The sequence below is a fragment of the Rattus rattus genome, chromosome 2 (genome assembly GCF_011064425.1).
Source record: "Rattus rattus isolate New Zealand chromosome 2, Rrattus_CSIRO_v1, whole genome shotgun sequence".
Lineage (NCBI taxonomy): Eukaryota > Metazoa > Chordata > Mammalia > Rodentia > Muridae > Rattus > Rattus rattus.
Genome location: NC_046155.1, coordinates 155,733,330 through 155,799,826, shown reverse-complemented (window position 1 = coordinate 155,799,826; position 66,497 = coordinate 155,733,330). Strand labels below are relative to the sequence as shown.

At 46.5% G+C, this 66,497-nt stretch overlaps 3 protein-coding genes across 4 annotated transcripts; 2 read left to right on the top strand and 1 right to left on the bottom strand.

Moving 5' to 3' along the window:
* The first annotated feature begins 7,315 nt into the window (after positions 1-7,315).
* On the top strand, positions 7,316-13,960 carry LOC116892232 (zinc finger protein 175-like). Its single transcript, XM_032893803.1, has 4 exons — positions 7,316-7,585; positions 8,658-8,784; positions 9,048-9,140; positions 12,129-13,960. The coding sequence occupies exons 1-4, from the start codon at positions 7,514-7,516 to the stop codon at positions 13,673-13,675; spliced, it is 1,839 nt and encodes a 612-aa protein (XP_032749694.1). The 5' UTR covers positions 7,316-7,513; the 3' UTR covers positions 13,676-13,960.
* Positions 13,961-35,142: 21,182 nt separating this feature from the next.
* Positions 35,143-49,342, top strand: Ceacam18 (CEA cell adhesion molecule 18). Its single transcript, XM_032893794.1, has 6 exons — positions 35,143-35,292; positions 37,153-37,506; positions 39,715-39,999; positions 42,491-42,769; positions 45,946-46,081; positions 48,896-49,342. Exons 1-6 carry the CDS (start codon positions 35,241-35,243, stop codon positions 48,909-48,911), a joined length of 1,122 nt encoding a protein of 373 aa, XP_032749685.1. The 5' UTR covers positions 35,143-35,240; the 3' UTR covers positions 48,912-49,342.
* Positions 49,343-51,961: 2,619 nt separating this feature from the next.
* Positions 51,962-60,550, bottom strand: LOC116894362 (sialic acid-binding Ig-like lectin 12). 2 transcript variants are annotated; one of them, XM_032896065.1, is made up of 7 exons: positions 60,124-60,550; positions 59,642-59,917; positions 59,414-59,461; positions 58,068-58,329; positions 57,025-57,114; positions 56,591-56,672; positions 51,962-52,166 (listed from the first exon to the last, which is right to left on the bottom strand). In XM_032896065.1, exons 1-7 carry the CDS (start codon positions 60,548-60,550, stop codon positions 51,978-51,980), a joined length of 1,374 nt encoding a protein of 457 aa, XP_032751956.1. In that variant the 3' UTR covers positions 51,962-51,977. The 2 variants fall into 2 exon arrangements, with proteins under 2 accessions (XP_032751956.1, XP_032751954.1); XM_032896063.1 differs by having other exon boundaries at positions 57,025-57,118; positions 58,072-58,329.
* Between the last annotated feature and the right edge of the window lie 5,947 nt (positions 60,551-66,497).

Sequence of the window (66,497 nt, the reverse complement as noted above, 5' to 3'; positions counted from 1 at the left end):
TTTGGAGAAAACCTTTAAGCAAACATGGTGGGTCTAAAGGCAAGAGAGCCTTAACCCAGCTCCAGAGCTAGTATTCAGATAAAACAGGATGGCATAAAACAACTTTAATATTATTATACATACCCAAAAGACATTTGATTCTCTACTAAACTGAATCTAGTGACCAGAAAGCCCAGAGATCAACTCTGAGCCCAGGTTATCAAAGCAGCTATGGTGAGTGGCATTAGCAGTGGTGGCTGGCGGCTGGCAGTGCCACAGAAAGCAAAACACAACCAATAAACACAGAGCACAGAAAGCACACAGGCTCAAAGGAGATCAGTTTATTCAGTGGCAGCCATCATCCATACATTCAACCTGTTTATCCCAGCTTCCATGTTTGCCACAAGACTTCTGTCCACACCAGAAAACACACATGCATGCACAAAATAGGCAGACGAAACTTCCAAACAACCAGGACCAGGTGGTTGGGTGATGTCTCACCCTAGAAACGAGTGAAAGGCTTTGTAGTTAGATGGTGAAAGGGGGATGGTGCTTGGCTACAAAGGGGTTTGAGTGTCTCGCACCCATGCATACATGCGGGAGGCCAGGAAGAGAAAAGGTATAATGGAATTTATGACTTGCAGGGGGAGGAAGAGGGGACTGGCCAGCAAACCTGGGGTCAAACAGATGGGAGGACCAACGGAAACAAAAACTGCCACTTTGGCTAAGAGGTCCCTCTCTAGCAAGGGGACAGGACAGGTACTGCTAGGAGGAAATGGGCAGGAGGGATCCCCCTAAAGACACAACTATGTGGTAGGATTTGGTGCTGTTGGTAATACTATCTGCCTGCCCCATCAATAAAGGAATGAAGAAGGGAGGTGGATCCTCAAAACTTCATCAGTACCAAGTAAGAGACTCCAATGTCCAGAAGGAAGGAGATGGTCTGCCTTGATACCATGGCGACGACTCAGGACTTCATGTCAGAGATGGCAGGAGTCAGGTCTGAGGGAGCCCCACCCCCTCAGTCATCCGTGGCAACTCCTGTGAGGTCATCAAGAGGGTAATCTGGGTCTGATGTCCCCATAATGCAAGACTGACAGGAGGCTAAAAGTGAGTGTCAGACAGGGATGATTAGGACAGCCTGTGGCTGAAGAGGGAGAAGGGGAGAGAGATGGGGAAGGGTGGGGAGAAGAAACTGAAGGTGAAGGCCAATAAGGGGGTTGCTCCGTTACTGAATCTGATGTGTTTTTAACTTCATAGCTCAGAGGAGTTAGGTGGGGAAACAGAAAGAACAGAGAGATGGGGGAGGGGAAGGAGAGAGGGAGCTTGGAGCAGAGACAAGAGAAATCTGGAATGTAGGAGGTGGGAATCCCTTTCCATTTCCTTGATCACTGACAGTAATTATATAAGTCTCAAATAACATTGGGGTCTAGGATGCTATTAGGTGTCCATTAGGATTGGTTATCTAAAGGATGGTGAGGCCAAACGCGATTGCAAAAGCAATTAAGTCAGCAGTCCTTCAGGTCCAGTGCCAGCCAGGCGGAGTGGACTGGAGGTTTTCTAAGAATCATCCGAAGAGGGAATGAGACAGTAAGGCTGACACTGTTCCCATGGATGAGAAGGGGGACCTGGTGTGGGCTGCAGCAGCCTGTAGTCAAGGGTGTCCTCAGGACCCAGCTATAGTGCCTGAAGCTTTTAAAATAAAATAAAAAAAAAAGCTTCCTTCTCATTTCCCTGAGCAAGGGCAGGCATAGAACACCCCCACCCCCTTTTACATTTGTACCAATCTGCAATCCCACCAACAGTGGAGGAGTGTTCCTCTTTCTCCACATCCTCGCCAGCATCTGCTGTTGCCGGAGTTTTTGATCTTAGCCATTCTGACTGGTGTGAGGTGGAATCTCAGGGTTGTTTTGATTTGCATTTCCCTTATGACTAAAGATGTTGAACATTTCTTTAGGTGCTTCTTAGCCGTTCAACATTCCTCAGCTGTGAATTCTTTGTTTAGCTCTGAACCCTATTTTTTTTAATAGGGTTATTTGTCTCCCTGCAGTCTAACTTCTTGAGTTCTTTGTATATTTTGGATATAAGCCCTCTCAGTTGTAGGATTGGTAAAGATCTTTTCCCAATCTGTTGTTGCAACCTATTCTTAATAGGTGTTCAACCTCTCCTGCAGCCCACCACCCAGCAGAGGTAGTGAAGAAGAAAAGTTATTAGGATACAATACCACGCAAGTATGGCAGGGATGATCAGTTCTTTGGTATTAAGTAGAGTTCTCTCTTCAGTTAACCCCTTCCCCAGCCAGGATACTCTCTAAGCTCTAAGCGGCAAATACCCTTCCCCCTACTCCCATGCATATGCAATTAAAGAAAAACTGCAAACAAATGACTAGGAGGGGTGGTTGGACCTGGCAGCTACATGCACACACACAGACCTCACAGTTCCATCCCTTCCATCAATCCTGACACTGCTTAGGCTTAGACAGACCTAGGTCCAGTAACCACGTCCAGTAAGGATGACAAGATCTGCCCTCAGGCCCTAAAGCTCTGGTCTCACTCATGTAGTCTGTTCTCAGAGAGAAGAACAAGAGCATATGTGGAGTTGGGCACGGTGGCATGTGCCTATGATTCCAACAGTTGGTATATAGATAGTCCAGGCCAGCCAGGGCTAGCGTGGGTTAGCCCCGGAGAGACTTTCAACACTCTCCGTTTATTCTCATACTCCCCATTAGGAATAACAATCTTCATTCTATTGTTCCGGGTATTTTCACTGTTCAGCCCCCCCCCCATTCTTTTTTTCCTCCTCACCAGCCCCTTCAACACTGTTTTTATTATGCACTGGTTTTTGTTGTTGCTGCTGCTGTTGTTTATTTCTGTTTTGTTTCGTTTGTAACTTTTACCTATAAGCAAGAATAGACGCTTTTCCTTAGGGAACCATAGCAGGTTCCCAGCATGTGTTAACCCTGAGATTCTCCAGAGAATAAACCAATTCCAGCTTTTTGGGCCAAATTTAAAGCAAGCTTTATTAAATATTAAATACTGACCAAAAGATGGACTTAGTTCAGAGCCATTCCCTGAAATTTCCCAGCTAAGAGTGGCCTCTAGCCACGTGTTGCAGGTTTATAAGAACAAACCTATAGGCCACTCTACTTTGCCAGGCGTTTGATATTTTCCAAGAACTACAATTCCCAGCATTCCAGGAAATTACCGGTCCCTCGGTAGGTGGGGCTTACCGGTTAATTTTTGGTATTATGGTATACAAGAAGGCTTATTTCAGAACTTTAATGTTCCATATGGCTTCACTTCCCATTTCCCAATAACCTTTCCTAGATTTCAAATTTTAGAAAACTAGAAGGAAACAAGGTCTTAAGTCTGTGTAAAAAATAAGGAGAAAAGTTTTAGGAATATACAATATATCTGTCTCTTAAATGCGAGTCTACCCAAGGAGCTTCAGACTTTTATTCTGTGACACTCCACATGGCCCATGGATGTATGGAAGTGAATTATTCTGATGATGGCTTCCGCATAATTGAAATATGGACATGGCCATTACAATATGGGGCTGGGGCGTGGCGCGTGGGGGTGGTGGGGGCACAGTTTACACCATTATAACTATTGGCAAAGAGTAATTTCACACGTGGTTGGTGGGCATGCGCAACACAACTTTCGTGCTTGCAAGCAATAGGGGCTATAGGGAATACCGACTTCCGCCGGAAACGTTCATTTTAACCAGAAGTGTCCTAGAGCGTCGATTTCCGCTTAGATCTTCACGTGGTTGGTTGTTATCGTTACCAGGACGCCGAGGGAGTTTGGATTCTGAACACCGGGGAATCCTAGCGTCCACCCGGGTGCCGTGTGCAGAGCTTTCTGAGTGCAGTCTGAGGTGAGCCGCCCCGGTGCCCGGAAGGATGCTGTACTGCTGAGCGCTGGTTTGTGTTGAGTGATGACTGACGCAGCTGCAGGGGGATGCGGTGGTTGAGCTGGGTGCGGGGGGGCGACCTGTGGGAGTCGAGAGAGCAGGGTCGCAGAGTGTGGCGGTGGAGCCGGCTACCGTGAGCCTGGGGCTGGTGAGTCTGTGAGGGCGACCGTGCTGCTTGCTTGATGGGGAGTGTTTACATAGTCGTTGACTGGCTGGAGTCCGAATCAGACACTGGCATGAGAGAGGTGAAAAAGTGAATAAAGATGCGGCAGCATCTTTGGTCTGTCCAAGCCTAAACCGTGTCAGAATTGATAGAAGGGATGGAACAATCTGCAAGCTCGTAGCTGTGGGCTCGAACAGCAGGGAGAGGAGCCTTTTTTCAAATGCTGGGGATCTGGGCCATTTTCCTAATAGTTCCCGTAGGGGAGTTGGTGCTGAGAAAGAAAATACTGAAATTTACTAATTACCGTGATGAATATTGGGGTCCTTGAAGGTATGTGGGTGAGTCTGCGATGGCCTTGGGACCCCTATGAACATGGCAAGGATCTGTGATCAGCCGTTGAGAAGGTGGTGCTGCAAACAAATTTTAGGGCAAGTGCTTGTTCTCCTGCATCCCAGGCAGGTTGGCGATGGGCCAGTACCCCTACTGAGAAGACTAGCTAGTCATGGTGAAAAGCCGAAAGAGGAGGGGAAGTTCATAATAGCCTCATCGGGCAGTACCTAGCACCCTGGCCTCCACTTTCGAGGATCCCGCTGGTACTACCTCCTAATGTAAACCTCGTGACCAGCAATCTTAAATCTCCGTGTTTCTAGACTGACTCAGGTCACGGTTCATTACTTCTACTTCTGCTTGATGTGGCTAATCTGAACCTCCCCCAAGCAGAAGTTTAGGCCAGAGGTTTACTTAAGTAGACCAGGCTGGCCTCAAACTTGGCAGCAGTCCTCCTGCTTCTGCCTCCTAAGTGCTGCCTTACAGGAGTGTGTTGTGTAACTCGGAGTTCCCAGATAATTTAAAGTTTTTTTTTTCCTTAATTGGCTGAGAAATCAGTGGACAAAAGCAAAAGTTATATGGGATCTTAACCTTCCTCTTTCATTTTTCTGTTTCCTCAAAAAAAAACAAACAAACAAACAAAAAAAACTCTGGGGTTTCACCTCTACATTTCATTTCTTGTTTATTTTAAAGTTAGTAGATGTATGACCTTGTCGTATATGCGGGTTGCTGTTGGGTAAACTTGGCCGTTAGTGATTTTCTAGTCTGAATATTTAAGGGCTTGTTTTTGGGGAAGGGGGTGAGATGGGGGATGGGTAGCAGGCACTAGCAGTGGTCTATTTATGTCTGCCTATAGCTGGAGCCAGGCTGGTTCAGGTTGTCTTTAAGAGTGAAGTAACCCAATCACAGAAAACCACACATGGTATGCACTCACTGATAAGTGGATATTAGCACAAAAGCTTGAATTATCCAGGATAAAATCCACAGACCACATGAAGCTCAAGAAGAAGGATGACCAAAGTGTGGATGCTTCACTCCTTCTTAAAAGGCAGAACAAAAATATTCCTAAGAGGGGTTATGGAGGCAAAGTTTGGAGCAGAGACTGAAGGAATGGCCATTCAGAGCCTGTCCCACATGTGACTATATATATATATATATATATATATATATATATATATATATATATGTGTGTGTGTGTGTGTGTGTGTGTGTGTGTGTGTGTGTGTATATATATATATATATATATATACAGCCACAAAAACTAGATAAGATTGATGAAGCTAAGAAGTGCAGGCTGTCAGGAACTGGATATAGCTCTCTCCTGAGAGACACAACCAGAGCATGTGAAATACAGAGGTGAATGCTAGCAGCAAACCACTGAATTGAGAATGGGACCCCTGTTGGAGGAATTAGAGAAAGGATTGATTGAAAGGCGCTTGCAACCCCATAAGAACAACAATGCCAACCAACCAGAGCTCCTAGGGACTAAACCACTACCCAAAGACTTTACATGGACTGTCCCATGGCTCCAACTGCATATGTAGCAGAGGAAAGCCTTGTTGGACACCAATGGAAGGAGAAGCCCTTGGTCCTGCCAAGGTTGAACCCCCAGTGTAGGAGAATGTCAGGGGTAGGGTGGATGGGGAGGGGAACCCTTATGGAAGAAGGAGAGGGGAATGGGATAGGGGACTTATGTCTGGAAAACTGGGAAAGGGACTAACATTTGAAATGTAAATAAAAATATATCCCAAAAAAAATGTATAGTGTGGTTCTAAGTAATGGAAACTTAATGTATTGTCTTTGCCCAGTGCCTTCTGAGAACACACGTTGCCCTTGGGCCATTTGGCTTCAGTAGCATCTGAAGTTGCTCATCTTTCAGGGCATAGAGAGAAGATGGGACCCTAGGATAAAGGTCTCTTTTCCTCTCCCAAGCTTCCCCTCCTATGTCACCACAATTGCCTTTCTACTCTTGGGTCCGATTATGGAACAGCACGCAGCCTCGTTTGCCCCTTTGAAAACCAGGGACATGGTTTTCAGTGACATACAGTTGACAGTACTGAGTGAAAATTAAGTAAAATTGAGTTGACACTTGCTGATTTCTAGTCAGTTTTTGGTTTTCAACTCTTAGTCATGTGATGCGTGCCTGTTTGGGGACTGCCCATGAATTTGGGTGCTTGTGGCAACCCCGGGGCTTCAGATCCTCCCGGAGCTTAATTGCAGGTGGTTGTGAGCCCCTGATGTGAGTGCTCAGAGATGGGAATGTTCAGACGTGTAAAACGGCAAACATAGACTCTGCACGGGCTAAAATGGACCATTTACAAGTACACACACACACACAAATGTTGGGCAGGGCAAATTAAGGAGCAGCTGCCATTCCGCATAGAACATAGCAGCTTAAACTGGGAACGAGAAGCCTGTAGTAGATTAGAACATCATTAAGCAGATGCATTATTTATATATTATGTGCATTTTGTATACTATGTAAATTACGTGTATTTTCTTTACTGCCAGGCAAGTGCTGAGGACTTGATGGTTCCTGATGCCTGTGGAACACGGGCATCCTCCTTTGTCACTTAAAGTCTTCTCTTCTCACAGTTGAAGGCTGAGGGAATCCCCTCTGAATTCCTCCTCACCATCAGTTCAAAATCATGGTCTTTTGTTTGCTTATGTTTGTTCCCTGGATCTTCATAAAAGTAAGAATTGGGCTGGGCATGGTGGCACCCACCTCTAATCCCAGCATTTGGGAGACAGAGGCAGGCTGATCTCGGGGTTCAAGGCCAGCCTGGTCTACAGCGTGAGTTCCAGGACAGCCATGGTGACACAGAAAAAAAAAAAAAAGGCAAACAAAAAAGAAAGAGTTGGGCTTTTGTTAGCCGTGTCTACTACTCACTGATGTGTCTGTGAACACCAATGAGTCAGGCAGGGGCCCTCAAAATTTCATGAGCTGATGTTGGCTGAGTGTCCCACAGCCCCTGACTTCCCAGGACTTTCCGGTGTCTTCGTAGATTCCTGGGTCAGGCCAAGTCCTTCATGCTGCTGATTTTCTGGCAAAACGAAGCTGAGTTCCGCCCGTCAGCTCTACTCAAAGGCTCCTCATGCTCACCCGAATCCTGAGGAAATCCAGACGACATGGCTGCTGACGTGAATTTCTGTCAGAAGTCCCAGAGACTGGGAACAGAGGAGCAGGATGGGTCATGTGAGGTGAGGAGAGGCGACTTTGGTTCCATTTCCCAGAATTAGAGTGGAGACATTGAAGTATCAGACTCTGAGCTCTGTTCCTGGGACAACCTTGAACCTCCAGCTAAGAAGGGGACCTGGACAGCTGAAACTCCAGCATTTCCTCATCTTTTCATGACGCGTTCATTGTGCTACTTCTTGGGTTTATCTGCCTATCTATGACTCCTGGGGAGTCCTGATTCTGTTCAACCCAGATGGAGGGGACTAGCTGGTCAAAGAAGTAGGTGCATTCAAGTTTAGCTTGTGGAACCAGAGAGTATTTTTGGCTTACTACTTGGAGCACAGCTGAGGAGTGGCCTCCATTGGCTTGAACAATTTGGGCAGTTGTGTCAGTGATACCCCCAGCATGGTTGTTGGTTTGTGAAAGTCGTATCCCCAGAATTGCCGCCCACCCAGTTGTGTCCAGCCCCTAGGTTTTTATTACTTCTGGAAGGGGTCTTTGGACCTCCAATATAGCCCTCTGTTGCTCCCTAAATTCATGGTGGATTTCCCTACCTCTCCTCTCTCCCAATCTCTCTCTCTGTCTGTCTCTCTCTCTCCCTCCCTCCCTCCTGGAGAAAGGTGTTCTATTGTACTTCAAGCCTCTCAGTTACAGTTTAAGCTGCTGTGCTCTATGGTGCATGACAACCGCTCCTTAATTTGTCCCTCCCAATACTTTCTCTGTGTATATAAAATGTTCCTTTTTGGCCTAAGCTGATTCTTTACATGTGCTGTTTTACCACCCTGAGCAGTGAAGCACATGCTATAACGTCAGCCCCCACACCGTTCTAGACAAGCATATTGTAGCTAATAGCTGTGAGCCTACATACAGAATTTTAGTGGAGGAATTGTGTCCTCCTTGGGCATGGGAGTGACTGAGACATAGTATACAGTCCATGGCAGGATATTTATTTATATACTTCTTTATGCCTGAACGTAAAATGTAAAATAAGTATTTCTGTGGGAAGTTTAATGGTATAACTGGGGCGGGGGAATCACCAAAAACACACGTCTATTGTCTTTCAATGAGTAATTCACAGAGAGTATGTCGTTACAGAGGTTGGTGTCCTTTGAGGATGTGACTGTGGACTTCAGCCAGGAGGAGTGGCAGCACCTGGACTCTGCCCAGAGATGCCTGTACCAGGAGGTGATGCTGGAGATCTACAGCCACCTCTTGGCAGTGGGTGAGCATGGCAGTGGGTCAGCCTGGCTGGCTGGGGGTCCAGGGTGGGCCTCATATTCATTTTGCAGAATTTGGCGGACTGTCAGAGGTCTGTTGTGATTTTTTACTTGTCCTCGTTGACTCCTGTTGGGCACCTTCTAAATGTCACTTTCTGTGCAGCGCTTGGTGTTGAATTGGGTACTTAGCCCACGCAGAGTTCATTGGATACCCTCTAAAGCCCGAGAAGATAGGTGCACACAAACCCAATGTCCTTCCAATCCACAGGCTATCCCAGGCCAGAGGCCATCCTCCAGATGAAGAACAGAAAGGACGCACGACTGGGGAAGATTGATTTCCCACATCAGAGGTGTGGTCAAGGTGAGTGACTGTTACCAGGTAGAGGTAGGTAGCTGAGAGGTGTGATCAGCCTACTAACTTACTCATCCCCTCAGTAGTGCACTCCTACATCGCCCCCACCCCCACTCCCAGTTTTCATAGAAAGCACTGTACTACATTTTGTCAGGAGTGTGTACTAGGGACAGAAAGGTGGTTACTGGGGAATATCCATGCTGATGAGCCTGCTGACGTTTACTTCTGATGGTCTGTACAAACTCTCAGGCCATGTTTGGAAATCATGAAACAAATCAAAAAGAGATTGCTGCTTGTACATCTTAATTGTCGACAGTTGACATTATCAACTTCGTTAATGTATTGCTTTTGTGATTAGTAAAAGAAATGTTTCCCTCTTACTTATTTTTGCTTCTTAGATTGCATGCATGTGTGTGTGATTTTCTCTGTGTGTTTGTTTGTCTGTCCCTGTGTGCTTGTGTCTGTCTCTGTGTGTCTTTGTGTGTGTGTGTGTCTGTGTGTATGTATGTGTTTCTGTGCCTGTGTCTGTCTGTGTGTGCATGTGTCTGTCTCTGTGTGTGTGTGTCTGTGTGCATGTGTGTATCTGTGTGTCTGTGTGTGTGTGTATTAGAAGAGGACCAAAGAGTGCTGTGTGTGTCTGTGTGTCTGTGTGTGTTTGTCTGTGTGTGTCTGTGTGTCTGTGTGTGTGTGTATTAGAAGAGGACCAAAGAGTGCTAGAGTTAGGTGACAGCACCCGTGTGGGGGAAGGAAACTGAACTCTGCAGCAACAGCAGATACTCTTAAGCACCAAGCTCTCTCTAGGCTCTTCTGTGACATCGTCTCATAATTATTTAGAGCCTCTCATTACTTGTTATGTAACGAGATTTTCTATGTATATATTATTTTTCGTATGTTTTATCATTTTGTGATCTTCTGAGTCTTTCACCCCATTTATTTATCTCTTCATTAAGTGTCCTTTTTCATCCGGAATCTTCTTTTGTGTCCCCCTTAATTGTGGCACCACTGTATTCCTGTTTTATATGTTCCCGTATCATCGTCTCTTACTACCTTTATGTCTCTACTCATTTCTCTGGATAAGCACAGGACACTCACCCCTGTGGAGGTCTGAGAGCAACGTGCAGAGTCAGTTCTCTCCTAGAGGTCAAACTCAGGTCAGCAGGCTTGATGGCAAGCACCTTTACCCATGAGCCATCTTGCGGGCCCAGCCATCTTTCTTATGACCTTTTAGACCCTTCTATTCAGATCTCTTGGCGAATTGTGTCAACTCGATACCACGTAGAACCATCTGGAAAGAGTCTTAATGAGGGATTGTCTTCATTAGGCGGGTCTGTGGGGAACTGTACTGATTGCCTTCGCTGACCTGGCAAGAGCCAGCTGTGTGGGCAGCATTGTCCTGCAGCCAGGTCCCGACTGTGCAGGAGTACAGAAGTCAAGCCAGCAGTAGGGATGTGTGTGTTCAGTCTTCCTCCTCTATTCACTGCCCGTGATGTGACCGGTTGCCTCAGTTATCCTGGTTATCCCACCACCTTAAACCCCCTGAACTGATGGGACGCTAACCTAGAATGGTACTCTACGATAAGTCCTTTCCCCGCTAAATTGCTTTTGGTTGGGGTGTTTTGTCACAGCAGCAGAAATGAAACCAGACAGGCTTCGAATTCGACTTTCGAATGTGCCTTTGTGTGTGCTGAGTGTTTAAGGAAAGGCTGTTTGAGATGCCGCCCTCAGCAGGAGGACGTGGGGAGTGACTGCTCTTGGGGGCCATGGGAAGTAGCATCACCTTCAGTCCGAGGTGACATGGGAGTCGATTTTGAGGGCACTCCAAAATGGTTACCCCATAAAGTAATTTTGAATTGGAACAAAAGACCAAACCAAGCAAACTTAGTTGAGTTAGAGCAGTAGTTCTCAAGCTTCCTGATGCTGTGATCCCTTAATTCCTTATGTTGTAGCGACCCCCAACCATAAAATTTTTTTCATGTAAATATTATGTATATATGATATACAGAATATCTGATATACGACCCTTATGAAAGGATCATTTGATATCCCCAACCCCTGCAAGAGGTTGCCACCCACACGGGTTGGGAACCACTGAGTTAGAGGATATGAGTAAATGCTTAGAGTTACGAGTAATTGACCATTTTTATATTGGTCTATATTGAGCTATATTGAGCTATATTGGAGTTATGTGTATGAGTGTTTTGCCTCATGGATGCCTGTGTACCCCACGTGTGCCTGGTGCTTAGCCGTAAGAGAGTGTTGAGTCCCCTGGAGCTGGAGTTACAGATGGTTGTGAGTGGTCATGTGGGTGCTGGGAATCTCAAAGCACAAGATCGAAAGTGATTGAAGATGACGCCCAACCTTTGGCCTCCTAAACAGATGTACACATGTGAACACAGTCACAAACACATTAAATAAGATATAAAGAAAATTAAAACTTGAGAGTGTAAAGATTAGGAGCAGAGGCTTGTGGAGCATGGGTGAAGTCTATAGATAATCCTTACAGAGGGAAAGAAAAAACAGAACAAATGGATGAGAAAACGGCCTACATCCTTCTCTTTTGACTTTGGCTGCCATTGACTGTGCCCAGTGATAGCCATGTCCGTTTTCTCCCTTACTTATTTGTCCTCCTGTATTCATAGCACTAGACCTCTTGCATAAATTGGTTATCTTTCACCAAACCCAGTTTCCCAACAAATTGCGTAAGCGATCTTGGCTACTCTGACGGAGGCTTCTGTTTCCTCATGAGGAAAGCAAGGCGTCTAGGTGTAGGTGCACTGTGGGGATGGTTGTGAGGATTCTTGAGTTTATGTATCCACCACAGAGAAAGCTGCTACATTACATAGGTGTGCAGCATATTATAAGGGCCATGAGAGCATTTCTCACCATTCTCACCGTCGTCAGAATCATTCTACCTGACACAGACTTCTCTGTGTTCGGACTCTGATTCCTCCTCCGTCAAGCTCACTGTGTGTCTGTCCCTTCTTCTCTTCTCAACAGGGCAGTCAGAGCATGACTCGCCACAGCAGATTTGTGTGACCGCCGCCTTTCCAAGGGACGCATCAAGAGTAATCACCAGAGGTGGTTCTTACTGTTCCACTATGGAGGAACTGTGGCAGGGTGGTGACCCTCAAAAGACAGATCAGCAAAACCAGATCCCACCCTCGAGTCCTGGTGCTTTCTTCAGCCAGAAAGCCGTAATCACAGACAACTGTGGTGGATGCGAAGCAGCCGGGGGATCCATTCCTTTAGGCCCCCACCTCATCTCTACACAAAAGAGATCTCCGCGACGTTGCCCGTGTGAGAAGGCGTTGCAGCCTAACCTGCAAGCAGACAGTGAGCATCAAAGCAGCGCCACAAAGCTCGGCGTTGTGGACTCTTGTCCGTTCTGCACACAAGGCCTTTCCAGTGCTGTGTGTACAGCTCACAGCACAGGAGACAGAGCATGCACAGGTAACCAGTGTGCCAACGTTCTCAGCCCTAGGTCACCACTTAGGCAGCATGGAATTCTTTCTCAGGACGAGCCAGTTGAGTATACCAAAGATGAGAAGGCCTTCACTGCCGGGTCAGCTTCGTGTCAGCAGCAAACAACGAACACGCTAGACTTAGAGACACATTTTATTTGCCACAGATGTGGAAGATCCTTTCTTCAGAAATCCGAGTTGAGTTTTCATCTAGGAACAAACAGAGAGGAGACATGTTATGAATGTCCTGACTGTCTGAAATCACTTACTACCCGTCCATCCAGCCTGCAGGCGCATCATGAAGCTCACACAAAGCAGAAACCTTACACCTGCCACGACTGCGGGAAGTCATTCAGTTATGCCTCCCACCTGAAGGTCCATCTTCGAATACACACGGGTGAGAGGCCTTATGTGTGTTCTGACTGTGGGAAGGCCTTTAGCCAGAAGTCAGTCCTCACCACACATCAGAGAATCCACACTGGGGAGAAGCCTTACGCATGTAGCCACTGTGGGAAATTGTTTGTCTATGCGTCGGATCTGAGGAAGCACAGTCGGTTTCACACAGGAGAGAAGCCTTACGAGTGCAGAGACTGCGGGAAGGTATTCAGTAATAAATCTCACCTGCCCGTGCATCGCCGGATCCACACTGGTGAGAAGCCCTACAAATGCCGTGACTGTGGGAAGTCGTTCAGAAGAAAGTCCCACCTTCAAGTGCATGGCCGAACACACACAGGTGAGAAGCCTTATGCATGCCCTGACTGTGGGAAGGCCTTCAGCCACAGTTCAGTTCTCAGCACACATCAGAGAATCCACACTGGGGAGAGGCCTTACGTATGCAGCGACTGTGGGAAGGCCATGTCTTCTAAAGCTCAACTGAGTGAGCATCAAAGAGTCCACACAGGTGAGAAACCCTTCGTGTGCGTTGAATGTGGGAAGGCTTTCGGCGGCAGATCTTCCTTACAAGTACACCGCAGAACTCACAGCGGTGAAAAGCCATTCGTCTGTCACAAATGTGGGAAGGGCTTCCTGCGCAAGTCACAGTTGTCGTCTCACCAACAAACTCACCCTGGTGAGAATCCTTAGGAGCTCGGTGCGAGCGTGTGCAATCATTGGGTCATATGTACCAGCTGAAGGAACATCATCGCACCGAAACAGAAGAAAATGTCCTCGACTGGGAAAGTTTTCAACAGCCGAAGGCTCGTCTTTCATTCTGTGCCGAGAAACCTAAGGTGGGTTTCAAACACAAGTCATATTTCAGTAGACCCAGTAGACCTGATACTATAGATATTGATCATGTGAAAGGCTTTACCACAAAGTCAATTCCTTATCCATGTTTTTAATTTAAATAAAGAGACCTAATTATAGCTATGCATTGCTTATTTTAGATACACAAACTATTATATCTGAGAAAAAAATAATTTGTAAGAAATACAGATACCCACATTCGTGTGTTAAGTGAATTCGTGAATTAGTCTGGGTGCACGCGTTTGTGGGGGTTCTTGTGTACTACGAGAACCTTTCTTGAGAAAAGTATATACCCCCTCGAGTATTTCACCAAAGCCCAACTCAGGGATTGGTGAGTTTATTGGGCATTCAGAACATGAGCGAGGGATACCTTCGGGAGCCTCCACTGTACTTAAAAGTCTCACCCCAGCATGGATGACCACTTGCCCATAACTACATAGATGATGTCCCTTCTTTAGTTAATCTACCATAGTCTACTTCAGCGTCTTCCAAGTCAGTGAGGCTACAGACCAGTTGACAGGGACGGGACTTGAGATACCAGCTGAGGGGTTGATGGCCTTCCACACCCTCCCTTATAAGGGAACTTTATAAAGAGACCACAGGTCCAACCTCAAGGCTCATGTAGATGTGATCACAGCTGCTCTGATGGTGATGACTGATGCTCAGAGGATGTGTGTCTGCAAGCAGATGTCAAAAGCAACCTCACGTGTCATTTCTTAGGCGTTTATAGACACCTTCCTTCTTTTGATTGAGGTACAGTTTCTTATTGACCTGAACCCTCCCCAAGTAGTCTAACCTAGAGATGGCCAGTGAGCTCTAAGGACCCACTGGTTTTCAACTCCCATCTCAACGTCACTGATACTGCAAATGCGTCATCATTCCTGGCCTTTCACCTAAGTTCTGTGGGGCCAAACTCGGGTCCTCATGCATGTGAAACAAAGACTTTACTGACTCAGCCATCTCCCTGGCCCTGTATTAGATGTTTAAAGGACCATTGTCATATAAAGAAATCTTGAATAATGATTTGGGATAAATCTCTCTGTAGTTACTGGTTTAAGGTACATATTTACCAAATTGTTGGAAAGTTTGTGGGAAATCATAGCATCATTTCCCTGTGTTATAATAGGACATGAATTTTTAAGTGCCAGAAAGCAAGTGACACATCTGTCATTTCTAATGATGTTTGCTCATTCATTTGTATGAATGTAAGGTCTAGCCAGCATTTAAGTATGTATGTATGTTTCGATATCTTCTCCCAAGTGCACACACACCCCTCGTCACTGGAGGCCTCTATGTGGTAGCACTGTCATTACTCTCATCCATGCCCCAGAACTCACTGGAGAAACCCCAACAGTCCTCAGGTACTGACTGAGGTATATGTTGACCTGGAAGGGCAGCTGGGAAGGTGGAAATAGGAAAGTCCACATGACAGAGACGCCATTGGTCAGGATCTCTATGGTGCATGTTCAGGTGAGGAAATGTTACTGAAAGTAACAGTAGGTGAGAGCAGGCAGACAAAAGACCACTTTAAAAAAAAAAAAAAGCTTCTGTGCAAAGTCCAAAAGAGGCAAATGCACAAATATACGCTGTTGTGCATAGGAAAACACACAGCAGGTTCAGTGGTTGCCACAGGAGAACAGAGGGACAGCATCGTGGTTGTGGGTACAGGGTTTCTAGGTCATAAAAGTGGTCTAGGGTCATATAGCGGCCATCATTTTGTGGTCTTAGTCACATATGGATTTTCTCTCAAATGAGAATATGTGAACATAGATACAAATTGTTAGGAGACTGTAGTTTTTATGTGGTAGTGACAAAGATCTAAAGAGCTCCCGGGGACTGCGGTATGGCTTAGTGCTTGTCTATGCATTTAATCCCAGCAGGAAGAAACAAAATGGAGTTGATCATACAGTGGTTAAGTGAAAATCCTGTTGAGAATTGACCGTTGTCCAGCTTTGTCAAAATTTAAAAAGATCCAGCTAAATTTTGGCTAGTTGATGTCATTGACTAACATTTGTGAACATGATCCAAGACTATCATGGCACATTGCTTTTGGCAGAGTGAAGTCAGATCTCCACAGAATTTGGGTCTCTTGTGTAGCATTTTCCTCTGAATTGAAACATTGCATCCTGGAGAGAGGCTTAGTGGTTACGGATATTTACTGATCTTCCAGAGAACTCAAGTTTGATTCCCAGCATCCATGTCAGGTAGCTCACAACCATCTGTAAATCCAGCTCAGGAGGATCCACACCTCTGGTCCCTATTGTCACCTATACTCATATGTACATAGCCCTACCAACACATACACATAATTTGGAATAAATTTTAAAGATGCCAGAAGCAAACAACTTACAAGTCTCAGGAAGTTACTGAAATGTAAAATGTATAGGGTCTCTCAACAAAGTTATAAAGTAGTATTTATTGCTGGGCACAAGAGGGTCTCTTGATCATAAAGCTGCCTGCAGGTTGTACAGAGAGTTCCAGATATAAATTCATTGCCCCTGCTGGGATGAGTTTTGTACTGATGCAGCTGCCTTTGCTCTATACAAGCCTTTCTACGTAACCTCCATTCCTATTCCAGTCAGCCCATTAGGTCAGTGGTTCACTGAGTTGGACTTCAGTGGACTCATTACTTTGATCTGTTATCAGGACCCTATCTGGTAGAAGCAGGCATTTGTTCACATCTCAGGAAGTCCATCACTTCACTGGAGATCACTGCTGTAGCTGTTGTTGCATGAGTGTTTGTCTGTACAAAGGCCAGGAGGGGCATCAGATCTGGAACTGGAATTACAAATGGTTGAGAGCTACTATGTGGATAGCAGGAACCAAACATGGGTCCTTGGCAAGAACAGCAAGTTTCCCTGCCACCCAACCATTTTTTAACTAGGATTTTTTAAGTTCTTTGTACAGCTAGATACTAACCCTCTATCGGATGTCCACTTGGTAAAGTATTTTTCTCATTCTATAGGCTGCTGCTTTGTCTTGATAATAGTGTCCTTTGCTGTACAGAAGCTTTTTAGTTTCATGAAGTCCCATTCATTGTTGGTCTCAACGCCCCTGTTATCAGTGTCCTGTTTAGAAAGTTCTGGGCCAATGAGTTCAAATCCATTCCCCACTTTCTCTCCAGGGTGTCTGGTTTATGGTGAGGTTCTTGATCCACTTAGAGTTTTGTGCAGAGTGATAGATCTGAGTCTTTTCATTCTTCTACATGTAGCTGTCCAGTTAGGCCAGCACCATTTGTTGGAGATGGCTGTCCTTTCTCCAAAATGTATTTTTGGCTTGTCAAAAATCAGGTGTCCTATCCATGTGTGGAATGATATCTATCTAGGTCTTCAGTTTGATTCCATTGATCGATGTGTCTGTTTTCATGCCATTACCATGCGATTTTATTACAGTAGCTTGGCAGTACAGCTCGAGGTGTGGAATGGCGAGACCTCCCGCAGTTCTTTTATTATTTGGGATTATTGCTTATCCTGTGTGCCGTTGGTTGCTTTCTTTTTCTAGGTTACCATATGAAGCTTAAGATTTGTTTTTCAGCTTTTGCGAAGAATTGTGTTGGAATTTTGGTGGGGATTATATTGAATCTGTGGATTGCTTTTGGTAGGATAGCCATTTTCACAATATTGATCTTACTGATCCATGAGCATTGGCAGTCTTTCTATCTTCTGATAAATTCTTTAGTTTCTTTCTTCAGTGTCTTAAAGTTTTCAGTAGTAGTAGTAGTAGTAGTAGTAGTAGTAGTAGTAAGTAGTACTAGTAGGAGGAGGAGGAAGAGGTAGTAAGTAGTAGTAGGAGGAGGAAGAGGAGGAGGGGGAGGAGGAGGAAGTAGTAGTAGTAGTAGTAATATACAAGTCCTTGACTTGCTTGGTTGGTGTTACACAAATTGGTTTTTTGTTTGTTTGTTTGTTTGTGGCAGTTGTGTGTCTCTAATTTCTCAGATTCGTTTGTCATTTGTATATAGGAAGGCTACTGGTTTTTGTGTGTTAATTTGTATCCTGCTACTTTCTGTAAGTGTTTATCAGCTATAGAAGTTTGGGGGTGGGGTTCAGGGTCTTAATGTATAAAATCATGTCATCTGCAAATATGGATGCTTTGACTTCTTCCCTTCTTTTTGTGTCCCTTTGCTCTTCAGTTGTCTTGCTGTTCCAATTAAAACTTCAATATCATTTGAGTAAATAGGGAGAGAGTGTGGACATTGCCTGATTCTGGCGGGAATGCTCTGAGTTTCTCTCCATTTAGGATGATAAATGGCTGTGCTCTTCCTGTCGTTTATATCCTCAAACTCCCCAGGGCTTTATCGCTAAAGAACGTTGGATTTTGTTACAGGCATTTTCCGCATCTACACGAGATGATTATGTGGGGTTTTTTTCTTAGTCTGTTTAAGTGGTGGGTGACACTTATTAATATGCGTGGGTTGTTGTCCATCGCTGCTTCTCTTGGATGGAGCTAACTCGATCGTGGTGTGTAATCTTTTTGATATGTTCTTGAGTTCATATTGCAAGTACTTTATTGAGAAGTTTCGCATCTGTGTTCCTAAGGGATATTGTCTATGATATTCTTTTTTGTTTGTTGTTGAGTCTTTGTGTAGTTTTGGTTTGGGATAATAGTGTCTTCATGAAAAGAATTAAATGTGCCTTCTTCAGTTTCTATTTTGCACTTTGGATCGTCAATGGAGTTAAGTCCGTAAAACAAAGACTCGGGGTCTGCAGTGTGGATTTTTCTCAGGGGAGGTGGCTGGGGACCCAAAGAGCATTTACGAAGCTCAGAGGATCCAGAGTATACCCAGCGCTGAGTCTTCACCAGAAGCAATTGCATGTAAAGATATTATAGAGTGACTAAAGCATGTTTATAAGGAATGGCATGTTCGTTTAATAGATCACCATGGCAAATAAAAACCATGAAATATGGGTAGGGAAATATCTGGAAACCTAAGAAGCCCAAAGAAGAAACAGCACGCTGCCTGAACCTGCAGGTGGAAATGTCTGTGGAACAGACTGCTTCCTTTGGTCAGTGTGTCAGGGCTCAGCGCGTGCTTAGAAGCAGGATATTTCTCAGACAGGGCAGTTGGCAACATTTCACAGCCTCCCCTGCTGAAAATTCACATTGCCATCTCTCAGTCTTGTTCCACGGGCTGAGCGGCAGCAGCTGCAGCAAGCTCCACACAGGCCCCTGCGACTCCAGCTCCAAGGGACCCGAGGGCCTTTGCTAGCCTTCTTAGGGATCTTACACACCCGTGCATACATGCACAATATACTCGATTGTTTTAAAGGAAAAAAATACAGGCAGAGGGTATTTTTCAGAATGTGGGTCCAGGTATCTGTAATTACAGAAAGGGGGAAACTAAGGGAGGATGATCGCCTCCGAAAACCAAAGCAGATAAACAACACACAACAGTTTACATTAGGAATAGGTTAATGTTCACGGTGTTTAAAAAATAGCCTGTCAGTGTGGTACAGCGCCACATTTTTCCTTTAATCTTACCCATCTCTTAGTTGTACTGAATAAAAATTCCTTAATTCTGTCCTCCAATATCGTGATCCTATGGGTACCGCCCGCCATGACACTTCCTCAGGTAACAAGAATAATCATCAGTAGTCCTGGCACACCAGGACCGGTGTTAGTGGACGTGACTTCTCGGGAGAGAGCCTAATGCTACTGAAACAAACCAACCAAAAGAAAATGGAAGGGGCTGGGAGTAACCATTTCCATTTAATTCCTCAGGAGGGTCTACGTTGATGTGGCTGTCTGAACACTGAGGCAGTGTGGAATATTACATCGGGGATTCCCTAGTGTACTTGGGCGGGTCCACCCCCACCCCCCTGAGTACAGAGCTCTGAGGTGTAGGTGAGCAGAGGCGGCATGGTGAGGATGCTGTACTGCCCAGCGCCAGCTTGTGCTGAGGCACCTGCAGGGGGTTGCAGTGGTTGAGCTGGGACTGTAGTCCTGTGGGAGTCCAGTTGCTGAGGGCCATGATGTAGCAAGTACAGTACTTTATGGGCTGGGGAGACCCTATCAGGAGGACTGGCTCTGGGACAAACACTGGCCTGCAGGAAGAAAAAAATAGCATAAAGAAAATAAAACCGGAAAACTAATTTATCCACAGTTTGTGCCCAAACTGAGACAACAGTGATTCCCAATTTTTTGCTTATGCCTTTTCTGTTCCAGAGGTACAGCTTGCAGAGGGATAGAACAGTGCTATCCCTCTTTGTCCATTTGCCTCTAAACCCAGTCAGCAGAGCTGGCTGGGGGTGGTGCTTTTGGGCAGGTGCTAGGGCTTCTGGGGAATTTCCAATCCCAGAGTACTCTCTTTCTGGAGTGGAAGAGACAATTTTAAAAAAAAAGAAGAAAATGTAGTCCCTACTTCTTGTGTCCTTAGGATGTACATGTGTATGAACCAGTGCTGTCTTCTCCCTCTCACTCCATGATCATGGTGTCTGACTGACAGATAGCCAAAATTATACCGCTTCTGTATTAGGACATGCTATTCGAGCAGCGTTTGGGATTGAGTCTAGGAAATTAGATTCTTTGGGAGATGTCTGTTGGCTTTCAAGGTCTCAGTGACCGGAAGGTAAAACTGCAGTTCGTGATCCCCAGGATACTAAATGTTATCTACATTGGCATTCTGCTGGTGTAGCGAAGGTGACTCCTTATGGATAGGCACGAAGTCGTGTGTAAATTGAGGTCCTGGCGCACAAGTGCAGGTTTTTGAACCACGAAAGGAATTGGGTCTGTGAATTTAAGTGATGCGTGAGAAAGGACTATTCTGTGTGACGTGTCATGTATTGATGCAGAACTAGTATCGAAACTAAGTAGAAAGCAGAAATTCCCCACCCCACCCCCTTGAGCTTTAAAGTCGAGAGGAACAACCAAAGGTTGTCTCTGGGTACCGAGAGCATGAGATAATGGGGGCAGTGTATCATGAGAGACTTATCCCTGCCTGCTCTTAACTCTGTGACCATAGGGCAAATTACAGAATAGCACCCAGCCTCAATACCCGAAGGATACCGGGCATGACTGAAGTGGCTGTGTGGAAGTTCAATAAAAAGGAAGCTTGTGGCTTGCTGGGTTTGATTTGTAGTTCTACATGCCCGGGAGGTGCTGGTCTTGATGGGCCTCCTTCATCAGACTCCCACCCGGTGCTAATGCATATCACCTGCATCCTCACTCTGGCAATGACTAAGTTAGACTCCGATAACAAGAGTGGGACTTCCCTAAGCTTGGCCTGCTTTGCCAAGTCAACGTAGCGGGTCATTTGGGTCCTGAGGTCAGTGTTGGGCTAGTGGTCACATGGTCACTGACTTCCCAGAACTCTCCAATGTCTCTGTAGAACCATGACCGACGGCAGTACTCAGGTGATGCCACGACTGACCTCTGCCCAGCAGCTCTGCTTAGAACCTCTAGTCGCCCACCCCGCTTCTAGCTCCTGTGCAAATCAGATCTTCTAGCAAGAGCTTCCTAGATAGGAACCAGTGAAAGCATGCCTGCTGATAGGAAATTACCCCAGAGACCCACAGCACAAGAATGGGGTGGGTCATGTGAGGCAAGCAGGAGCTTTCCTGGGTTCAGATCTCCAGAACTAGAGACAGGCACTGGAAGGAGCAGGTCCCGGGCTCTTGGTTTCTGAAATGGGAACACAGGAGACGGGTGCCCCTCATCGCATCCTTTCGTGACATGCTGATCATGCTACCTCTTGAGTTCTTCATTTAGATTTGTCCTTGTGACTCTTCTATTCCCCAAACGAAGAAGGTAACTACAGACCAAGGGGCTTTTTCCCCATTGAGCACAGCTAGTTAAACCAGTGAGTTTATTGTGTTTACCTAAGGGGCATTAGTAACTTGGGCACCTGTTTCACTGGAAAGCCCTGTCTCGGCATGGTGGAAGAGTCATGAGAGCTAGAAGACTCCAGGGTTTCCTGTGCAGCTGGCAGAGAGCTGCATTATTGAAGACTCTCCTCTTCCCACCCTCACTCCCCCGTTGAATATTTCTGTCCATCGAAATAACAGCTACCCAAAAACTTCTTTCATACATGAGTTCAGATTGCCACGTCATCAATCCTTCGTTTTTTTTCTCTCTCATGCCTGCTCACTGGCCTTTAGTTTTGTTTTAGATACATTTGGGCTATGTTAACCAGGATGACCCAAGCTTACACCAATCCTCCTGCCTTTGCTTCCCAAGAGGACTGTACCACTACTATAAGCTTCTGGGTGATATTTGAAAGCTTAGCATGCGTATTTTATTTTTATTTTATCTTATTTTATTTTATATGTATGGATATAGTTTCGCCTGCAGGTATGTTTGTGCACTGCATGTGTGCCTGGTACCTGTGGGGCATAGAAGAGGTTATCTGTTCCCCTGGAGCTAGAGTACAGATGGTTGTGAGCCACTATGTGAGTGCTGGGACTCAAACCCACGTCCACTGGGAGAGTAAGTTCTCTCAACTGCTGAGCCATCTCTCCAGCCCTGAAAGCTTGGTATCTTGAAGTAATACTTTGTGTTAAGTAAGCTATAGTATTAAATTGATTCCATCTATTTCTTTTGAATATGACTACCAGAGATTGTGAGATGACTTAGAGCATTGGTTCTCAACCTGTGGGTCACAACCCTCGGGGAGGGGGGATCACATACCAGATATCCTGCACATCGAATAATCACATGATGTTTCCTAACAGTAGTAAAATTACAGTTATGAAGCAGCAATGGAATAATTTGATGGTTGGGGGGGGTCACCACAACATGAGGAACTGTATGAAAGGGGCGCAGCGTTGGGTAGGTTGAGAGCCGTTGACTTACAGGTGTTCATTATGTTTTCACTGGAGAGCGTTGGTCCAGAGGCTTGGTGAGATTTGAATTAATTAGCAAGAGCACTTGACAGTGTGGGTAGTGTGTTGTATTCTGTCAGGTGTGCACCATGTCGGGTCATCTCTCTGCTGTGATTAAAAATTGATCACTTTCGGGGTTGGGATTTAGCTCAGTGGTCTGCCTCGCAAGGCCCTGGGTTCGGTCCCCAGCTAAAAAAAAAAAAAAAAAGAACCAAAAAAAAAAAAAAATTGATCACTGGGTTCAGGTCTTATCAATTCAGCCCTCCTTTATGAAGACCCCAGAATGGTTTCACCAGTACAGGTAATAGCTACCCTCCCCCCTCTTTTAACGAAAAGAAAAGGTGCTGCTGTTTGTAACTGCCTTCCAGGCTGTCCTTCTGTAGTGTAGATCTTACCACCAACTCTTTCAGGTAGGACTGAATCATGTCTGGTATCCTTGATAAAGAAAACAACTTAAATATATAGTAGCGAGACATTTTTAAAGTAAGCTTTTATCCATAGAATGGAACGGGAAATGGGTGTTTATAATAAGCCCAGTGAGGCGTCCTGATGAGTGTACCAGCCCAGCCCTGCAGTCTTCAACCCCAGCATTCATGTTTCAGAGATGAGTGTCATTTGATGATGTGACTGTGAACTTCATCCAGGAGGAGTGGTGGCGCCTGGACTCTGCCCAGAGACGTCTGCTCCAGGATGTGATGTTCTTGAGCTGTCTGTTCCTGAGGGAATTGCTTCAAACGATCCAGTCACACTGAACGTCATAATTGTGCTGTGATGACTCCTGTGTTCCTTTCTGCAATCCTGGTACTTCCGACACTGCATGTGTTACCATATTTAGAGTGTGTGGGCGTGGCTGTGTCTGTAAGAGTGCCAAAGGTTCATGTGTGGAATTCAGAAGGCAACTTACAGAAGCTGGCTCTCCTTCCACCATTTGGGTCCTGGGAATCAAACTCAGGCTTGGCAGCCAATACCTTTACCTGCTGAGCCAGCCCCTCGTCCTTACTTCCTGAGTCAGAGTCTCACTGAACCTTAACTCTTACCACATTGATGATAAGCCTGAGGGCACTATTTTTGGATGGGTGGGTGGGTGGTTGGGAGAGAGGGGATTTCTAAAGATGGGCAGAAGATAATTTTCTCACCTGTTTTAGGAGATTTTCCATATTCGTTCATGGAAACTCAAAGGCAGAAATTCTAATACAACTACTGGTGGCCTGAGGTGGGAAGAGCATTACATTAGTCTTGGTGCCGTTGTTCTGTTTAATGAGGGCTGCCCGAAATACAAGCCCTGAGGGCCTGGAGAGTAACCGCCTTTAAAAGTTAGACACAGTGGTCCTACCGTAGATATTGGCTGACACTGGACGTTGTTTTGTTGACACTCGGTTGGGGTCCAGGAAGCAGTGTTGCCCTGGAACAAAGCAGGTTTAGTGAGGCTTTAGTGAGCGGGTAGAGGATGTGAGCGGGCTGTTGAGAGGCCATGGGTCTTTCCGCCTGAGTAAGAGATGTTGGAGAATTATAGAGAAGCCTTCCAGCATGGTTTCCCGCAGGTTACACTAGACCTTTCCAGTAGTGAATTAAAACCTTTGTACACTTATGTGTTCTCTACAACATGAAGAGTTAGGCACACTCTAAGCGTAAGTCTGGAGATACATAACGTAAGCTCGAGAGCATAAACCAAGCCAGTGTAAGCGTAAAGTTCCTGTCGCGCGAGGGCTCGGTGGCAGACTTCTGGAATCGCAACACTTTGGAGTGGAGGCAGGAGGCTCAGAAGCTGGAGTTTACCCTCAGCCACATAGCTAATTTAAAACTAACCTAGGATGCATGAGATGTAATCTACAAATACAAACAAATGAAATAATGAAAATGTAAGGGTCTGGGTTCTAGCTCAAGGATAGAGCGGTTCTTGCATGAGAATGGCTGTGGGTTCAATCCTCAATCCACAGGTGAAACTTAAAGAAGGAAAAACTGCAACAAGAACCATAGCACATGAATTGGATAGAGGGACATCGCTATGCATTTCTCCACAGCCGATGAAATCCTCCACTCTGATTCCCTACTGCACCCGAGGTGCTGTTCCCAGAGTACCCCATGAAAGACTTGTCTTTTTCCTACCTTGCCTTCCCTACCTCATCCAAGAAGCCGAGTACCCTATATAAGAGTTGACCTGATTGCCTTTGCAAACCTGATCTTCCATGCAGAGGAGCAAGGTAATTTTGGCCGCTCCCTCGAGCAGTCTGTTTTTCTGTTTGTTATTTTCTAAAACAGCGAGCGTGGGTACAGTTGCCATAGCTACTATGTCGATGGCATAGGTGCCTGGTACTTGCTGAGTGCTATAAAGATGAGTGTCTGACATACCATACGGGCTGCAGGATGCTCTACTCACTATTCCCATAATCAGCATCATTAGTACCTGACTCAGGTGTCTATTCAGCCGAAATCAACTCTCTGTGATTCCTTCTCCATCCTGTTATGGTGCCTATTCCTTCATTTCTTTCTCTTCCTAGAAGGGGAATCTGGGTTTGACACCCCAACGTAGGAAGTGTCTGAGGAAGTCTTAGTTGAAAGTGGTACAACATCTGAAGTCACAAAAGGTGGTTCACGGTGTTCTGTTTTACAAGAGTTCTGGCAAAGTCCTTAGTTCTTCCTCCTGGCCCCATGGTCCCAGAAATAAGACTCATATTCAAAATATATTTACAGAACCTTGGCCATATAGATAGGCTCTTCTCTGGCTAGATATATATAACTTAAAATATACCACTTATTCTAATCTACATTCCACCATGTGGCTGGTTACCTGTGCTCAGGTATCATGGATACATCTTCCCAGTAAATCTCCCTCCTGGCTCTCTCCCAGAATCCTTTCTCTCTCCTGGATGTCCCACCTCTATTTCCTGCCTAAAGCCATAGGCTTTTTAATTTGACAGGTGATGCATCCATACAATATACAAAATACTCTCTCTACAAAGAGAGATCAGCAAAATCGGATCCCACCCTTGAGTCTTGATACATCCCTCAATAAGAAAATGCTGAACACGGGCCGTCTCTGTGAATGTAAAGAGTCTGGGAAAACCATTGCTGTGATACACAGCTGTATTTCTACATAAGAAGGACTTCCAAATGTTCATTTGTAAAAGGTTTTTACCCTAACCTAGAAGCAAATGGTCAGAATCAAAGCAGCATCAACCCAACAGCTTAATGGCACTGTTGCATTGATCTACTCTTCACAGGAGGCTCTTGGAATGCTAGGTGTAACATTGCTCACAAGGAGATATCATACAAATATAATCGGTTTGAAAAAGTTAGCCATGAACTACCACTTAAGCAACATGGAAGTCAGATTCAGGAGAAAACACTTGAGTGGTTTCACTAATGTGAAAAGATGTTCAGTGGCAGGCCAGCCTTTCCTCAGTATCAGATAACACATATTAAGGGAAACCCTTGGTCTGCCACAAATGTGAGATAGCCTTCCTCGAGAAATCTGAGTTGATATCTAATCAAGGAACTCACATAAGAGAGAAGCTTCATGCACGTCCAGCCTGTGGTAGGTTATTCACAAATCCTTTGGCAATAGAGCCCATCTGAAGATACGTAACTGAATTGATACTGGTGAGAGATCTTATGTGTGTTTTGAAGGTGGGAAGGCCTTCAACCAGAAGTCAGTCCGCAGCACACACCAGAGAATTCACACAGGCAGAAGAAACCCTACACATGTACACATGTAGTAACTGTGGGAAAGCCTTCTGTGCTAAGCTCCAACTCCAAGTCCTTGAAAGAATTCACACAGAAGAGAAGCCCTGTGTGTGCACAGAACATGGGAAGGCCTTTAGTGCCAGGTTAGGTTTCCACACACATAGATGACTCACATTAGGGATAGACCTTTCGTATGTCACAAATGTGGGAATTCCTTTCTCCAGCATCAGAGCTGACATCCTATCATCAAACTCATATTGGGGAGAAGCCTTGCAGGACTGTGGAAAACCGTTCGGTAAAACATCCTGCCTGAGGGGGCATCGTCACATTCACACAGGCGAGAGACTTTACATATGGTCTGTTGTGGGAAGACCTTCTGCTGGAAATTCTCAATCTACACCAGAAGATTCATACTGGAGAAAAACATACGTAACAAGTATGGGGAAGCCTTTAGTCAGAAGTCATGCGTTGGAGAATTCACACTGGTGAGAAGTCATAAATGCAGTGACTGTGGGAAAGCTTGGACTTCTGAGAGCCAACTCCAAGATCACCAGCAAGTTCACACATGTGAGGGGCCATATGTGTGTCCTGAATGTGGACACACATTCAGTACAGTAGCAGGTCATCTTTGCCAAGATGTCACTTAACACACTAGGGAGAGAACGTTTGTCACAAACGAGGAAGGCTCCTCCTCTGCAAGTCAGCATTGCCATCTCATCAGCAAACACACTGGGGAAGAAGCCTTATGAACGCCATTACTGTGGGGAGCTGTTCCATCATGCGTAACAAGTATGAGGAGAATCGTTACTGTCACAGCAGCTATGGCCTGTCATTTAGCAATGGATCCCAACTAAAGCAGTGTCATCGAATCCGTTACATGAAGACACTGCATTTTCAATTTGGAAAGATCTTCCATCAGAGATTTCCTATAGGAGAGATGCCTTGAAATACAGTGGCTGTGCATGGGCCACTGAATTCACACATTAGAGAAAGCTTTTGTGTTCACTGACTGTGGAAGGCCTTTAACCAGAAGTCAAGAACCACGTACCAGAGAATTTACATGGCAGATAACTCTTCACTGCTGTGACTGGGAGACCCTTAAGTGATAAATCCTGACTGGTTTTATATCTGTGAGAGAACCTATGTACCGATTTGTATTTTTTTTAGTAAGGCCTTCAACAACAGCTCATATTGCAATAGACAGCAAGCAGCTCATACCAGGGGCGGTACCTGGGCCCATTGACACAGTCTTACTAAAATGCTGGGTAAGACATCGGGACATTTGGGATGGACCTCTTCACTGATGTCTGCTGGGTTGATCTTGGCTGAGGTTGGAGTGGATACCCTCCTTTGGAATTCCTGAACAAGAGACCTGGACCAACAAACACAGCCCTTCTCTCAGCGTTGGCATGCCTTGTGTTTAAGAGGTGTGAAACAAAGAGTTGAAGTCTGGCTGGAGTAATAGTTTGCTAAAGGAATGCCCCCAGACTGTATCCCCAGGAATGATGTTCCATTCTTAGGGCACAAGGTCCTTCCCATTGCAGCTCTCTCTCTCTTATGCCTAGCACTACAGCACTACAGAGCCTGTCTAGTCCTTCTTCACACGCAGGCTTTTCTGTTTACCTTTCCAGAGATACCACAGAGGAGAGGCAGGTCCAAAGCCACTCTAAGCCATGCTACCTCGGTGTGAAGGAAGTAGCTGTCTCATGCAAATGTCTAGCTGTCTCATGCAAATGTATAGCTGTCTCATGCAAATGTCTAGCTGTCTCATGCAAATAAATATCTAGCATCTTCTGTAGCCTAGCCCCTCTCCAAGCCTGCCAGTAATACTAGACATGAGCTGTCCTGTTCCAGGGAACAACGCGACATTTCTTTTTTTTTCTTTTTTTTTTTTTTTTTTTTTTTTTTTTTTTTTTTATTGGATATTATTTTATTTACATTTCAAATGTTATCCCCTTTCCCGGTTTCCCCTCCAGCAGCCCCCTATCACATCTCCCATCCTCCTGCTTCTATGAGGTTGCTCCCCCACCCACCCACTCCCTCCCGCCTCCCCTCCCTGGCATTTTCCTACACTGGGGCATTAAGCCTTCATAGGACCAAGGGCCTCTCCTCCCATTGATGCCCAACAAGGCTGCTATGAACATAGAGCAGCATGTGTCCTTGTTACATGCTGCCTCATGCAAATAAATGTCTACATGGGAAGCATCTTTTGGGTATATGCCCAGGAGTGCTATAGCTGGGTTTTCAAGTACTATGTCCAATTTTCTGAGGAAGTGTCAGTCTGATTTCCAGAGTGATTGTACCAGCTTACAGTCCCACCAACAATGGAGGAGTGTTCCTTTTTCTCTACATCCTTACGGGCACCTGCTGTCACCTGAGTTTCTGATCTTAGCCATTCTGACTGGTGTGAGGTGGAATCTCAAGGTTGTTTTGATTTGCATTTCCCTGATGACTAAGGATCAACTCTATATTTCCAAGCCTCTGTTGTAGTCTGTAGAGTGGGGCTTATGTTTGGATCAGCCTTGACGTGTAGTACTAGAGCAGCATTTATAGACAAGGGCGTGTCAAGCTTAGCATTCTATTCTAAGACTAGACGTTGTTCTCACAGCTCAAGAATCCAGCATGGAAATCCCACACCACTTAAATGTGTTCTGCATGTTCTTTCCCCACCACTGAGTACTAGGGAACCTTAGGGGTTTCCATTCTCAGTAGTCTCCTGCATAATCTATTCTCAATGTGTCTCTCTGTACAGCCTTCAATCTCACTAATTTGATGAGAGCAGGCCTCAACTTATCTGTTGTGTCCCTTAGCATAGGATCTTGAGACCCAACACTGGGTACCTGACTTTCACCTCCTCCATGTTCTGGGGACTGTATGTTCACACAAGGAAGAAAAGACAGGACCTGGGAAGCAGGACCTAGCCATCTGCCCCGACCCCTTCCTGTGACAGCTACTGGAAACATTTATGATATGGGTGAGCTGTGTCTCTCAGATAGTTTCAAGTCCTCAGGCATGTCCTGGCATTTTCCCCAGCCAGCCAGGCCTCAGACAGTGACCACAGGTCCCTAACTGTGGCCTAGAAATGAAAGGGACATATTTATCTAGATGTTTTCCTTCAGTTCTTACTGACTCCATGGAATGTTTCTTGAAAGGTGAGATTAGTTGTAATCTTGGAGTTGTGGGGACAGTTGACATCCAGTAGACAATAGGTGTCCCTTGTTGATAGACTGGGACATAGAGTATATAAGGTTACTGGCACAGCCAGGCTCCAGGGTTCCTGGAATGTGGATGTGGAATATACATGAGGAAGACATGCAGAATCAAAAGTGGAACCAGGTACAGTAAATTCCTGCTGTTTTATCCTTAGCCAATCTCAAGACATGGTCCAATACCACTCTTATAGTGCAGATCCTGTAACCTCCCAGAGCTTGGGACATACCTGCTACATGCACATGGGGACTGCTACAGTAATTTCATTTGAAACGTCTTTTTTCTTCCTGAAAGACCATTATCTCTTTTGAAACTCAGATATCCATAGAGTAAAGGTGGAATTTGTGCTGGGTCAGTGTGATTGTGGCCACTGAAGTCATATCTATATTAATCCTTGTATGAATCACTTGCCAGAGACACAGTTTAAGGTAGAGACATATTAGGGTGACCACTGGGACTCAAGGGTACTGAATGGTTGCTATTTCTGATATTTTGATGGGGGCATCATAAATTCCATGTCAAGACCCATGTGAGGAGATAAGACTCAGCTTGACTCAGACCTTATAACCCCTGTTTCCAAGCCTACACACCTGTCTGGAGCAGGGCCATCAGCATTGTGGTGGGAAGTGTGTGAGTGCTGGGCTTCTATGAGAGATCACCAAAGGGAACAGATACTGTGGGGCTGGAGATGCTATGAGACAGCCAGAGTCCTTGTTCACAGAAAGCAAACCTCAGGCCCACAGGTGGCAATATCATCTGCAGAGAACAGAAAGACACCTCAAGCCAGAGGCCAATGAGATGTTAGAGACCCTCTTGGGGAAGGAGAAGAGAACATGCCCTGCTTCCACCTCATACTTCTCGGAATAATGGGATCTGAAACAGACATTCTTCCTGATTTACAAGCTGTTGATAGTTTTAAAGAAGTTCAGCCTGTCTTGAGTGTCCCTTCAGGAGTCTATGAGGTTTCCCCAGGCTTGGGAATTTGGTGACACCATGTTCTGGGAATGTTATTGCTAGGATGAAGGGTTATTGATTTCTCTGATGATGGATCAGAAAGTGGCTCTTTCCTACCAGGCATCTCAAACTCTATTTCTCTACTGGTTATAATTTCCTCTCTTGTGGACATCTGATAATATGTGGGGACATTTAATTTATTAAGCCTCGTGGGGGATTTGAGCTCCTTTCATTTATTGGCTAGAGGTCAGGGATACTGCATAACATTCTAAACACCCATGGCATCATCACAGTCAAGAGTCATTAAGTTTCAACTTGTATCAACAGTCAGAAGCTTGGAAGGTGCTGCAGTAGACCCCAAATGTTATCATATCTGCAAGGATGAAAGTTCATTGACTATTTAGGAACATAAAAGAATAGTGATCTTCGGTAAAATGTTGAAGGCAGATGTTCACTAAACCAGCACTTACTCTGAGCTGGGGCTGATGGCAAATGCAGCAAACTCCATTCATGTTTTTCCATGTTAGGAAAGCCAGACAAATGCCAGAAAAGGGATAGGCTAGAAGGGCTTTATATGACTCTATACTAAAACATTTCATCCTGGAGCAAAGCTCCTTAAGACTTGGGAAGTCTTGAGGAAGACTTGATCAAGTCTTAAAGGGAGTCTCATCAAGACTTGGAAGTAAACAACTCATAAGTCTCAGGAAATACCTAAAACTGACCAGATACATGATGCACCTTCCTCCCCAAGCTTATATAAGTGGTAAGCACTGCTCAGGAGACAGAATAGCCAAGCTGCTTGGGAAAGACATTGTCCAACCTGTTGAGTTATGTATATGTCATACAGTAAGTGACAGAGGTCTAGCTTTTGTGAACCAATACCCATGCTGGAATTGGCTTAGTCATATAGTTGTCTTTGAAGCATTGGCCAATACCCCCAATAAACTCATTGATTCACCATCTTAGACTTTGGTGTATCATTACTTTGCCCTGCTATCAGTTTCCTATTGGACAAATAGGCATTTGTTTATGTTGCCCCAGGAAAATTGTCATACATTAGGCCTGTAGTAATGCCTTGTCAGTTTCCTTTAAGCATACTGAGCAGACTATACACAGTTTCTCCTCTCAGAGGCAAGATGGAAAAGTTCTGGGTATGTGATTCTGATGTGGATGGCAGTTCTCTTCCTTCAGGTCAGGTCAGTAAGGAGGCAGCCAACTGCAGATGAAGGGTAATAGAAGGAGATATTTTCTCAGTCCTACTACATTCTCCTATCTTCTGTGGTGCTGCTCATTTGAGAATGTCCTTAATTGGCTTAGAGATCTTCTCTCTTTTTCCATCCCCTATCTCTCACCTGTTCTTGTTATAGACTCCACCTATGATGGGGGACATAACTGCACCCATCAATGACCACTACAGTCTTAATTTTTTTTTTTTTTGCTTGTTTTTTGAGACAGGATCTTTCTGTGTATCCCTGGCTGTCCTGGAACTCACTATGTAGACCAGGCTGGCCTCTAACTCACAGAGATCCAACTGCCTCTGCCTCCTAAATGCTGGGATTAAAAGCATGGTGTAGCTGTCTTTGGCTACTTTGTGGGTTCTTTCTTCCACCCTCTGCACTCTTTTCCCACACTCTCAACCCTCTAACATTAGATAAGAGAGAAAATAGGAAAATAGGATAGAGAGGAACAGAAAGAGATCCCTGAATAAAGTCAGGGGTTAAAAGGGGGATGTTATCATTAGACTACTTCCTGCTGCTTAAGGGTGTCAAGTTCTTTGGGCCAAATTTGATCTTCACTCTCAGGATATCTATTTATAATTTCGTCTCCTCTTCCTCTTCCTCCTCCTCCTCCTCCTTCCTCTTCGTCCTCTTCCTTCCCTTCCTCCACTTCTTCTTTTTCTTTTTTGTGCATAACTACTTAACAAACTGAGACCAACAACAATGACTGCCACCACCAACCAACCAACAACCTGACAATGGCCTCCCAATTCTCAGGGCCCTAGCATTTATATATACCCAAAAAAATCCCCAGAATTCCGAATGTCACACAATCACAGCAACTATCTGCAGCTGGAGAAATCACACCTCTGCTAGAGCACAAGGCATAATCAACCGTTGTGGACAGTCTGAAGTATCCCCATGTAAAAGTGACTTTTATTCTTCTGAAGTAATTGTCATCTCCAAGGCTTACTGCCATGATCTGCTAATCTAGTTCTAGTCCTTGAAGCTTCTAGCCTTTGGACAATCTATCAAGGCCCTGAATGCTTTCAACCTCTGAGGCTTACTGCTGAATAAGCTCACTCTTCCTTGTTTTTTCTGAACACTGTTGGCTGATTGAAACTCCTCTCCAAGCTGGCTGATTCAACCTGACATCTCTCAGTATCTGACTGAATTGCCCTGCTTGGCCACATAACTAACCTTGTCAATATGTTCTGGTTCTTTCTCATTCTGTTTCACTGTTACCTAGCTTGCTCTTTCTCTGCAACCTCTCTATAACTGTTCTGGTAAAACTGCCTCCTTTCTCTCTTCTGCCCAAGCTCCCTTAGGTAGCTTCTCCTTCCTGTCTCTTCTTGTAGGAATTGGGCATATCCTATCTCTGACTCATTCTGTCAGATCTTTCTCTGATTCATCACTTTCTCTACCACTCAAGTAGACATCACTTTCAAACATGGATGCTTCCTTCTACAAACTAACTTAACCTTCATTGTTTGGGATTAAAAGTGTGTACTAAGGGTGAGTCTGTTCCAGGCAGAGAAATTAAAGGTATGTGCTAAGGGTTGAACCACACCACGACTAGAAATAGGTGTTTTCGGTAATAACAGGATCTTGGAGTTCACAGTATGATCAAATATCCTGGAACAGCCCCATATCCCACACCCGGGTTTAAAACAGAAACATATATTTCTGATTTTTAAAGAAACCAGACAAATTCCAGAATTCTCATTATAGTATGTGCCACCACACTAGGCTTTTTTTTTAATTGACCTGAATATTTGAGTGTCCCTAAAACATGTTGGATTCCTAACTTCCAGGGTGATGTTACTAAGAGGCAAGAACCTCCAGAAGGTAGAATCCTAGTGAGTGGAATTAGTGCTCTTACAAAAGATTCCATTGAGAAGGTGCTATCTTGTGAGCCAAGAGGAGGAGTCTGCAGGTTCTGCACACCACAGGGGCAATGTGCTGGCTACACTCACTCACTACACTTCACTCACTCACTACTCACTTCACTCACTACAGTGTGAGAACATCTGCCCTTGAGTTTGATGATGCTGGGTAAGAAGAAGTTGACTCCGCTAGTTTGGATACCTGAGGGCAACAGTTAACTCTGTATGCCAGTGGGACTGTGTTCGGATGCCCAGGTAGCTGATGAAATATGTCTGGGTGTGACCATGAGAGTATTTTCAGATGTCAGTGTTTGAATGGAAGACATTCGCCCTGGGAAGGATTATGGTGTTTTTGCTGTTTTTATAGGAAACTATAGAGATAGTCAGGCATAGTGACACGGCCATGATTCCAGCACTCAGGAGCTAGAAATGAGGGCCCCACAAGCCTGAGGGTAGCCTAGGCTACAGTATACAATCCTGTCTCCACAGGCTTTGCATGTGGCTCAGCAGTAGAGCACTTGTCTAGAGTGTTCCATTCCTGGCATCAGAAAAACAAAAACAAGTACAAGTACAAGTAAGAATTTGCTGTTTTTTCCCCTTTCCTCAGTAGTAAGGATCTCATACAGATGGACATCCACAGATAAGTTCACATCCATAAGTTTTCCTTCCAGTTAAGGGTGCCTCCATGAGATACAGGCAGAAGTGTTGTGAGCCATTCTCAGAAAGTGTCCTTTACTCAAGGGATTCTTCCTGAGACTTCCCGCTTCCTGCTGTCTGATGCACAGACACATTGGCAAAGCATCAGCAGCCATCTTGATTCAAGAGGTAGGAGACAGGAGCATCACAGAGTAACAGGCAAAATCACCTAGGACTCAATCCCACCATATACAGAGAGAGAACACTGTCTGCCCCCCCCCCCAATAAGATTTCACTCCCCAGCCGTGGTGCATTATTTTTTTAATGGGTGATTTTTAAGATTCATTTTTATTGTCAATAATGTGTGTGTGTGTTGGGGGGGGTTGTTGACAGTGGATAATATACATGTGTGCATCTATGTAGTCCAGAAGAGGGCATTAGACCCCCATGTGCTGGAGTACAAAAGTAGCCTGACATAGGTTCTGGAAACCAAAATCTCTAGGGTCCACTGCAAGAGCAATACTGTCTCTTAACTCCAGCACGCGCGTGCGCGCATACACACATACACACACACACACACACACACACACACACACACACAAATGCTTTTATGGTTGGGAATATAGCTCAGTGGTAGAGCATTTGCCTAGCATGCAAAGTCCTATGTTCAATCCCCAGTACTGGAGCAAAAAATAAAACCACCAACAGACACATGATGCTTTTGTCTTCGTAACTGCTTTTCTGTATCTCTCAGCTTATAAAAACTAGCGAGAAGCTGGCGTTGTTTGCGTCATAATCGTAAAAATACTAATAGGTATAGAAGTAAGATAAGCAAACGCTGGAGGACAACCTAGAGCCATAAAGATAAGAAATGCTGCCCATAGGCCCACCCTCACTGCCGGGCAGAGTCCTTTCTAGGAGGAGCCACATTGAAAGGGGAAGGCCAGGCAGGGCTGGGGCATCAAAGAACCTGCCAAGCTCTGGAGAACACAAGAAGCTCATGGACTTTTCCAGGCCTAGCTGTAGCCCCTGGAGGCGGCTCACCCTTTTGGGTAAGAGGGGAAAGAATCTGCTTTCTGAGGCCAAGGGGAGGGAAGCTTAGAAAGAGGAGGAAACAGATCTATTGAGGCATAACTCAGAGCTGCAGACAGGGCTCTCCCCAGGGGTTTGTAAGCACATACGTTTGGGTGTATCTCACACCCACAGCGGCACAGCCAGATGAGACACACAGACTCAGTCATATGCACACACACAACCACAGCAGGAACACACACACACACACACACACACAGAGAGAGAGAGAGAGAGAGAGAGAGAGAGAGAGAGAGAGAGAGAGAGAATTCAGTCATATCTACCTGCTGTGTAAACTGGTGAACTTGGACCCCTGCCGCCTCCCTGCAATCACCCCGTGTTCCTTGGGGTTCCCCTTATCTGTCTGGATTCTCTTCCTGCCAGCCTGGGTCCCTTTTTAACTCCCTTCTTCTCCAGGACCCTTTACGCTCCCTGACACAGCTACTGCGATGTGCTAGCAGACACAGATACTGGCCTTGAAGACGTCAGTGTTCACCCTGCAGTAGGAGTGGGGTCTCAGGTACCTTTACCGCCCCCATAGTCAAACCTCAGGTGTTACAGAGTAGGGGATACCAACTTGTGTCCTACCTCACCCACACCCACCTCAGTGAATTCAGATCTGTAATCAAAATTGTGTCAGACCGTCTCAGAGAGACTGACCTGCATTTATTCCCCAGATGGTCGTGAGAGCCCTATACCAGTGCTGACTGGCACAGCCAAGCCCTACCTACCTGGACCTCACAGATCTGCCCTCAAACTAAAAATCTAAGTAGTCTAAGGTTAGGGTTAGGGGATCTCAGGATGCCCGGAAGCCCAGAAGAGACACATAGCCCAGGTTGGTCAGGGGACATCAGAGCTAAGGATGAAGAAGTGAGTTCTCAGGGAGGCTGCAAAAATGGAGTGGAGATCTGTGTATAGAGATGTGGACCAGCATGCACAGAATGTGACAGAACAGAGGAGAGCAGGGTCACATCCTGTGTTTGATTGAGATACACATGTCTGTTGTGTGAAAGATGGATTGGGGGAGCGAGTAGCAAAGGGAATTGGGTGGGGCCAAAAGGAAAAGGAGAAAGTGTGTAAGACAAGGACTGAGGGAATGAGGGAGGGGAGGGGTCAGTCCTCAACCGGAAACTCTTAACGAGGTATTTTATTCTACGTGTACGCATGTGTGTGCTTGAGTGTGTTCACCACATGTATGCATGTACCCATGGAGGCCAGAAAAGGGCGTCAGAGACCGTGGAGCTGGAGCTACAGTAGTTGTAAGCCACCCACTCTGGGTGCTGGGAGGAGCCAAAGCCAGGTCCTCTACCAGAGCCGTGAGTTCTCTTAGCCAACTCTAGACCCAGCTATACTGGGAATTCTTCATTGATGGTCGGAGTTGCTTTGGAGTCAGTGACAGTTCCTGACAGGAGCAGGAGAGGGAAGACTTGCAGGCTTGTGTTTCAGTCTAGCGGATTGAGGAAGCCATGGTAAAACAACAGTTCAGCTCATGGCAGCAGTAGGGTGTGGTGGAGGCGTTCACACCATAGCACATATGAGGAGCACAGAGGAGGGCAGGAGCCAGAGGCTGGGTATGAGCTCTGCAGGCTTTCCTTTAGTGACCTACTCCCACCACTAAGACCTTGTCCCCAAAAGACCACAGCCGCCCAAAGTACTGCCACCAGCAGGGGACCAGGCGTTCAGAATCTGGGCCTGTGGGAGACATTGAAGATTCAAATTCTGACAGTTATAGAGTTGTAAAAGTAATGACCTGAATCTCGTCCCCCACTTTCCTCCTCTCTCTTACACCCCCTCTCCCCCCATCATCACCCGCAACTCTCTCTCCTCTTTGGTTTCCCCAGCCAGTTTGCTGACCTGTGGCATCTGCCAGGCTTCTGGGCAGATCTTCATCAGCCCAGACTCACTCATGGGAGTGGAGAACTTCCGGACCATCCTGACCCTAGAAAATGTCCCAGAAGACGTCCTGGAGTACAGTTGGTATCGGGGCACGGACAACAGTACAGGCAACATGATCTTCAGCTATAAACCTCCCAATACCCGACACCCTGGGCCCTTGTACAGTGGGCGTGAGAACGTGACCCGTACAGGTAGCCTGGTGGTGAAGATGTCGGCGTTAAATGACACAGGCAACTACACTGTCCAAGTGGACACCAGCAACGGGACCCAAACAGCGACTGGCTGGCTCGAGATCATAAGTGAGTTGGCATAGCAACCAGTTTCCCCAACAAAAAAAGGGAAGCTTGTCCTAAGGGTTCCGAGAGGGAGATTCCTTGGAGGGCATGCCGTCCCGTGTCTCAGTTGCCTAAAAGTGACCCTGGCAGCCATGCAGGTGGCTCTCTGGCTTTTCCTGCAGAGATGGGTCACTCCTCACAAACAAGGACTCAGTTCACTTGTTGAAGAGAGGATTTATTTTCCACTGCTGTGTAACACTCATACTTTAGAGCAGCGGCTCTCAAACTTCCTAGTGCTGTCACTCTTTAATACAGTTCCTCGTGTCGTGGTGACCCCCAACCATAAAATTATTCCATTGCTATAACTTTGTTACAGTTATGAATCACAATAATATCTATGCAGAATATTTGATATGTGACCGCCCAGAGGGACCATGACTCACAGGTTCAGAACTGCTGTTTAGAGGCTTAAAAAATATAAAACATCTGGGCAGTGGTGGCACATGCCTTTAATCCCAGCACTTGGGAGGCAAAAGGAGGTGGATCTCTGTAAGAGATGGAGTTCCAGGACAGCCAAGGCTACACAGAGAGACCCTGTCTCAAACAAACAAAAACAAACAAATAGTAATAAAATAATTAATTGTATCTATTTTTGTAGTACTAAGGATGGAACCTGGAGTGTTCTATATGCTGGGGAAGCACTCTACCACTGAGTCACGCCCCAGCCCCTCACTGGGGGATTCTAGGCAGGGGCTCTACCACTGAGTCACACCCCAGCCCCTCACTAGGGGATTCTAGGCAGGGGCTCTGCCACTAATCCATGCCCCAGCCCCTCACTGGGGGATTCCAGGCAGGGGATCTACCACTGAGCTACTCCCCAGCCACTCAGTGGGGAATTCTAGGCAGGGGATCTACCACTGACCTCTATCCCTAGCTGGGACTCACTGTGTTGTCCAAGTTGGACTAGAGCTTTCAGTTCCCCTGCCTCTGCTTCCTGAGTGCTAGAGCCACAGCCATGTACTACTACACCTAACTTATTATCACGTGACTTTTGTGGGCCACAAGTTTGAGCACTGTCCTGGCTGAGTCCTTCGAGTCTCATGAGGTACTAGTTAAAGACTGTGTTCTCATAGGGAGACCTACCTAGGGAAGAACCTCCTGGTTTGAGGATGAGGTCCTTTCCTGGTGTTTGCATGATCATAGACTTGGCTATCAATGCACTGTTTTATGTTTGTTGCCATAACTGTAGGGCCAAGTATTTTGTAGTTCATTATAGCAATCTCTTCCGTGACAGTGATGGTCATTCCAGACCTGGAGGAAGTAGCATGGCTGCCTTGGAGATCTGTCCACCCCAGACTGCTTGCACTGGTGCCCTAGGACCAAGGGGAGAGTATAGTTTTCTGAGGACAAGAAGCCCTCTGCCTTTTTCTGAGTCTATACTCTGTGGCCCTGAGCCTTATCTTTCCTCAGTGAGGAACTGTGTTCCCAAGCTCTTCCATCCCTAGGAAGGGTAAATATCTACATATTTGTCATCTATACGTTTGGAGAGAATTTGGTAGACCGAATGAAACTCGAACAGTGGATCTAATTATTATGACTAGTTCCAAAGCCACCACCTGTCCCAGCTCCTCCGAGATGAGGGCCCTGGACTTCACAACCACTGGGAGCAAGGTTGGGGAGATGGCTTAGTAAGTAAAGCACTTGCCAAGAAAGCTTGAAGATCCAAGTTTGCATGCCGGGGACGGGGGAATACATCTGTGTTTTCAGCACCCCTACGGGACATGTGGAAGGTCACCACCACAACCTTCCGCTAACCCGGGGTACACAGAGGTAATCGAGTGACCCTGCCTCAGGCAAGGCAGCAGGTGAGGTCTGATCCTCACGGTTGTCCTTCGTCCTCCACACATGCTCTCAGTGCATGTGTGGCATGTGTTAGCACTCTCACCCACAAACACATGTTCTACATACAGTATACATAGACATACAGAGGGGGAAAAGCCAACCACCATTAGACCACCTATTCATGACCAAGAACCTGCTGTTGTTGCTGTCATACAGAACGGCTCAGGCCTATGGGCCATGCAGCCTGCTCTCCACACCTCCCTCCTCTACCCCTCTCGGTGCAGGGGCTTCCCTTGTGCCTTATCTTAGGGCTCTCTACACCTCGTCAACATGCCCCGAAGCTTGAAGAAGCTGACGCTATACCTGACCTGTTCCTTCTGCTTCACCTAGAGTTGAGAGACGACCCAGGCATCTCAGTCAATGTTTCAGCCAATGCCAGCATGCTGGTGGAAGGCATGGACTCCGTGGTTGCCAATTGTCTTACCAACTCCTCGAACATCAAGTGGTACGTGAATTTTGTGCCAACCTCAGGCAGTAACCGCATGACGATTTCCCCGGATGGCAAGACTCTGGTCATCCACGGGGTCAGTCGTTACGACCACAGTCTTCAGTGTGCCATAGAAGATGTCCCAGAAATACTCCAGAGAAGTGACATGATTTCCTTAACTGTGGCCTGTGAGTGTCCATGGTAGTGGGAGGGGAGCCGGTGGTAGCCTCTAGTATGTATCCAGGAAAACGGCTGAGCCAGCCTGCAGCCAGCTAGGTCTGGCTAATATCCCAGCTCTGGGTGTTTAGCTCTGTGGGTTTATGACTGCCCTCCCCATGAGGTGCTGGACCTTAGGAGAGGGACATACTCCCCATTCTTAGATTAGAAATGGCCGGTATGAGTTTGCTGAGGCCTGGTTATTTGTTTGTTTTTGTTGGGAGAGGCAAGTGGGGCTGGGAATGGGTGTCCTCAAACAAGAACCTGAATTAGGATCCCTGGCCTTTGCATAGATGTTGACTGTGACAGCACATGCCTATAATCCCTAGCCTAGCAGGACAGAGAGAGATTGCTGGGGCTCAGTGGTCAGCCTGTCTGGCCAGAATACATGAATTCTAAGTCAGAAAGATATTTTATCTGTTTCTTTTCTTTGTTTGCTTTGTTTTCTTTTTTCTAAAGAGAAAAAAAGCATGGAGTTGGGTGGGCCAGGAAGTGGGGAGGATCTGGGGGAGGTGAAAGAAGAGACCATAATCAGAATATATGGTATGGAAGTAAAGATGCCTGAGAGAGTGATTGAGGAATGCCTGTGATATTGACCTCTAACCTGCACATATAAGTCATATATGTGCCCACACTTTCCTGAACCCATGTATGAATCCTACACAGACACACACACATAAACACACACATACTCTCTCTCTCAAACACACACTCTCACATACACACATACACACACACACACACACACATACACACACTCACACACATACACACACATACACACTCATACACACTCACACACACACTCACACACACACGGAGAGAAAGAGAGATTACAGTCAATCTTTTATTCTTACCTTCATTTCAGATCACAAGTCTACCTTTCTTATTTGCTTTTATGTATGTCTATGTGTGTATATCTGTGTGAGTATACGCCATGTGTGGGGGTGCCAATGTTCGATCTCCTAAAGGTGCCTGATGCGGGTGGAGTGCTGGGAACCAAGCTCAGGTCCTCTGCAAGAAGAGCAAGCACTCTTAGCTGCTGAGCCATCCATCTCTTCGTTCTCAATTACGTTTAGTTAGCTCTATGAAACCTTCAGATCTGTTCACCAATTTTGTTTTCTTCTGAATTTAGGAAAGTCATCTTCACTTTTTCTTCTCGCCCTCATTGCAAGTTGGATTTAAAAACGTAATCTTGGTGTGAGATACAGGTCCGTGAGAGAGTCTCAGGCTAGGACCCCCAAGTGAGGAGGTGGGGTGTGGCTCAGTAGGGGAGCTCCTCCCACTAGCATGCATGAAGCCATGTGATCCCAAGCACAGCACCAGCACCGCCAATAAACACAGAGCTCATCAACACCCACTCAGAATCTTTCAGCACCCAACTGTCGTTTACATTTAATTTCAGCTGAAAATCACAATCAAACATGGCAAACAATTTTCACATTTTAGTTAGGAACCGCTCAGGGCTCCTCCTGTTTCCTAAGATGGATTCTGTGGCACCATCAGAAGAAAACTAATTCACAGGAGGACAGACAACCCCTGACCCCCATGCTGCCATTTATGGGTTTCAGGTTGCAACCTGGACTGAGGCCTCAGAGACTGTAGCCAGGTAGCAACTAGTTGCTACTTTTGTATGAACGGGTACTTGAACCCTCCTCCTCTCCTCTGAGATTTGCATCTGTAAGATGAAATATTTATGGACCAAATGACATGAGTCTTGATTAACATTCTGCTAGGCTCCTCCTAGGAACCCATCAACAGTGACCTAGCAGACTGCTGGCTACCCCAGCCACCCCCACCCCTGTCTGTCTCATCTCTGTTTCTCTCTGTCTCTGTCTCTCTCTGTTTCTCTCTGTCTCTGTCTCTCTGTCTATCTCATCTCTGTCTCTCTCTGTCTCTCACTGTCTCTCCTCTCTCTCTGCCTGCCTTCTCTTACTCTTTCTCTCTGTTCCCATGTATTCCTGGACAGCCTCTTCCTTTCTTTCTCTATCCCTGCTTTCTCTGCCCTCTTGGGTCTGTCTGCCCTTACCCCTTCTGCAGGTCCCTCTTCTGTTCCCTTTCCACAATAAACCTCCCTTAATCCAGATCTGTCACATGGTTTGATTTCTCAGGGAGACACCTTGGCAAACCCGCCCCCCCCTTACTCTGCTGCCCCTGCTTCATAGCTCATGACAGTGAGTTTTGTGGATCACACACTGCGAAACCTGTTCAGAGTTTAGATGGTGTCCTATGACACAGCTGGTGTGTGAGCTTTTCTGCCCTGCTCTACGCCATTTACCATATCTAGTGTGTAGGGCAAGCAAGGTTTAGCCCACAGGAACTCAGAGTGGAAACTGCCTTGACTGTTTCAGTTACCATCTGGGGTGGGCTCATCACACGGAGAGGGACACCTGTGTCTTCTGGACAAGATGCCATCCGAAGGGATTGGAAGTACAGCTGTGGTCTCCTTCCCTGTCTCTGCAGATGGACCAGACTATGTGTCACTGTTGACCGAGCCCTATGCCTTTAATGGTGTGCTGCGTGCTGTTATTGGTTCCTACGTGCAGCTGGAATGTACCGGTTACTCCAGGCCGGTAGTCCAGTACCACTGGATTCATAACGACTCCCTCCTAAGCATCTCCGAGAACTTGACCCTCCCTAGTCTGTCCTGGGAACAAATGGGCAGTTACCGGTGTATTGTGGAGAACCTGGAGACTCAGCTGGCCTTCTATAGGGATGTCACCATCCAGCCACCTCTATCTCGTGAGTACAACCACCAGGCTCTCCAAACGTTGCCTCCCATATGTTTTTGTCTAGGCAGGAGGCCCCTCTGTTGCTACGCCCCACTTGCAGCTTCCGGTGTGCCACGGAAAGGATCAGCATAGGACCAACTTCTCAGCACAAAGGAGATGTCTTTGCCCCAGAAAGACAAAAGGAAGGGGAATAAGAGACAAAAACAGGTGACAGAGAATGAGAGAAGGGAAAGGAACAAGGGGGAGAAAGAAAAGGGGTGTTTGCTCCAAAGGACAAAGGACTGCCTGTGGATAGAGGGGAAACAGATGTGACCCTTAGGGGAACTCCAGTGTTAGGATGAATTGGCTTGTCTTGATTGGGCATGTTAATTATGTGGGCTAAAAGGGGACTTTTGATTTCTGGACTCTGATACTTTGGTAGCTGGACCTTGGTAGTCAGCCTCAAGAGGAGGAAGTAAACCTTGATGGCTAGCTTTAGGAATGAAATCTAACAATTTAGCAAGGCAGAGGAAACAGGGAAGGGCGAGGCCTGGGCGGGGTTGGGGAGAGCTGTTTGCCATGCTCAAGCCTGCTAGAGCCCTTCAGTGATGCCCTCCCTCCTCATCCTCTAAGGACCTGTCCAAAGCAGCCCATTCTGTCAATCATCCATAGTCCCCAGTCCTGGAGTCAGAGCAAGATGCACAAGAGACAAGATTGGCCAGTATTAGCTTTCTGTGTGCTAGCCACAGTTATGGCCTGTGGGACCATCCTGGTCTCCTGGCACAGCAAGTGGTTCAGTACCATCCACCTCTGTCTCACAGGTAAAGAAACATAGCCCTAGGACTTGAGCTCCTGACCCAAGGCTCCACACCGTACAGGAAAGTGGAGAGATCCTTTACAAAGGATCTGACCCCACAGCCTTTGCCTGGAGGAGAGTGCAGGAAGACAGCCCGGGAGTTCAGTCACTGCAGAAAGACATATTCCTTCTGGTTTCAAAATGAGGAACTTGGGGCAGATTTGCAAACGAGGAAAGCCCTCATTTCTCCCTAGCAGCTCAGTCATTTTCCACAAAGAGAGAAAGTGATCTGATCAGTGAGAGAGCCAAGGAAAGGGCACTGAGCTGTGCAGACTCGAGCTGAGGGCTTGGCGCAGTCAAGCGCTTGCTGTGCAAGCCTGTGTGAAGACCCGAGGTCAGTATGCAGAGCCCAGGTAAAAAAGTCAACCGTGGACGTGTGCTCGTGATCCCAGCTGGGGTGGCAGAGACAAGAGGATCCCCAGGGCTTGCAGGCTACCCAGCCTGGCCCACTTTGAGAGCTCCAGGCCAGTGAGAAAGCTTATCTTGAAAACTGAAATGAGGTCGGGAGGAGGAGGAAGCAAGCAGAGCTCTGGGTCTGAGGGCCAGGCAGGGCTGTGCAGTGAAGTTCCGTCTCAAGCAAAACAAAACAAAACAACAAGGTGAGCTCGTAAGATGGGTCAGCAAATGGAAGTCCTTACCTCCAAGCCTTGGCACACTGAGTTCAGTCCCAGAGACCTCCAGTAATGCAAGAGGGAGGGATGGCTCCCTCAAGTCATCCTCTGACACCCACACACGATAACACCTTAGAAATAACTTGAAGTTAACGTCTGACCTTCACGTGTATGAACAAACACATGTGGGCACATTACACACACACACACACACACACACACACACTGTTCTAGAATCAAAGGATCTCAGGTGCCAATTCTAACAGTGCTACTAATGTGAACCAGGAGGCAGAATTTCACCGTTTCCAGACTCAGTTTTCCCATATGCAGAGCTGGGCCAAGTGCCTGGGCAGTACCGTGCTGTGAGAGTCAGAACGCTGTAGAAAACTGCACCAAAGGCGGCCAGCCCCCCTGCACACTCCAGAGAAGGCCAGGAGCTGATCCAGCATAGCGTGCTCACGAGGCTCCCGGATTCACTGTCTTCTACTGTGTAAAACTAAGCTTTAGGAAGGAAGGCTGTGCAGCCATTACTCATTGCTTGTCCCTAACTACAGTGCAGTCCCAGAATCGCTGGTGTCCTGCTATTATCTTCAGTGAGTTAATGACCCTGTGTAACCAGCACTACACCCCTTATAACTCCCTATCCTCAGGACCTGGTATATTTGCTGTTCTTCACTCCATCATCCGCTGTCTGCTTCTGCATCCATTCTTACTCTTAAAATAGTCAAGGCTGGAGTTTAATCTCGGTCTGTGGTGCAGTGGCACAGCTCAGTACGTCAGGAAGGTCATGGCATCGGGAGTATGAAGCAGCTAGACATGTGAGTGCTGGTAATCAGCTCACTTTTTTATTCAGTCTGGGGCCACAGCCCATGGAGTGGCTCTTCCCTCTTCAGCTAAACCTCTCTGCAAAGCCCCTACTAGACCTCTCCAGCGGCCGTCTCTCATCGTTGACTCTAAATCGTCAAGTTCTCAATATCAAGCATCATGGCCTCCCACCTGGATGCCATCCCAAAAGAACAAGGGGTTGTCTTTGTTTTATTTTTTAATGTGTGTGTACATGATGCATATCTACTGAATGGTACACCTCTAGAGGGTGAAGACCAACTTCATGGAGTCAGTTCTCTCCATCTTTCCATGGTCCACTTAGCAAGTACTTTACTCACTGACCTATCTCGCCAGCCCCAAGTAATTTCGATCATTGATGAATCCCTGGTACCTGAATAGTGCTTACACATAGTGGGTGCTGACAAATCTTTGAAGAACCTATAGGTGGCCAAGTGCGCTGGTTAGTTTTTATCAACTTACATAAGCCTAGATATAGCTGGGAAGAAAGCCATCTTACCTGAGAAAAATGCATCCATAGTATTGGCCTGTAGACAAATATGTGGGACATTGTCCTAATTGATGACTGATGTGAGAGGGCCCAGTCCACTGTGGGTGGTGTCATTCCTAGGCAACATGGTTCTGGGTAACGTAAGAAAGCAGGCTGAGCAAATCAGAGAGCAAGCCAATAATCCTTGATCCTCATGGCTTATGCTTTAGTTCTTGCCTCTAGATTTCTGCTTGAGTTCCTATCCTGACCTTCCTTCATGATAGAATGTAAGATAAAATAGACCCTTTCCTCTCCAAGTTACTTAGGTCATGGTGTTGTATCACAGCAATAGAAACTCTGGCTAAGACAGTGAGTGAAGAAATGAGTTTAATGAGTGTCCTGATTGTCCTGTTCTCCTCTCCATCCAGGGCCACTGCCTACTGTGAAAAGAGAATTATACATCCCAGGATACTTGGTGATAATCCTCATCATATTGGCAACCACGGGAGGTGCCTACATGTGTAGAGTCCTGGTCTACGCCCTGCAACTATCCTGCTCCAGAAGGTGACCATTGTTCTACATCATAGTGTCAGGGCTTAGTCTCATGACCCAGGAGACATAAACAGATGGTGAAACTGTCCAGAACTGGACACCAGGGTTCTTATGAGGCAGACAGATAGATTCCCAAGACCAGAAGCCAGTGGAAGAGAGAGCTCATGATGAAGGAGTTAAAGACACGTGCTGGAAGTCAGCCAAAGGATGGATTAATCATGATCTCTGAAGAGTACAGCACTTCTCAGCTTCAGCACTGCCCATACTTAAGAGAGCTAGTTGTTCCAGATGGGGGGAGTAAGGCTGTCCTGGGCGTGGTAGTGTGGTAAGCACATGACCACGACATGCCAGTAGTAAAATCCACCACCACCCTGGGTTAGATAGCTAAAAGTATCCCCAGGTCAGGTTTGGGGACCCGAAACTGCCCTGGCATGAAATTCAGTATTAGAAGTAATAGTGGTGGAACTGGGGGAATGGCATAATGGTAAAATTCTTGATATTGTAGAATGGAGACTTAAATTAATATCCCCCAATACCCATGCAAAATCCAGACATGGCAGCGTGTGCCTGTAATCCCAAGGGCAGAGGAAGACAGGTGTATGGCCAACCACCAGTCTAGCTGAAATGGTAAGCTCTGAGTTAAGTGAGTGGGTGGGGGTGGGTGTGCTGGCATGCACCTTTTATCCCAGCACTTGGGAGGTAGTGGGCAGGTGGACCTTTGTGGTTTCTAGGCCATCCTTGTCTACATAGTGATCTCCAGGATAGCTAGGGGATACATAACGAGATGATGGTGTCAAAGTGGTGGTGGATGGTGGTGATGGTGATAACGGTGATGGTGGTGATGATGGTATCAGTCAGCTGTCTGTTACTGTAACAAAATACCTGAGTCAATTATAAAAATTAAGATAAATCTTGGATCACAGTTTCAGAGCTTTCAGTTCATAGTCAATTGCCCCCATTGCTAATGGACCTGTGCCAAAGCAATACATTCTGGCTTCTCACCTTGTAATGAGCAGAAAGCAAAGAGAAGAGAAGAGGCTGGGCTTCCAATCCTCCCTCCAGTGGTAACCCCTTCCAATAAGCTATCTCTACAGAAATAGATAATTAATAAACAGTCCCCTCAGTGGGTCACCCGCTCCAATTGTTTACGTTCTCAAAAGAAAGACAAACACACAGCCCTTATATTTTGCTGTGCCTTACACAGCACAATAGCTGGACCACTTCCTAACCTCCACGTGTTTGACCCAAAGGGCTGCTCGACCGGGCTGCGCTCTGGGCCGCAGCCCCTGGATCCTTCACATGGCAGCCATGCATCTCTGTCCTGCCATCTTCTCAGACATAGCATCTCTCCTCTCCTGCACACATTCCCCACATCGCAGCTCCCCTTCTTCCTACTTCCTCTCCCTCCCATGTCTGGGAATCCTGAAAATGCCACCTCTGTCTGCCCTGCCCAGCCATTGGCTGCCGGCATCTTTATTTACCAATCAGAACCAGCCGGGGGATGGGGGGCAGGGTCCCTCAGTGTCTTATGTGCAGACACTCAAGTAGGCAGTTCGGGGGACCAAAATTGACATAATACGAACAGCATTAGGCCAAAACCACTACATATCTTCTAGTCCTTATGTCTTAAGGGTTTCCCAACTTTCAATTCATTAGGGACTAAACCTTTAACCCGTAGTCTTATAGGGAACATTCTAGATCCAATATTCAGCAGGATCTATGGCGATAAAGATGGCTACTAACGATGCTGGTGATGATGGTGACATTGAATTGGTGATAACACTTGAAAGCTGACTGAGTATAAGCCAGTCTGTGGAACCAGCAGGCAGCATCCTCCATGATTTTTGCTACACTTTCTTGGTTTTGAGTGAGTCTGGGTTGAATGTTACACTGTGTGGAATAGCAAACAGGCCTGCCTCTAGGTTCCTGCCCTGGTTTCCTTCCATGATGTACTGTGATCTGGAATGGCTAACTGAAACAAACCCTCTCTGTTCCTACATGGATTTGGTCTTTTATCACAGCAAGAGAACTGAATGAAACTAGAACAGATGTGTTTTACTAATTATTTTTCCTGACATTAAAATCAATTAATATTAAAAAGTATGGGTGGAAACATTCTGAACTCTAAGCACCAAGGTGAAGCCCCAGGTTCATCTCTCCCGCTGGCACGTGTGTAGAGGGAGGAGTTGGGTCCCTTTATATATTTTTTGTCACATTAGGAGATCAGTGCTACTCAAAGTCGCCCCGGTGGTGGTAGCACCATGAGTTCCTCACTGCCACGCCAATGTTCTGGATTTTTCAAATGAAAATCACACATGTAACCTTCTGTTTTAATATGTCCTAAACAGCTCAAATGGTTGTGCCACTCCCAAATGTTCACGTTGTTAACGCCTCCCCTCCGATACTCCTAAGTTATTTACCACTTACTAAAATCTACATTCGGTCTATATTACCCTAGACCCAATGGGGGTTCCCCTGGGGCAGCTCTTTCCAAGCTCTTATATGATTGGTGTGCTCTCTCTTCTGCCTCTCTCAAGCCTGGATTTTATTCCTTTCTCGGCATGGCAACTCTTCTCCTTCCTCTATCTTGGTCCCCTTGTCTACAAATCCTAAATGTCTCCCTGCCCAGCCATTGGCTGCCAGCAACTTTATTTACCAATCAGAACCAACCAAGGGCAGGGACCCTCAGTGTCTTATGTATGGATTCTCATATAATTTTGGGTACCCAATTAACATAATACAAGCGTTAAACCAAATCTACAACAATTTCTTTCCCAGGACTTTAAGAACACAAGATGTGACTTCTTCCCTCATTTTGTCCCACAGGAGAAACTTGTCATAAGTGTCCACAGATGACCTAGAGGACAGCCCAGCCAGGGAAGGAGATGAAGGAGACAAGAGAGAATGAGTGCCCCCTGGGGACCAGCTGGACTGCACCAGCACCACATGTCTCTGGAACATTCTGGGGAGGGCACCATCCCAGGCTTAGTGAGCTGAAGAAATCTAGGCTACCGGATAAATTGGAAGACTCTCTGTGGGACCTGAAGGAGGGGTGACATCGCCTGGCCATCAGCAGCACCATCTGCCAAGCAGAGCTGGCCAAGCTGGGATTGGCAATGTGAGAGTTCTAGGTTCTAATTCTAGAGCCCCCTCTCCCTCCAGTGTTCCAAGCTCACATCCTTACTCTGAAACTAGGGGATCTTGACAAATTCTTTGAAGATGCTCAGATCACTATTGCCAATGACAGAGAAATGAAGCAACTTTAACTTCAGACAACTGGTGTCAGTTCCTTAAATAGGTTCCTCTCCCCCTCCCCAGGTCTAAGAATCACACTGGTAGAAAGGCTTCCCAGTGAGGAATGTGGTTGCCTTCTGATTAGAGCTGAATACAGGACCACAGAGGCACGGTCAAAAACAGAAAGAAGGGGTTGGGGATTTAGCTCAGTGGTAGAGCGCTTGCCTAGCAAGCTCAAGGCCCTGGGTTAGGTCCCCAGCTCGAAAAAAAAAAAAAAAAAAGAAAAGAAAAAAATCATTATTAAAAATAGAAAGAACAGATCAGGGGCTGGGGGAAGAGTGCATACTGCCATACTGCCCTTGCAAAGGTCCCATGTTGGGCAGCTCACAGTCAGCTACAGGAGGTCTGATGCTATCACCTGAACTCATCATGAGTTCACACACACACACACACACACACACACACACACACACACACACACACACACACACCATTTGAAAATATAGAAGAATATATAAGAAAGTCTGTTGCATATTCCTGTCATCCCAGGCTTTGGAAGCTGGAAGCAGGAAGCTTAGGAGTTCAAGGTCGTCTTAAGCCACCTAGCAAGTTCTAGGCTAGCCTGGGGTACTTGTGACCCTTTCTGTTTTCATCAGTGTTGTTCTATCCCTGTGAAGAGACACCATGACTACGGCCATTCTTATAAAGGAAAATATTTCGGGGATTGGTTTACAGGTTCAGAGGTTCAGTCCATTAGCATCATTGCAGGAAACATGGTGGTAGACAGGCAGATATGGTGCTAGAGAAAAGCTGAGAGTTCTATATCTGGAAGAGAGGGTGACACTGGGCCTGGCTTGAGCTGAAACCTCAAAGCCCTCCCTCAGTGACAAACTTCCTCCAACAAGGGCACACCTCCAATAATACCACTCCCCACGAAGCCCATTTTCATTCAAATCACCGCACTGTCTCAAAGAATAACCAAACCAAGAAGCATAGATAAGTCAACAGTGATAGATGTGATATGTATAGCACAAATGCAGGTTCAGTCCAATTTTCACATGCAAGTGAAAAATTGAAAAAATGTTAACTATTACCAGTGTTTCCTCTTTATGTTACGTTCTTCTTTATGCTTTGGTTCTAAGGTACTTTTCCCTCACAAAGTACATACACTGTTTTTAAAAACCAGGGAAAGGAAACCAAGGTAAGACACGTTTGGCAGCTCCCCAGCATCCACAGCGCCCCTGTCTGCACCTTTCTCTGAGCTGCGCTCAGTTGTGCTTCCCAAAAAGCAAAGCAGAGTGGAGCAGCGTCTCTGACAAATTGTCTGCCTATCATCTTTTCTCTGTCATCTATCTGTCCATCTGTCTTATATCCACCACTTACCTTGTATATTTTATCTATACTGTAAGTGTCTATCTTTCATTTCTATGTCTCTGTCTTCTATCATCTATCTATAATATCACCTACTAACCTTTTCCTGTCTGTCTGTCTGTCTATCTATCATCCATCTAGTTTGGTTTAAATGTACATTTTCTACAGAGGCCCATATATTTGGACACTTGGTACCCAGCTGGTCACATTACTTTCTAAAGCCGTGGAATCTTTCGGACATGTGACCCAATTTATAGAAGTACATTGTCTGGGGCGTGCTTAGAAGATGATAACTACATCTGGTTCTGGCTTGAGCCCACTGCTTCCTGATCCATCACGATGTGGGGCCTCCACTACATGTGCCCCCTTGAGCACCATGTTCCCTTCCTCACCATGATGGACTGAAACCATGAACAAGAATAAACCTTTCCATCCTTCATGTTTCTGTCCGCGTCCTATCAACAAAACCAAGAAAGGTAACCGATACATACAACGTTACACAGTAAAGGGATTGTTTGGGGGGAGAGAGAGGAGACTGGCAACTATCAGGATGCCGACAGGAGAAGGGGATGAGCATGGCCAAAATAGGTGATACACTTGAAAGAAAACACAGCAAGCTATCACTGTGTAAGCAATACATGCCCATTTTTAAGTAAAATCTAAAAAAAAAAAAAAAAAAAAAAAAAAAATCTTAGTACCGGAGAGATGGCTTAGTGGTTACGAGCACTGGTTACTCTTGCAGATGACTGGGTTCGGTTCCTAGCACCCATGTGGCCACTCACAACCCTCTGTAACTCCAATTCCAGAGTAGCTGATGACCTCCCCCAGCCTCTGCAGGCACGAGGCGTGCATGTGGTGCACGGATGCGCATGCAGGCCAGACATCCACACACATACAATTACAAAGTCAAAGGCTGGGTGGTGCTGGCGCACATCTTTAATCCCAGCACTTGGAAAGGAGAGGTAGGGGGATCTCTGTGAGTTCAAGAGCAGCTTGGTCTGCAGAGCAAGTTCAACACAGGAAACCCTGACTTGAAATAACAAGAGAGGGTGGTGGAAGGAGAGAGAGAGATGGAGGAAGGGAAGAGAAAGAAAAAAGTCAAGCTTATGATTTCCAGGGCACAATAGCAATTGGGTGGGCAGGGTAGCACAAGGGCGTGGGCAGTAGCAGAACGCCTGTGTCATGAAAAGAATGGCCCTGAAGTCCTACACATCGCATGTCAACCTAGGCGACCCTTTTGCTTCTGCAGAGCCAGCCTCCTGTGGCCGCCATGATCCTTCTGGCAATGTTCATGGCCACGTGGTCATTTGTGGAGCCTTATCTCTGAGTACTCTGTGGTAGAGCCCTGCTGCCCCCAGGAGTCCCTGGGCTTCATTTCATGAAAGCTGAGGGAGGCATAATGTATCTCTTCCTCTGTGGAGGAGGGGGCTGCCTCAACTGTGGAAGGCAGGGGCTCAGAGCTGTCATCTGCATGGGATTTAACCAGGGGACTCTGTAAAGAAAGGAAAGGAGAGAGTCAGCTAGAACAACAGCGGCCCCTGGAACCCCATATCTACTCACCCACAAACATTTTTAATTTTAAATTACGCGTCTGTGTAGGGGTGTATACACATATGCCGCAGTGCCTGCTGACGCCAGAAGGTGGCATCTGATTCCCTAGGGCTGAGGTTAAAGGAGGTTGTGACCCGCCCGATGTGGGTGCTGGGAACTGAACTCGGGTCTTCTGCTAGAGCAACACATTCTCTTAACCCCTGAGCCTTTCTCCAGCCTCCCATGTGCATTTTTTTGGTGGAAATCACCTTCATTCCTACTTTCTGAAAACATTTAATACTTAACAAGCGCCCCCTCTCCCTAGCTCCAGAGACAGCGTTTTCGTCTCTAGTTTATAGATAGGAAGCTGAGATGGAAATAAGCAACTCAGCTAGACTCCCTGGGGAAGCTGGTGCACAGCTGCCGTGCTAGACTCAAGGGGCAGAGGCAGAGGCAGGAGACTCACGACAGATCCAAGACAAGTGTGGTCTATGCATGAGGTCCAGGTCAGTCTGGGCTACTGTAACAAGCCATAAAGAGAAACCCAAATCAAAACCCCAGTCGAAAGAATAATCCAGTTCTTCTGACCCCCAACCCCTCTTTGTAGTAGGGACGCGTGTGGGAGAGTCTTAGGTAGTTGCTGGGTATCCTAAGGTGGAATGGGAATGAGAGACCATGGCCTCATTTATACTTGATCTGTGTGTGGTGTGTGTACACATGTGAATGCCAAGGCAAAAAGTCTGTGTCAGGTGTCTTCCTTTATAGTGTTCCACCTTATTTCCTAAGACAGGATCTCTCACTAACCCTGGAGCTCACCATTTTGGCCAGATCCCATTATCTCTGCCCCCCCCCTCCCGGCACTATGGTTGTAGGTCTGCACCACTGTGCCTGGTGATCCAATCTCAACTCCTCATGCTTGCAAGCACTTTACCCACAAAGCTCTCCTCGGCCCCAGCCTCGTGCACACCACTCATTAATTGAAGATGGTCCTAATAGTGTCTGTCTGAGCGCTCAGCATGGCGTGTCTGTAATCCCAGCACTTGGGAGGCTGTGAGAGGAGCACTCCTATGAGCTCGTGGCCAGTCTGGACTACATCGTGGTTACTGGCTCTGACAGGAATATACAGCAAGACACATCCCCAAACAAAACGAATGAGTCAACAGATGCCTCATTGTGATTTGTGATATGGACAGGACAGGATGGGTGACGGGTGCAGTGCCTTGATTCAGGCATGATGCCTGCCTTCCAGAAGCTTCTGGTACAGCAGAGCAAGGTAAATAACAGCCAGACAAAGAAATTTTATCTGGTGGGAAGAAGAATGCTCCTTTAAGAAACTCCTAACCCAAACACCTAGAACTTGTAAATGTGTAAGCAGGAGGGGCCTCACAGGTGGTACTGAGCTAGAAACCAGATCGGATAGAAACTACACGAACATGCACTCAAACACACATACACTTGGCTGAAGGAAGAAACGAGAGTGCTTTTAACTCATGTAACCCTAGGGGTAGCCAAGTTGAACCCTGCCTACATTTAATGTTTTGGATTTTATTTTCATGTATGTGTTTATGTGTGTATCTGTGTGTGGGGGGATGTGAACAGGTGAGGGTAGTACCCATGGAAGCCAAAACATGGCGTTGGAGCTTGAGTAACAGGCAGATGTGAGCTTGAGTAACAGGCACATGTGAGCTGCCTGATGTGGGTGCTGAAACTGAACTCGAGTCTCCTACAGGAGCACTTTTAGCCTGTGAGCCACCCCTGCAGCTTTCTTGTCTATCTTTACATGTACCCAGGGCACGAACAGTAGCCTACAGGAGGGCCCAATCCTTGAACACAATGTCTATGTTATAGTAAAGTATTGAATAGCCACATTAAAACGAAGAAGAAAAAGAAAAAAGGAGAGGAGAGGAGAGGGGAGGAGAGGAGAGGAGAGGAGAGGAGAGGAGCGGGGGGGAGAGGAGGGGAGGAGAGGAGGGGGGAGGGGAGGAGAGGAGCGGAGAGGAGAGGAGAGGAGAAGAGAGGAGCCATAGGCCATGCACCTCATGGCCTCGGAGCCACAGAGTAGAGGCTGTGGCCCATGGCTACTGCCCAGAATCACAGGAGAGTACTGATTCACATCCTACTGGTTCCAGTAAATAATCAAAACTCAAACTGTCCAAGTATGGCTTCCACGGAATGGGTATTGCTTTTGTGTGATGTTAAAGCTAAAAACTCCTAAGCTGGGCTCACAAGATGGCTCAGGGGTAAAGGTGCTTGCTGCCAAGCCTAAGGATCTGAGTTCAATCCCTGACACCCGCATGGTGGAAGAAGAGAACCAGAGAACCGACTCCTGAATGTTGTCTTATGATTGCACACACACACACACACACACACACACACACACACACACACACACACACACACACACACACACACCACAAAATAAAAACAAAACGAATGAATGTAAAAGCATAATACAACTTTAAAAAGAAAACTCGCAAATCTAAAAATGCATAACTGGAAACATTATTGTGTTCCTGGAGTGTTTCTACCCGAACCCTCAACCCTTGTCAAACAGTCAGTAAAGCAATACAGTCAGAGTTGGAGAGATGGCTCAGAAGTTAAGGTAACATACTGTTCTGCCACAGGACCAGGGCTCAATTCCCAATGCCCACATTCCCTATAGCTTCAGGGGATCCAGCTCCCTCTTTTGTCCTCCATGGGTACTGCACTCAAGTGTGTGAATTCACTTAAGTAATGTAATTAAACAATGTGTGCTCCTCCTCTTCTGCCCCATACTGTTTCCTGCGGTCTCTTCACCCTCAGTGACTGGCACCTCTCTCCTCCTATCTGCCCAAGGTAAACCTCTGAGCCAGCTTCCAGCCTCTTCCCCTCATCATCCTTCATCCCCTGTCTCTCAAGCCCCACCCTCAGCCCATATGTCTTCTCTTCACCTTGGCTTCATGAGCGATCTATCAGCCAGTTCAGATTTCCACCCCATCATCTCGAGAATCCTTCCTAACGCCTCTGCCTCTGTCCTCCCCTTGCTAAAGTGTTTCCTGCCTGTTGCATCCAGAGGCATCCACAGAGGTACGGTAAGACGTTTTTTCCTATGGAAGTTACAGTTAGCTTGTTCCTCATACTGGTCTGTTTGCTCAGAAATGATTTACACACTCAACTTCTTCAAAATCACTTCCTGTGCTGGCCCATGCCTCCCCTGTCTCTTCACACAGCCCTCATGGCTGCTCTTCCACTCCCCGACTGCTGCCCCCCCCTTCCTGAGAGGACTACTAAACCTAGAGCATGGATTAGATAGATAGATAGATAGATAGATAGATAGATAGATAGATAGATAGATAGATAGATAGACAGACAGACAAACTAACTACGCAGCCTATTTTGCAGGTACTTCCTAGTTTCGATACATTTCCCCACAAAAATGTCTCTATCTTTTATTTGTCATTATTGTTTGTTAGAGTGGTTTGATAACCACCTCTCTCTAAAATAAAACATAACAGAGTCCAAGGTTTTCTACGGTTCCTCAGAGATGGGTCCCTGGCGCCTGGTCTTTGTTAGCACTTAATATTTCACAAATGGCTGAGAGGATGGGACCCAGAGCACTGGCTCAGTGGTAAAGTGCTTGCTGTGTAAGCATGAGGGCCAGTGTTCGGATCCCCAGAAATGATGTGAATGACAGCTGTATGTGGTGGCCCACCCATAATTCTGCTTTAGAAGGCAGAGGTAGGGGATCCCTACAGCAAGCTGGCTAGTGAGAATAGCCGTATCAGTGATCTCCGGGCTTGATTAAGTGGCCTTGCCTCAGTGAACAAGGTGGAAGGGCCAATGAGGATGATTCTGATCATCAATCTCAAGCCTCCTCTTACATGGGCATCTTCGTGCATGCACACTCCCACACACACACACACACACACACACACACACACACACACACACACACACTGCCTTGGCAGGAGCCAAAAGGCAGAGAGGGTCCTGCCGCTTGGTGTACTAAAGAGGAAGATGACATAAGAACCTGTGAACTTGAGATGAAGAAAAGGAGAAAAATAATGAATCCTTCTCCCCGCCAAGCCATAGAGCAAGCAGTGTGGACACTATCTACAGTCATTGAGCTGGGAAATGGACTAGAGAGGTCCTTTTGCAGGACACCCAACTTGGTAGGGTGTCCAGGTGTCTACCTTAATTACTCCAGGTAGAGGGAGGAACAGACATCTATCTCCATCCATCCATCCATCATCTATCTCCATCTCCATCTCCATCTCCATCTATCTATCTATCTATCTATCTATCTATATCTATCTATCTATCTATCTATGTATCTACCCACCCACCCACCCAGGTTCCATCTCAGGGAAAGGACCCTGGGCTTGAGCAGGCACACGGGTCACTCACCTGAGACACTGAGACCTTGAGGGCATTTGGATGCGGGGCTACCACAGCTGTCCTGGCTGGTTTCCTCCTGCAGGATCTTACTCTGGGTGTGAGGACACCAAGGAGTCTCTCAGTATGGGCAGGTAGGGGGTGCAGACTCCCCCCACCCTCTGTTTGCACTTAAGTCTGTGGAGGGTAGTCAAGGTGGCCAGTGCCCCTGTCACAGAGGCTCTTGTGTTGAAAGGTGACTCCCACCATCTGGGACAGGGGAGCCTGAGGGTTGCAACACCTTCTCCGGAATTCTACACATTCACCATATGCCTAGAGCACAGCTTCCCTTGACTTCAGGCTCCCTACCCTCCTAGGTCTCTCCCCCAGGACTCAGGGTCAGGTACCAGGCTTGTCCCTCACCACCCAGGGTTCTCCTTCTCCACCAAGGCTGGGCTGATACTCACGCCAGGAGAATGATGCAGAAAGACAGGAAGAGGAGGGCTGTGACACCTGAACCCATAAGGGTCCCCATCATCATTTCAGATAAAGTTGCACTTCCTGCAGATAGAGAATGCTAAGAAACCTCTCCTCCTTCCCTAGCCCCACACAGGGAGCAGAACTTTCCCCTTTTCTCAGCCCTAGCTCAGATATCAGAACAGGGACCTGAGTGGAAGGGACAAGTGGGAGCACAAGAGAAGGCAGAGGGGTCACTAAAAAGCTGGGCAGCCGTTGACTTTGCTTTAGTTTCGTATCCTTTTCAACATAAAATTACTTTGCATTTTAAAACTGGGTCATCAGATGTACCTCAGCATGTATTAGGGCCTGGGTTCCAACCCCGGATTCACAACAGGCAAAGGAACACTCTGCCCCAGCCAGATGTAGTAAAGGATGCTTGCTTTCCCAGCTACCTCTGAAGCAACATGGGGAGGCTCTCAAAGTCAAGGGGTTTTCTGGGCTATAAACTGAGTTCAGTGTCTGCCTGGCAAACTTGGTGAGAGTCTGTCTCACAGTTGAAATAAAAACAAGAGCCGGGGATATAGGTCAACTGTTAAATGCCTGCCTCGAGTCCCCAAGTGACACGGATGGGACACGGGCCACCACACACGGCTGACTACTGACTTGTTTTCACGTTTGTTTTTATACTGTTTTGCTTTGGTTCGGTTTTCTCTCGGATTTCATGTCCTTTCCTCCTGGCCTGCGGAAGTAAGGACCTTGGACTCAAAGCTCAGCCATCTACGTCCCAGCCCCTCTCCTCAGTTCAGGATTTGCTGCTTCTTGACCCACCCATACCCTCCTCACAGCGGGAGTAAGAGAGTGAGGCTCTGGACAGCCAGAACATTATAGGCCTCACAGCTCCGTAAGACTTGGAGCTAAGGTCCACCCTCACCCCACCACCCCACCCTTCAGCCCCCCTCCCCCCCTGAAGCTAAGAGGACTAATAGGAACACTGCCAGGATGATTAGGTGTTAACCTCCCTCTGCCTGCCTGCCTCTGGCCCACAAGCCACTCACTCTGTGGAGACAGGTTCAGGGAAATGTATTGGGAGCCTAGGGCGTGCTGAGCTTGGCAGGTATACACTCCTTCGTGCTTAAGATGCATTGGAAACAGCTCCAGGAGTCCGGGTTTAGACAACTTTGGTGGACACAGAGTCAGGTTACCCCAGGACCAGCTTAGGTTTGCCGGGGGATAGCTGTCGGCGCTACAGATGAGACGGAGTGACTGGCCCTCAGAGATAGGAAGAGATGAGCCGTTCCTCAGGATTGTGGATACTGTAGAGAAAGAAACAGAGTCAGTGAGACGTGATTAAGAAAAGGTACATTAGAATCCAGAGAGGGCACTGGCACACTGATAAGGAGCAAAGGATAGGAAAACATGGGCTTTCGCTTATCACCACAGCAAGAACCCAAACGTCCCATTTCAGTGTGAACTACTTGACTATAAGATTCAGAATTAGAGAGAACATGAGATCTAGGTATACACTTGGAGTTGATGAGAGAGAGTCAGTCAGAGATGGGGGGACAGAAGGCGAGAGAGGAGAGAGAAGGGAAGGTTGAGGATTGAAGGCAGTGTCTCGTATAGCTCAGACTGGCTTCAAACTCACAAATAGCAAGAATGACCTTAAACTTCTAGTTCTCCTGCCTCCACCTCCCAAGTGCAGGTATGAACTACTGGGCCCAGCTTATGTGGTCCTGGGGATGGAACCCAGGGCTTTGAGCCTGCTGGGCAAGTAGTCTATCAGTTGGGCCACAGGGGTTTATCACCCAAAGACACACACTGTTGTCACTAGTCACTGCTGGCGGCACAGGGAACTCCATGGTTTTGTTGCTCATTGGTACAAGAAACCCAGAGAATTAGATCCATCAGTTCTGGGTACTGTGGTCATGGAGACCAAAGCTAATCTCGGCTACTGACATCTGGTTCCTTCCAGAACCGTAGGTGGACAAGCCTGGGTTCACAGCCTGTGTGGACAAAACACTGGTCACTTATGACTGGACACTGAGCTTCTGAAAATAAAGCACTATATGTGTACTGAGTGCCTAACTGTAGCTGTGCCTCTTTACATAAGAACTCAGAGCACAGCTATGGGGGGTTGGGGAGGATGCAGGCAGATCCTGGATGGTGTGGCTCTGTTTTGTGCGTGTCACCCTGTACCTACGGTGGTTGTGGGGCATTGCAGATCTGTGAGAGTGAGAGGTTAATGCTGACCGGTGCAAACTCCTAGGAGTTTTGGGAGAGTTGATCCAGTGGTTCTCCAATAAGGAGCCTCTGTCTCCAGGATGAGTCCAGTGTGAGGATGAATAAAGTGGTCAGAGCTGAAGAAATACTATATCTCCCATCCATGATGGCACCTACCTGAGTCAGCTCCTTGATAGACGGTCACAGTCAGATTCTTTGGAGCATCTAAGAGAGAATGACACAGGGAACTCATCAACTACTCTCTGTCTCCAGCAGTAGCCTAGGTGGTTGTGGCAGGGAGCCATCATCCTGACAAAGCCCCCTTATCAGGATTTTAGGACCCTAGTGTCCCCACCCTGGGGACAACTTTGTGTTAGAAAAACAGGCATCCCAGCCCAGCCTCACATGACACGTTGAGACGAATGGTCATTCTTGTGGTCACATCAGTTCCAGGAAGGGTCACCTGACAAGTGAGGTTGGTGCCATGGTCCTGGGGCTGGGGGATGATTGTTAGCACTGAGGAACCAGTGGTGTTAGTGCTCAAGGGTGACACAGAGGTACCAATCCAGGAGAAGACAGGGGGTTCCCTCTTCTCACAGTCCCAAGGCACAGAGCAGGTCAGGTTGCTGGGATGACCAGCTTCAAGTGTCTCCGGGAGAACACGGAGGGTGTTAGTGAGCGCTAGAGAGGAGAGGGGAGAAATGGATCATCAGGAGGGTGAGGTACAGCTTCAGAGGAAGCCCTGGCTCTGATCTGCTCCTCCCCTGAGCCCTGGTGCTCAGACCTAGCTGCTGTCAGGACAGAATCCTATCCCAGCCCTGCCCTGAGGCACGCATGACTCAACCGCCACCCCCCTCCCCATGGCGTCTTTGCAAACTATGTCTGACCTGTCACATCCAGAGTCATCATGTTCCAAAGATAATTATACTTTGTTTTTCCTCTCTCCAGGCGAAAGAAGTATGTCCCTGCATCCTTCTTTTCGACCTCTCTGATGTTCAGGGAGCAGTCGTTCTTTTGCTGGTCTCCAGGCAGGAAGAATCGATGCTGGGTCCTTTTCTGTGCTGGCCTTTTTGGGTTATTTGTGGCCACAGGGGCATCAATGTCTGTGTTGGCTTTTTTCCGGAACCAGTATCCATAAACTGGGGATGAGTCAGTCTGCCAGACCTTGGGATAGGAGAAGTTGCAGGGCACAAGGACACACAGGCCCTCCTGTACCACCACCTTTCTTTCCACATTCAGGGTGAAGCCCTTCGAGGCATCGGCTACACCCTCCACTCCCTTTATCCCCCAGAGTAGCAGCAGCAACAGCAGCATGTCCAGCTGAAAATGTCTCTCCAGGCTCTGCTTTGAGGAACTAAGAGATGCAAGGCTTGGAGGAAGCCCCAGCGGAAGCAGCGGTGAGGGCCAGGATAGTGGCTGCCCCAGGAGGAGGAGCTTCAGACCCAGGCACTGTGAGGACCTTTGGTCCTTGAATATCAACCACCTACCACCCAGATCCTGAGACCAAAGACGGACTCTCCCACACTCACCAGTTCAGGGCCTGACCCCCTCTTCACTTTCTCTGTACTAACCTTAGCCTTTGAGTGACATTTTTTGTTGACCAGTGAAAATGCATTCCTCCATCCAGAAGCCCCAGAGCTTCCCCTGAGGCTGATGATATTGGCGGGGTTGGGGTGGGAGTAGGGCATAGGGAAGAAGAGGGACTGGAAGGGACAGGCTGGGAAGCATCCCTCCTTCCTTTAGCAGCTTGTCCTGGGCGCATGCTCTCTGCACAGTAACTTGTGTCTTGTTCCCAAAGCTCCACCGTCTACCGAGGAGATGGATCTCAGGCCCCTGGGACGTCTCACAGCCAGAGGCTCAGTAAAGGTAGCACAGATTGAATTGCTAGTTGCTAGAGAGGGGTGTGAAAAGTCATAATTGTATTGCGCAGTGTGTAAAGATGGACCTCGTATTGTTCAAATGCTGGTTGCAAAACATTGCTGCCCAAATTATTCCCTGATTGGTCAATAAAGAAGCAGATCAGCCAATGACTGAGCAGTGGAGAAAATAGGCCTGGACTTCCTCCCAGTCAGGGATAGGGAGACAGAGAGAGGAAGTGGGGATTCACTATGGGGAGGGTCCAGAGGAAAGATCTGGAGCCCAGAGAGCCAGACCAGAACTAAAATGCAAGTATCACTGGGATTTTTGACTAGGACATAGCCAGATTAATTTAGAGGATTAAAACGGAGTAATACTGCTCACTTTTTCTGCCCTTAAAGCTTGTTAAATCAATATTACAGTCCAGTCTCAATTATTTAGGAGCTAGCGGGATTAAAAGTAAAACTGCAACAAACACTTTATATATTGCCACTAACAGGTGGAAACTAACATTCTTCCTATTAAAACCCATCAAGGGAACCGAACACATACCTAGCTTGGTAAGTGTTCGTTTCACACGCACGGAGCTCTAGTATCCATTTTCTGCACCACATAAATTGTGTGTGGTAGTAAGTGTCTGCAAACTCAGCACTTAAGAATAGGAGACAAGAGGGTCGGAAGCCCAATGTCAATTTTGGCTGGCTACCGTAGTGAGTCTCAGTCCAGCCTTGCCTTGGCAACAGTAGACCCAGGCTCAAAACATACGAACCAACCAACCAAACAAACAAACAAACAAAAACAAAAAAGCCAACAACAACAACAACAACAACAACAACAACAAAAACCACAGCACAAGCCAAGATACAGCAAGGTTACAGAGGGGAGTCTCACTCACGGTAGATCAGGCAATATGGAGGCTAAAATGTTGTACTGAGACTTGGTAGAGAGAAGATGGTCAAATGGAAATCCAGTGTAGCTGATGAAGCAAGAGAGGAGATATTTTAAGGAGATGCTTGTGCCTTCTATTTACTATCTTATATTTTGGGACAAAGGTCCCCAAAGAATTAAAATTTCCACAGGAATACCATGCTGGGGTAAGGGAAATGCTAAAGTCTAGATCATACCCACAGGTTGAACTCACCACCCAGGAAGAATCCAAACAGTTTTGACAAAACTCACGGGAACACCTTGTGGGCCAAACAAGGATGTGTCAAAGATGCATGGTATCATACCTTGGCAAGGACTCTTATTCGTACATACCTCTTGCTCTGTAATTAAACCTAAACTTCTTATCAGGACCCTGAATATAGGCTTGAGGGTCACTGAAACTTCTTATTTGTTTCTGTTCCTGTATATCCAAATTACATCAATTCTCTTCTCTTTTTCTTATGTCTTTAGTTGGTGTATGGGAAGGTCAAACTCTTAATTTGTTTCTGTTCCCAGCGTATCCAAATTACATCAAACCTCTTCTCTTTTTCTTATTCTTTAGTTGGTGTATGGAAGGTCAGTGTGACCACGCCTGTCTATTACGGCTACTAGTGCTCAAGCATTAACCTAGAAAACTACAACAACAGAGATTTTTAAAAGAGGTAAAACCCCCTTCCTTGTGCAAGGATAGGTTTCTCGCTGGAGTTGGAATTCAGGGTCACCCACATTAGGCAGATGCTCTAATCCTGAGCTATGTCCCCAGCCCCTCACTGGGGGATTCTAGGCAGGGGCTCTAATCCTGAGCCACACTGTCAGCCCCTCATTGGGAGACTCTAGGAAGGGGTTCTCCTACTGAGTCATGCCCCTTGCCTCTCCCTGTTATTCAGTCAGGCTCTCTACTGTTGAGTCAAGGCCACAGCTCACCAATACATATTTCTTCCTCGCTGTTGTCTCTTACTCTTGCCTAACTCCAGAGGACCACTTGTCTATTCAGGGTCCTCCCCAAGGGATGAGCAGAAGGCATAAAGTGAGAAACTCCAGCCTTGCATTGTCTCCCCTCAGGAATGGTCAGTGGTGGGAGCGAGGAGGAAGTGGAGATAATCCTGAGAAGTCAAGTCTCTTTTGATTTATGAAACATTTGGGATAGGGAGAAATATATAACCCATCAGAAAAGTGACCCAGAGATATACCACAAGAGAAATGCCTCCAAGAAACTTCCCATTGTAAGCCCTCTAGGGTCATCCACCTTATTTTTACATTTGACCTTCCTTATTTTTACATTTGTTCCTTGTGAGGTCTCGTCTTGGTTGTTAACAAAACCACATCTGGAATTAGTCAAAACCCAAGTGACTGGGCACACATGCCCTTAGTTAAATAACCTGAAGTGGGAAGACCCACTTTTAATCTGAATCGTCTAAGGTGAGAAAATACACGTTTAATACAGAGCTTTCAATATGGGAAGAGCTGTCTTTAACCTGTGACACACCTTCTCCTGCATTAGAACCCACGTCTTTGATATTCCAGCGTATACTAAGGACCAGCCGAGACATTGAGCCTCAATGACTGAATTCTTGTCCCTTCTATTGATAGTCATTCATTGCTGAAATAGCTGAACCACAATCTGTATATCATTCTAATATATCCCATATGTGCATGATATATATACATATATATGTATGATATATATCATATTCATTCTATAAATATCCTGTTCCTTGAGAGAACCCTGATTAATACATATGGGCTTAAGCATGTCTGCCCACCACCCTCAGCTAACAATCTGTCTCTCTCTTTCTCTCTCTCTAGCACCACTTTCTGAATTTTCAACTGATAGCCAACCTTTACTTCATCTTTGCCCATAGACTTTTTCTCCTAGTTACCAAAAATTGCAGCAATTCAGTGGTCAGAAGGGCGGGGCCATTGTCCGTCTGGTTCCCTCTTGTCCCCAGTTTGTAAAGAAAGGAGAGGAAGAAAAGACTGTGAGAATCTGCATCTAAGAGAGGAACTTAGGGCACATAGCCTGTAAGAATTGAGATTTATAGTGTCACTTCCTCATTTTCAGAAGACATTGGGTTCCAGTGGAAGTGCTAAGGTCCCTACAAAACACAAATGTTTAGATCCTTATCCCTAGGGACAAGGGGTGATAACAGGTGGGTCCTTGTGGGTGGAGGGAATGTGTGTGTGGTGGGGGGGGCAGGTGCACTTACCTGTGCGCTTGTATGCACGCATAAATTCCCAAATTCTACGTTGGATATAGTTCTCTGTCACTCTTCATCTCACTTTTTGAGCAGGTTCTATGATGATCAATTTGACAAAATCTAAGATCACTTGGGAGATGGGCCTCTCCTCCTGCCTGTGGGGGCTTCTGTTGATTCGATGAATTGAGGTGGGAAGATACCCACTCTGTGGGTGGAACCATTCCCTGGGTTGGGATCCTGGATTGTATGTAAAGGAGAAAGAAAAGGAGCTGAGCACTGCCATACATTGCTCTCCACTTCCTGATTGTGGATGCTTTGGGTATCTACTGCCCTGACTTCTCTACCACAGTAGACTGCATCTTGAACTTAGATAATAAATAAATATTTCTCCTATAAGTTGCTTTTGTTGGGGTATCAACAAGAACAAACAAACAAGCACCTAAGACAGCCTCTCCCCTGGGCTAGCCAGTGAGCCCTTGGCCTCTCTTGTTTCTTCCTCCACATTCCAACACTGTCCTTACAGCTTGCACCCTGCTCTTGGATTTTATGTGGAGCTGGGCATCTGAACTCAGATATCCATGCTTGTGTAGCAAGCACTTCACTGAGCTATCTCTTTAGTCCCACGGAGGTGAGTAGTTTAGTGTTTTAGTCATGGTTACTCTGGCTGTGATGAAACACCAAATCCAAAAAGCAACTTTGGGTGGAAAGGATTTATTTCGCTCCTATAACACTTACACTTCATCATCAAAATCAGGAAGGGCAGGAACTCAGGCAGGGCAAGAACTTGGAGGCAGACAAAGTTCCAAAAGCCATAGCTGCTTACTGGCTTGCTCTCTCACGGATTGCTCAGCCTGCTATCCTAGAGTACCACCAGTCCTGGGCTGGTACTATCCACAATGGTCTGGACTGTCATTAGTTAAAATGCCTTACAGGTTTGCCAATAGCCCTATTTTATAGGATTATTTTATTCATTGAAACTCCCTCCTCTGGTGACTCTAGCTTGTGTCAAGTTGACATAAAACTAGCCAGCACATTTAGGTAGGGATTAGGTGACAGGGATGGACCCTCATAAATTGGACTAATGCTATTTATACCAGAGACCCAAGGGAGCTTTCTTGTTTGTTCTACCACAAGACAAAGTATTATTTCCAAGAACATACACCTTCACCTGACGTTGAATCTGCCAGTGCACCGATAACCTCCTGTTCTATAAGGAGGAACTCAAATATCTGTAAGCTTCACAGTTTGTGGTACCTTGCCATAGAAATTTTGCTAGTGTGGGCAGGGAACTGTCTAACTGCATGCATCTCCATCTCATGCGCCATTGGTCAGCTATTGTCTACTGGGATCAAACTAATGCATATGAATTATGCATTATGTCCTGCGGTACTCTGGATGGAACTTCATTCATTCACTCCATTCATTATTCATTCATTCACCTGGTAGAACACATTCATGATGTGCCTCCAGTGTCTCCAGAAAAGGCAGGTAGGACAGATCTAGTGGTCAGCTGTAGCCTGTCTTTGGCTATTTTGTGGGTTCTCCTTCCTTCCATCCTCCTACATTCTTTTCCCTCTACACTTTAACCCCTCTCTTAGTTAGGATTTCCATTGCTGGGAAGAGACACCATGACCAAGGCAACACTTTAAGGACAACATTTAACTGGGGCTGGCTTACAGGTTCAGAGGTTCAGTCCATTATCATCAAAGTGGGAGCATGGCAGCATCCAGGCAGGCACGGTGCTGGAGAAAGGGCTGAGAGTTCTACATCTTGTTCCAGAGGGAACCAGGGGAAGACTGGCAAAGCCTACCCCGACAGTGTCATACTTCCTCCAACAAGGACGTACCTCCTAATAGTATCACTCCCTGTGGGCCAACCATTCAAACACAAGAGTATACGGGGGCCAAACCTATTGAAACCACTACAGCTCCCTAACAATAGATAGGAGAGGAAAAGGACAGAGGGGAAAGGGAGAGACATTATCATTAAACTAATTCCTGCTCATTGGAAGAGTCAAGTTCCTTGGGGCAAGTTTGGTCTTCACCATCAGGATATCTAAATTCTTGCTTCTTCTTAACAACTATTTAAAAAACCCTGACCAACCACAACCAACCACCATCCCAGCAACAACAACCCCCCACCTATCTGGGCTCTAGCATTTATAGACCCTCTGAAAAGTCCCCAGAGTTTCAAATGTCACACAATTGCCGAAACTATTTGCAGCTGGCAAAATTACACCCCTACTAGAGCATGAGGAAAATCATAGTCTCCTGCTGTGG

What these genes read in the sequence shown, in the direction of transcription:
- LOC116892232 (XM_032893803.1), top strand. Translation starts at nt 7,514, where the DNA reads ATGGCTGCTGACGTGAATTTCTGTCAGAAGTCCCAGAGACTGGGAACA. An exon ending in CAGCCACCTCTTGGCAGTGG is followed by an intron (nt 8,785 to 9,047) that starts GTGAGCATGGCA and finishes TCCAATCCACAG; the next exon opens with GCTATCCCAGGCCAGAGGCC. An exon ending in ACATCAGAGGTGTGGTCAAG is followed by an intron (nt 9,141 to 12,128) that starts GTGAGTGACTGT and finishes TCTTCTCAACAG; the next exon opens with GGCAGTCAGAGCATGACTCG.
- LOC116894362 (XM_032896065.1), bottom strand. Translation starts at nt 60,550, where the DNA reads ATGCTGCTGTTGCTGCTGCTACTCTGGGGGATAAAGGGAGTGGAGGGT. An exon ending in CTATCAAGGAGCTGACTCAG is followed by an intron (nt 58,330 to 59,413) that starts GTAGGTGCCATC and finishes CTTTCTCTACAG; the next exon opens with TATCCACAATCCTGAGGAAC. An exon ending in AACCTGTCTCCACAGAGTGA is followed by an intron (nt 57,115 to 58,067) that starts GTGGCTTGTGGG and finishes ATCTGCAGGAAG; the next exon opens with TGCAACTTTATCTGAAATGA.
- Ceacam18 (XM_032893794.1), top strand. Translation starts at nt 35,241, where the DNA reads ATGGACTTTTCCAGGCCTAGCTGTAGCCCCTGGAGGCGGCTCACCCTT. An exon ending in GAGGCGGCTCACCCTTTTGG is followed by an intron (nt 35,293 to 37,152) that starts GTAAGAGGGGAA and finishes TGGTTTCCCCAG; the next exon opens with CCAGTTTGCTGACCTGTGGC. An exon ending in CATCCAGCCACCTCTATCTC is followed by an intron (nt 42,770 to 45,945) that starts GTGAGTACAACC and finishes CTCTCCATCCAG; the next exon opens with GGCCACTGCCTACTGTGAAA.